The 72,089-nt window shown below is 44.4% G+C and overlaps 2 long non-coding RNA genes across 3 annotated transcripts; both read right to left on the bottom strand.

The window, feature by feature from the left end:
• Positions 1 to 43,390: 43,390 nt before the first annotated feature.
• LOC125439195 lies at positions 43,391 to 48,222 on the bottom strand. The gene is made up of 3 exons (XR_007245495.1): positions 47,679 to 48,222; positions 44,679 to 45,225; positions 43,391 to 44,529 (listed from the first exon to the last, which is right to left on the bottom strand). It is a non-coding gene; the product is annotated as an uncharacterized LOC125439195 (long non-coding RNA).
• A 10,118-nt stretch (positions 48,223 to 58,340) lies between these two features.
• Positions 58,341 to 68,637, bottom strand: LOC125438965. 2 transcript variants are annotated; one of them, XR_007245442.1, is made up of 2 exons: positions 68,359 to 68,637; positions 58,341 to 63,666 (listed from the first exon to the last, which is right to left on the bottom strand). It is a non-coding gene; the product is annotated as an uncharacterized LOC125438965 (long non-coding RNA). The 2 variants fall into 2 exon arrangements; XR_007245443.1 differs by lacking the exon at positions 68,359 to 68,637 and adding an exon at positions 64,257 to 64,802.
• Between the last annotated feature and the right edge of the window lie 3,452 nt (positions 68,638 to 72,089).

The raw sequence follows: 72,089 nt of genomic DNA, 5'->3' as shown, positions 1-72,089 counted from the left end.
ATTGGACTAACCTGGGCCATTCAGGTCAGGGGTTTGCATATATATTTCTTCAAACTTGAGTTTAGGTTTGCAGACCTTTAAATAATATCCATGGATTTGCTTGCCTATCTGTACAGGGTTAAGTCCTTGACTATGACCTATAACATGGTGTACATTGAGACTGATGTCTGTTAAATGGCAGATGACAACAATGGCTTAAATAACAAGTTTTTTATTTAAAAATAATTGGGTATGGGCATGGTTACTGGTTCAAAATTGTCTTGGGTTGGATTGTATGAATCCATTCCACTATGGCAGAGGCTTCCTCGAGTGAAAGAGGCATGTCCAGTCAAAGCAAGGCACCCTTTAGTAAAGGAAGATTCCCTGTACTAGAAAAAGGGTACTCCATTAGCAAAATGGATTTGTAGGATGAAGTTCCTTATTACTAATTTATTACTGAACCAATATAATGAGTATGATCCATCCCCATATTGGGTCAGCTGTGCCCAGGGAATATGGGGTCTTGCAGGTTCTTCATCTTCCCAGGGTCAGTTGTCATAACCTGTCATCTTCTGAGGAGGACTTGTCAAGCCTGCTCCTCAACTCTGACTGAAACGACGGAACACATTTTACTGCATTGTGCCTGCCACACTGGTTTACATAAATGATTAATTGAGCCCCATATTAATTTAAAATTTGCTCTCTCTTATAAGGCCAAGATCCAGATACTCCTCAATGATCTAAACAGACCGAAGATGTGGCGAAGTTCTGAGTTCTGGCATTGTCAAAACTTCAGTAATTTCGATCTTGAGTTTATTTTGGCTACCCCTATTTTATAATTTTAACCTATGCCAAATAAAGGCGATTGAACTGAACTGACTTGTCAAGCCCAACCCTGACATTGTGCAATGATCTGTGGGTGTAGTTCATTGAGTGAAGATGTTGCTCATCTGAATTCTCAGAGATGCAACTACCAGAAGGCATGCAAAGTTTACCCTCTACAACTGCAGAGTCCTTAAACTCAAGAGGAGACGGGGTTGAATTTTCACTCTGGTCCACCTTCTCCCATTGAAATTCTCCTTGCACTCATCTGCTGTTTTCTCAGAGCTAGGGAGCAGCTCCAACTGTGTACTCCTTGGTTTTGGGATGGAAAAGCTTAAAATGGGTCTTTATGGTCCCTTTAAGTATTTCTCCCCCTTCTTCTAGTTCATGGAGAACCAGTAATGGCCCAGCCCAGGTCTTGCCTTCCATCCCTGGGAAATAATTGAGAAAGGTCTACACCCCACGTTAGCCAAATTACTTCAGGCCCCTTCATGTATTTTCTTCATTTTTTCAAAAGAGGGACTTTCTGCCTTATACTACTCAGCTGGTGACTAAAATTCATGTTAGCACAATGCAGGGATGTTCTGGCATAACTAAAAACCATGCAGCATCAGTATAAATCCAGGGCTGAAAGTGGATGACACTCAGAACATACTAAAGGAAGAGCAGATATTAGTTGGTATCCTAATCCCCCTCAGCCCACATCTCATTTCTGATGCCAGCATCATGTTAAACCAGCAAAAATGTTGGTGTTAGTATAAATGCTCCCATTGGATGGCAGGTGAGGAAAACAAAGTCTAGGCAGCCATTGCAGAGTATAGGATGCCAACTAATTGTAAGCCCACACAGAATTATTCCAGTCTAAGCCCACTTAAAACATATCCTGTTACTTTGATAACTGGTATCCTAGATCAAGGTTACTCTGCCCACACATATACACACAAAGCAAGGATGAAAACAACCATTGTAGTTGCCTACTGCTAATACAGCTTTGAGGAAAGGTACTTCACCACAGGTCACAAATACTGAACTGAATGCTTCTCTCCTTCAACTTCTAATGCAAGCAAGCACTCCACATGGGTAAGCAAAGTAGGGAGACACCAGTGTATTGAGAGTGTCTCTGTTGTTTGGCTTCTACCTCTCTTCTATTCTCTTCCGTTCTTCTCGCTCCTGAATTATTGCAAGGTATTCATATGTCCATTCAGTGATAGGAAAAGTTCTATTTGTGATTCCTCTGTGGAGCTGGCTGAATGATATCGTTAGACCAATCATGTGTCCTTCCCTAGATGTTTGCCAGTCAAAAAGGTATTTCTTTGGGGCCATGACTTTGAATCTCCATCTCTGGCACATCCAGGAGTGTGGTAATGACCAGTGCTCCTTCTAAACACACTATAGATCTCCTGGCAGTGGAGGACACTATCTTCCTTTCCTTATCCTGTCCTGTGACTAGATGATGACAGGGGTGTATGCCAGTCTCACCATGTGTTGTTTGGCTCCTTCACTGTATAGGTGATATGGTGGTCTCCTTAGCATGACACTCTACAATTGGTGAGTGCTGTGGGATCCAGCCTACTGTGCTGTGGGATCCGGTATCACTGTGGGATCCAGGACACTTGCTACACACTGGGTCTGCCTGGCATTTCTTTACTCTGCTGAAAGAATAGGATGTGAACTATTTGAACTGATACTGAATCAAAAATAAAATGGCCACTATTGTAATACTTTGTAGAGATTTATGGTGGGTTGTCATTTGGAATACTACACACAGCTTTGATCATCAAATCTCAAAAAGGATACTGCAGAGGTGGAAAAAATGAATAAGAGGGCTATAAAGATGATTAAGGAGTTAGAACAACTTTCCTATGAGTAAAAGCTAAAAAGGCTGTGACTTTTCAGTTAAGAAAAAATGACGAAGGAGCGGACATGAAAAAGCTTTATAAAATTATGCATGGATTGGAAAAATGGATACAGAGAGGGCTTTTTCTTCCTCTCCAATAATATAGGCATGCTATGAAGTTGACAGGTAATAGTCACAGGACAAACAAAAGTACATACCGCTTTCCTGACAAGTGATTAAATTGCCGAATTCACTGGTACTGGATGTATGAGCATAAATGGCTTTCACAAAAGTTTAGCCAAATTTGTGGAGGGGAGGCCCATCAATGACTAGTATACATTGTGACTAATAATTAGAGGCAGCAAACCCCTGAATACCAGCATTAGGAGGCAACATCAGGGCAAAGCCTTGTCCTTTATGCAGTGCTTGTATGGCCCTCCAAGGCAACTGGTTAACCACGCTGTAAAACAGAATGCTGGGCTAGACAAGCAACTGGTTTGATTCAGGAGAGCTGATCTTATGACTAGCTATGCAACTACCACTGGCGTAATGCCCATTGGGCAAGGTGGGCAGCTGCCCAGGGCATCATCTTGTGGGGGGCATCAAAATGCAGGGTTCGTTTTTGGGTATTTTTAGTGGTTTTCCATTTTTGGCCTGCAGGGGGCGCAGTTTTTAAGCTAGCGGCACCAAAAGTTCAGCGTATCATCAGGAGACTGTCCTTATTCTACCTCCCAAGTTTGGTGAGGTTTGGTTCAGGGTGTCCAAAGTTATGGACTTCCAAAAGGGGTGCCCCTACCCCCCATTGTTTCCAATGGGAGCTAATAGGAGATGGGGGCTACAGTTTTGAGGGTCCATAACTTTGGCCCCCCTAAACCAAACTGCACCAAACCTGGGGGGTATCATTAGGGAAGTCTCCTGATGAGACCCTGAAAGTTTTGAGACTGTGCCTTCAAAAATGTGCCCTCCCCAGCCTGCAACCCCCATTGACAGCAATGCAGAAAACTCAATGCAGAACAAAGATTCTTGGGCAAATTTCAGGATGTTCTTGCAGGGAGGGCATTCTTGGACGTATCACCACCAAAATTTCAGCATATCATTTGGAGACTGTCATGATGGCACGCCACAAGTTTGGTGCAGTTTGGTTCAGGGGGTTCAAAGTTATGGACCCTCAAATGGGTAGCCCCCATCTCCTTAGCAAAGAATGTGGGATGGGGTACCCCCTTTGATGGTCCATAACTTTGGGCCCCCTAAACCAAACTGCACCAAACTTTGGGGGTACCATAAGGACAGTTTCCAGATGATACTCTGAAATTTTGGTGCCGATACATCCAAAAATGTGCCCCCTGCAGGAACATCCTGGAAATGTGCCCAAGAATCTTTGTTCTGCATTGAGTTTTCTGTATTGCTGTCCATGGGGGTTGCAGGCTGGGGTGGGGACATTTCTAAAGGCACAGTCTCAAAACTTTCAGGGTCTCATCAGGAGACTGCCCTGATGATACCCCCTCAGGTTTGGTGCAGTTTGGTTCAGGGGGGCCAAAGTTATGGACCCTCAAAACTGTAGCCCCATCTCCTATTAGCTCCCATTGGAAACAATGGGGGATGGGGCACCCCCTTTGGGAGTCCATAACTTTGGACTCCTTGAACCAAACCTCACCAAACTTGGGGAGTAGCATAAGGACAGTCTCCTGATGATATGCTGAAATTTTGGTGCTGATATGTCTAAAAACTTCACCCCCTGCAGGCACCAATGTCCTGATGCAAAAGAATTTTTGGTCGTGGTGGAGTGGCCGCCCATGGAGGGGGCATCCAACTCAGGTTTTGCCCAGGGCTACAGTTTGCCCAGGGCTGCCTCGTTACACCCCTGGCAACTACAATAGTGTGTGAAGCTTAAAACTGAACTCTGTCTTCAGCCTACTGTAAGTTTTTCAGTTGAAAGTGTGGGATTTTTGTTCATTAGTTTTTAGCAACACTAGAGGTCAAATGACACCAGGTTTTGTTTTTTTTAAACTGAGTCTCCCTGGACCTGGCTTGCTTTTACCTCAGTCACACTAGCCGCTGCAAGGAATGTAGCTTTGAAAGCCTGGATAAACCTACCTGCTCACTCTAGTTATCCTCTGAGGCCCTGCTTTGGTTGACCCTGCCCTTTGAGGCCAGAATGGTGGCAACCCATGAAAAAGCCTTCTCTTTCAGGCACCAAAACTTTGCAACTCGCTCCCGAGGGAGATTCGTATGTCTCCCGCTATCGGTATCTTTTGCAAGCAGGTGAAGACTTATTTTGCCTGCCATTCTCCAGTAACAGCTGTTGGTCCTGATCCTGCTTCTAGTGCTGTTTATGTGTTTTAATTGATTTTTATATTTTAACTGCATTTTCATGGCTTAAATGTTTAAATGTTTTTTATGTTTGCCACATTACGGATCCTGGTTGGGTGGAATAAAAGGTGGCATAAAAATGTATTAAATAAATAAATTTAGCTCAGGACATCAGTTTGAGGGAGAGGAGGGAGCTCCTATTCCCCTTCCCCTACTCATATACATACACACACACCTTTTTCTTGAGCCAAGATGGCTCCAGTGGGGAGTCACTGGAAGTACACATGCTTAGAATACCCCACATGCAGCTCCAAAGTTATGCAAATTGCTCTTTATGGAAAAAGCTCAGGAAAAAGGCCTGGGGAAAGGCAGGAGCTTCTTTCTCTCCCCCTGTGGCTGCCCTGAACTAACTGAAATAAAATAAATCAACAAAATAAAATAAATGTTTTCAAAAGTATCATGTAGTTTGTCCCTAGGACTCCAGGGTTTGGATGAGAAATCTGACTTTAGAACTCAGGCTTTACTATGCAACATGAAACTGTCAAGCAGTATAAGGTCTTTGGATTGGCTGGGCCTGGTACAAATATTAAGGATCCTTTGCATGGTCACCAGAGCAGTACATTCTATCAGCTGCACTTCAAGTTGCCTGCTGTTTCCAGTTACTGACCTCAAAAACCCTGAGCTTAGGTTTGCAACCCATTGCAAACAGTTAAGAAATGCTGGCTATTTAAGCCATTGGTTGCCATCAAGACAAAGAAAGACTGATTTCCTAGCTATTTATTTGTTTAGCAATATTTTCCAATAATTTTATTTGCTGTGTTGAGGAATATTTGGGAAGAAAGGTGGCATGATATTGCTCAGTCTTGTCAGATTTTTGAAGATAAACAGCACTGCTACTTGGATTGATGACCACCAAGGAAACCCTCAGTCACAAATCAGATAAATCAGTCATTAAAGGGATACATGAAATTGACTGATGTAGTTTTTCTGGTTTGTGTGGCCATGATCTGGTGGGAGAAACATTAGGAACTAAAGCTACCAGATCATGGCCATACAGCCTGGAAAACCCACAAGAGCCAATTGATTCTGGGTGTGAAAGTCTTCATCAATAAATCGAATCATTATGAATTGTCTTGAAGGATAGGCTAAGTCACAATGCAAACACATATTCATCAACTATACAGTTTTGGTGAGCAGAGCTGTTTCCCTGAGTACCACTGCCAGAAAAATACAGGCTTTGACTTGAGTCCCTCTCAGGTACCAGTGATTTTTTGAATATTGTTGTTGTTTATTTGTTATTTTAATAACTAACGGTCTTATGGGATCTGCAAAACACATCCTCTATGTCTACATTACAAAACACAATGTGTAGTTTGGTCCTAAAGTTAACAAACCCCTTCTGCACATGCAGAATAATGCACTTTCAATCCACTTTCAATGCACTTTGCAGCTGGATTTAACTGTGCGGAACAGCAAAATCCACTTGCAAACAATTGTGAAAGTGGATTGAAAGTGCATTATTCTGCATTTGCGGAAGGGGCCAAAGAGGGCTCCAGGGGTAGTTTCCTTCCCACCAAATGCAACATGAAGAAACAGCTCTGATTCACCATTGTGCCGGTTGAGTTTTGTACTGATACGTTGCATGTGGTTTTGCTATGCATTTTAGAACCCTATATTTCTAACTGAAAAAGAATTTCAAAGGAGTTATATTTGTTTAAAATTGGAGGAACATAATAGTACATTTTGAATTGTTAGATTTGTTTGCATTTGTTTTTAGGTCTCTGCGCATTTTGACCACAAGTTCATCACAGTTCCTAAAGTGGCCATGCATAGTTGAGATCTCCGTTCTGTTGGTAAGGAAGGGAGCAATTATGAGCAAATCTGCTTGGAAGTCCCACTTTATTCAATGGGCTTACCTCCAGTAAAGTGTACTTTGAATTGCATCCTGTGTCGATTTGATTGGTGATAATGCATGGGAAAAGGGGGAAAGACTTTTAAAGTATTACAGTGATGTTTTTGTGACATCGTCTGTGCTCTTACCTGGTTTGTGATAACATAGAAATCATCATTTTTCAAGGTTATCACTTCTGTATTTCATATAAATACTGAATTTGTAGTAGGTAACATTTAAATTTTATTACTGGACCCTTTAAACATGAATATAAGTTCATTAAACAAAAGACAGAGAACTTTATAGTCATGCTTGCCTTTATCATACTCTGCAACAATATATCAGAAGTTACTGAACAGTTTTCTTAAATGTGCAAAACCCCAACGAGAAAAAAATCAAATCTATGTGTTAACCTTTGTATTCATATATTTTTAATTGTATAATTTCTTAAGCTTTGGATCCCCCTTCACAACTTCATTTTTTGAATTTTTTAGTTTCTTTTTTTGGAAATGAACAGTTGACAAACTACTTTATATGCAGCATGAGTACCATGCAAATAGTGTTCAAATTTAATTCTGCACCAGCTGTACATATATACACGTGGCATGCGAATGCTGCTGACTGCAAATGGTGCTTATTTTGATTTGGAGCTGATACCTAAAACTGTGAATTATGGCTTGTATATGTATTGTTTTGCTTTCAATTGGTAAATTCTATCTGTATTAGTGAAAATAAATACAAATGCCTGATGTGGAAATGTGCATTGACTTTCTTTGGTTGAGCTTTAGTTTCCAAATTGGAAGATTCTGAACTCTTTCTTTTTCAGAACTTGGGCTGGCCACATATTGACTAGAGAAAGCAGAACATTAAAATAAAGTTATTATCACAGCACAGACAGTGACTTTCTCTGCTTGACATACTCCTCTTACACCAGGTATATAGTTGAAAATTTACTGGGGATATTCCAGGAGGTGCAATTCTCTCTCTCATGCACACACACACGTGTGCACACCCACCCACAAACACAAAAACATTGCTTTCTCCAGAACTGCTTTAAAGAATAAACTCATATGTTCCGGACCATCATGGAGTTTATTGCCCTGATCCAACCAAGAACTATACAACCATAGAAATAATGCTGTTTTTAGTACTCTGGGCTTTTAAAACTCTAAATAGCCTGGGACCAATGATCCTTTTTCTTCTTCTAAATAATTTTCTTGGAGACACCATCATCTGAAGTCATTTGACATGGCAAGGCACCAGCGTTGATACCAAAGTTGGCTGTGCTACTAATGAAGCTTTGTTGAGTACTGCCTTTGTTTTTCTGGTGCAGCCGCCCTTCTGAAATGCATCCAATGCAAAGAAAATCAACAGGACAAAATGACCTTGGGGATATGCTGAGAAATCTGGACTGAATCAATCCTACTCTGATGCAACACGACATATATTTTCTTTTTATGCACTAAACAGCCTTTCCATCCCTTCTGACATTATAGCATGAATCCAGAAGAAGTTAGCCATTACTATTCTGGTGAAATCAGTGAGAAGTAAATTCATGGTAATTAACTTAGGGCCCAATTACTTTTATCAGGAATAAGAAGTCACAAAACTTTTCAGGATCGGGGCACTATAATTAAATGCATATGCACGGTGCTAAGGAAGTGTAATAATTCTGGAGTGATTTGTATCATGCAAACTTTCGTGGGAATCTTTTCAGGAGCTGCCTCTGCTTCCCTCTCCTCAACCAAATTTCTCATGAGACAACTGACAGAGCACAAGCTGGAACAGTTGACAGCAACACAGCAAATCAGCTCATCTGCCTGTTCAGCAATATGTTTCTGCATGCAGGCAACATCAACAAGCTCAAAAGCATTTGGCAGGCTACTCTTTGGGCGGAAATGTAGAGAAGTGGGTGTGCTGCAAGACCAGAAACATTTTCTCTCTACCCAGAGAATTTTAGAGTTGGTGACATGATTTCATTTAAAGACTGGCAACTTGGTTTTAGGATAAAAAAACGGCACTTAGGATCCCCCCTCCTCTAATTCTTTAACTACTATTAGCGGTATGAGAAATGCTTACATAAGCAGAATAAATGATAATTTAAAGCAAAAAGAGTGGTTTCTTTCATTTAATTTCCTAGTACAGCTGTTTTGAGCACAACCCCCCCCCTATGTATACTGCTTCCCCCAACCTGTTCCTGGGGGGATTAGTCAGCTTTCACCCTGGATTGCAGCTGGTTGACTTTTCCTGCCTCTGGAGCCAGCGGATGAGCACTGTCTCCAGCCTGCAGGGGTTCTGGATTGGGCTGTCCGAAGCCATAGGAATCTAGTTAGCTTTCCTAATCAGATCTTTTAACTCCTGGCCAGAAGTACATCTTTATAATGTTTCAGGTTAGTTAAGGAAATTGTGCACATTGAATCCTATTAGAGAGTATCTGTTTCCATTTTCAGCTTTTATTAAAATATAATGATTGAATTCCTAACATTGGCTAAATCAAAAAAATATTCCTTCCATTGATGTTAGATAGATAATTAAGCTACAGCAATTACACAAGACTTACTCTAGGGGGAAGCCATTTCAGGCAAGTAGCATCTTCTGAAAAAAAGTCTGAAATCAATTCTACTTCCGCTACTTATAGGCTTTTGACATCATCTCCTTACAATAGTTAACTCCTTACAATAGTTAATCTCCTTACAATAGCTAACCAAATTATGTAGGGTGGTGAGAACCGCAAAGGATTGCAAAGAGCTCCAAGCGGACCTTGATAAATTAGGTGAGTGGGCTAAGAAATGGCAAATGCAGTTCAATGTAGCAAAATGTAAAGTGATGCACATAGGGGCAAAAAATCCAAACTTCACATACAAGCTACAAGGGTCAGTGCTATCAGTCACAGACCAGGAAAGGGATTTGGGCGTCTTAGTTGATAGTTCCATGGGAATGTCAATTCAATGCATGGCAGCTGTGAAAAAGCCAAACTCTATGCTGGGGATCATTAGAAAAAGAATTGATAATAAAACTGCAAAGATTGTCATGCCCTTATATAAAGCAGAGGTACGACTGCACTTGGAGTACTGTGTTCAGTTTTGGTTGCCACATCTCAAAAAGGATATTGAAGAGATAGAAAAAGTGCAGAAAAGGGCAACGAGGATGATTGAGGGACTGGAGCACCTTCCTTATGAGGAGAGGCTGCAGCGTTTGGGACTCTTTAATTTGGAGAGGAGACGTCTGAGGGGGGATATGATTGAAGTCTACAAAATTATGCATGGGGTAGAAAATGTTGACAGAGAGAATTTTTTCTCTCTTTCTCACAATACTAGAACCAGGGGGCATACATTGAAAATGCTGGGGGGAAGAATTAGGACTAATACAAGGAAACACTTCTTCACACAACGTGTGATTGGTGTTTGGAATATGCTGCCACAGGAGGTGGTGATGGCCACTAACCTGGATAGCTTTAAAAGGGGCTTGAACAGATTTATGGAGGAGAAGTCGATTTATGGCTACCAATCTTGATCCTCTTTGATTTGAGATTACAAATGCACTAGCAGACCAGGTGCTCGGGAGCAACAGCTGCAGAAGGCCATTGCTTTCACATCCTGCATGTGAGCTCCCAATGGCACCTGGTGGGCCACTGTGAGTAGCAGAGAGCTGGACTAGATGGACTCTGGTCTGATCCAGCTGGCTTGTTCTTATGTTCTTATGTTCTTAACTGTCCCACTTGATAAGCGTGCACATTCTTAGTTCACATTCTTAGCTTCAAACTTTGTTTGTTCTTGCCATTTTTCATCTTATCAAAATTTTTATAAAAATAATAATTACAAATTTCTCATACATATAAATATATTTTGGCCCTCAACCAACACACTCCTTTAAACCATATCTTCACTTCTGTGAAGCTGGACATTAAAATAATAGAACCATAGGGCAGGAAGTTGGCATAAAAGGTATCTGGTCCAACCACCTGCTCAATGCAGGATCAGCCAATACTCAAGATGTTTCTGCACTTGACCCTCCTCAGCACCCATTTAATGTCTATTGATATGAATTACGTGCCTTCTAACAAGATCATATAATTTTGTTAGTACTGTCTTTTCTTCTCTTCTCCAAGGCTATTCTAATCTAGGTCTCTAAATTTCCTTTTTGGTATGCTTAAGTGACAGGGCAGGGTAGCTCTGCTTCTGTGAACAGAAACACCTGTGAACTTTTTGCTCAAAACCAGCAATGGTTCTTTTATATTTCTGGCTGTATCTGTGACATTGTACTAGGGTCAGAATCATTTCTTTCTGGAGGTGAAGGCTGTAATTCCACCTCCATCCACATCAGTATCGAATAGGGGGAGACTCAGAAAACTGGTAGCAGAGGAGCACCACAAGGGCAAAGGACAATAGGAAATCTCAACAGACAGAAATATCCGCTGGCAAAGAGCCAACAAGGAGACAGATGGGCAGTTGAGAGCTCCTTTCTCCCTTCTGCCCAAAGGACATTGATAGAACAGATTACCCTGTCTAGTAGGAATCTGTGGAGGAACTATTCTTTGTACTCCCACCTCTGTATACATTATTAATAGGTGGTTAGCTTACTATGTGGAATGTTCAATGCATACTTTGCATGGGACTGCTAAGACTCACTAGGGGGGAAAAAGTCTATTTAATTAATCTATACTCCATTTTTCATTCAAAAAATGGCTCCCCGAGTAGCTTAAAACAATTAGAATTCAGTACAAATGAAACAGTGGAAATATGTGGATAAATGGATATCAGACTCTGCTGGCCCTTGGCAGGTTCTGGAGTAAGAGAAAGCTGAAAGCAGGCTGTGGGCATGACTGATGACAAAGATGACAAAAACATCATGATTGATCCTCTTTGGGCTCCTGGTCAAAATACTTTCAGAAATACTTTCAGAAATTTGGGGTTATTCATGTTGGAATAAGTGACTTCCGCATGCCTGGACAATGGGGGGCATTACGTATCTCTAAGCTGTTCTATTGTTTGCTCTCCATGTCTGGGGTCTACCCGCCATCTTTGCCTTGGTCACCCTGCAGCCATTTTCTTTCTTCTTCTCCTTTGTACCGAGCACAATAGCAATGGCTACCTGCTCCTGGTGGGGCTTTCTCACAGAAGCAGATCATGCTCGCACATATGTGATATTGCTTTAGCGTGCCCACTTGTTTAGAGAAGTTACTTGAAATAAATGTAAGTTTACCTTTTTTGCATATATTTGTTTGGAAGAGCTTCTTTACTGCACTCACACACAGGCCTGGGCTGATCCATATTCAACTAACTCCAACAATTCAGCCTTCCATATCAGGATTGTGTGCTATCCATGATCTTCCCAAAACGCAAGACTGCTATTTATCTGAAAGGAGGAACCATGTGTATTTTCAGCTTCAGCTTCAGTACAGAAGCATAAAAATACTATGGTCAATGGTGGAATTCAAATAATTTAACAATCAGTTGTTTATAAATGCCATTTTAACAATTGGTTCTGCTGAAGTGGTGCGAACCTGCTGAATCCCACCATGGCATGTGGCATCTGTTTCAGATTGAATGGAAACCACATGTACCAAAAGGACTGTGGACAGTTGGTAGGTTCCCAAGACACATGAGTATAGCATCTGGAAAAGTCTTCAAACCAAACAGACCCAACCCAAATACTACACAAAAACAAACTACCGGACTTTCCCAGTTGTATAGGCCTACAGAGTGACCTAGTCCCCTGTTCTCCTATATGGCAGCATTAGGTTTGCATCTCTCATTTCTATCCCACTCTTTGTCCAGGGAGCTTATAACAATATTGATTGTTCCCACCTCCTTCAGTAAAAGGCTGCTTCCTTATGTTTATTCCTTGTTTGCATTTGACCTCAAACTAAGGTATCTGCGTAGGGAAAGGAAATGGCGCCTGGGGCAAAATGGTGCCTAGGCACTGGCACCGGCAGTGCCCCCTGCCATAGCCCTCCACCCCTGTGGCCACCCTTTGGGCTCCTGCCCTCCACTCCCCCCTGCCCCCACTTACCTTAGTTCATCTAGTTGCTCTTTGCAGCCGGCTGAACTCCAGGCTTCTCTGGGCTTCTGCAGGGCCTAGTAAGGTGGGGCGGGGGGCAATTTTCCACCCCTCATGTGACCGCAATGGCATGCGCCTGGGGTGCGGCACCCCCGCCCCATGGCAACTATGCTACTGCTGAAAGACCATCTTTTTTCTGTGTTCTTGTGATAGAATTAAGATCATAGGTAGAGGCCTCCCTGACTACCCATCAATCAAAGATGCTCATTTGCTGAGTATACAAGAGAGGGCCTTTTCAGTGGCAGTCCCTCAGTTATGAAACAACTTCCCTGTAGAGGTGTATCTAACCCTTCACTTTTGATTTTCAAGAGGCAGCTTGAAAAATTGATTAAATTTTTAAAATTGATTAGCTTGATTAAAGCAGGCCTATATTGTGGGTTTTTTTGTACATATGTATTTTTATATAATCTATTTTATTATTTTTATATTAAAAGCTGTCTTGAGCACTATAAGGAAGAAAGGTGGTTAAGAAACATTTTAAACAAACAAACAAACAATATGCTACAGTTAAACTCTAATTGAAGTCAGTTTAGAGAGCCTGGATCTGAACATCTATAGAAAAAGGAGCTCCCTCCCAAATGCTTTCTTTCTTCTTTTAATTTCTATTTGACTTCTGGATCTCAAGTTTCATCCACATTTGAACAGGCACTAAAACATTTGTGGAGTTTCAGACCTTGAATTCCAATGTCACAAATCCATGAGATTCTTGTGTGGATGCATAGCTGTGCTACCCAATATCTTTTTAGATCGCTTTGCAGTTTTTGTCTAAATGGGACTGGCACTGCTCTCCACTCACTTTCTAAGCTGATGACAAATTGTGATTGTAAAGTAATACAACCAGAAAGCTTTACCCAGTTAGAAAAAGTACAAAAGGCATTAGATGTGTACTTAAGAGAGTGATTTTATAACTGATCTTATTACTTAAAGTTCTAACGTTATTTTTATTACTCTTTGTCTCCTATAAATTAAGATGAAAGTAGTCGGACAAGGGGAAACTGGAGTTCTGCAGAATGCTTCAGGGATCACGTCTTTAAGGGTTATTAAACACAATTTGTTTTTGTCAGATTCCAATTTATCTGTATTTTAGCGAATCCAAGGAACGAGCTCTGACATCTTGTATATCTTTATTAATCATTCGTTCTGGAGACTTTGTACTTGTTTGACCTTAAGAACTACTTACTGTTTGCTTCACAGAATGCTAAGGTAAACTCATTTTCTATCGGTTACTTCTATTGGCTACTTGATTACTTTGAGAGGTCAGTTTACTGGGCACAAAGCAGATGATTGTAAAGTGGAAACTATTTTAGAGAGAGGGCCTTTTGTGAAAAGAGTCTATTGTATGTGACTGTGGTCAGATCAGTGTGTCTTTATTCCTTTTTAAAGGGTTCTGAAACTTGATGACTGATTTAGTCATGATGTGCATGCAGAACTGTAGAAGAATTCCATATAATGTATAAATTATGTATATGTATGTATAAATAGTTACATGTCTATGTATAATTTCATGTCTATGTATAAATAGTTTACATGTCTATAATATGCTGGTTAGGATGGGCATGTTGTCATCAATGTTCCCAGCTGGCAGATGAGTCGTTGCACTGTACATGTATGGGACTTAGCACCTGGAAAAAACCTTTTCAACCAAATACTGGCCATATGGAGCTCCTAAATAGGGAAGAACATTTTGTAGCAATTTGGCTGGACATTTTAATAACGATTCATGTTCCCGAACTGGACTGGGTGAGTTTTATAGGTTTAATTGTTTGCTATCTTATACTTTATATGTTATGTTTTATTTTATTGATGATTGGTATGGTTATACCTCTTGTATATTAGAATGTTGTTTTTAAACATGCAGTGTCCTGCCCTGAGCCCGACGTTGTCAGAAAAGGGTAGGATATAAATCAAATAAATAAATGAAGCTTCATATCCATGCTTCAGCTCTGAGGTACTGATTGTTTCTATGAAAAGGATGATATATTCTAGAACTGCTCTTGAATAGATCCAGAAGCAGTAAGGATGCTTTGCTGCCCTTCCAGCATTGCAGTGTGTGTGTGTGTGTGTGTGTGTGTGTGTGTGTGTGTGTGTGTGTGTGTGTGTGTGTGTACACCTGTCACTCTTTTCAGTTCTTACTGAATGGTAGATTTAAGGATCATAAATGTACGACCCTTTAAGTCTCTCTCTGCTCACTTGCCTGAATTGTCCCCTTTGGGAATGTAGATCAAATTGAGTTTGAACGTTTGTGAACATATAACACTGCCTGAATTGAATCAGAGTATTGGTCCCTTTAGCTTACTCTGTCTAACAATGACCCTCCAGGGAAAGAGTGGTCTTTCCTGGCACGTGAGAACATTTTACTTGAAGTGCCAGGGATTATACCTGGGAGCTTCTGAATGCCACTACTAAGTCATAACCCATACTTGAGTTTATATGCAGCAATTGTAGAGCCACTGTTGGGACCAGTGCAACTCCCAGGCTCTGCAACTCTGAGGAAAGCCAGAGACGCATCTTCAGTGTCCATGTACCAAAGTGGTAACACAGGTGGCACCTTTGAGGCAAAGCCTGCCGCACTATTACTCTATAGACACTGGTCCTTTAATAGCCCACTGCTGGCAGCAGCTTCCCATAGGAATTGTTCAGAACTCATGAGAGTTTCAGAGGGGTGGACCTGCCAAACAGGCTGGTCCCAGGAGAGCCAGACCCTTCATGACACAAAAGAAAGTAGGTGAGGAAGGCACACGGGCCCTTGCTTCTGAGGTTGAAGGGAGTAGGATCAGGAGAGAGGTGAAGAACAAGCAACCTTTCCCCCTCTCAGTCTATGTATGAGGCTTGGTAAACATATGCAGCTGGATGTGATAGTGAAATTGGGCACTTCCCTAATGCTGACCCATCAAACAAAAACTACTTGAATTGAGAAATGTTAGCACAGAGAAACATTCTAACTGGTACTTCTGATGCACTAGTGTACAACTAGAATTTTTAACATAGGGAAGCATTTTTTTTTAAAAAAAATCCAGCCAGATAAAGAGTTCTAGAGAATTTGAACGTTTCCATTCAGTTTTGTTTTATAAGTCTGATTCAGAAGTCTTCCCCCTCATTCCAGACGTGCAAGACCTGGCTAAAGTTCAACATAGCTAGGGAGAAGCAACCCTAAACATTCATACGTATTTAATAGTTATATCTTTTAGTAGCAGCAGTGGCGTAGCGCCCACAGGGTGGGGGCGCACGCGATGCCCTGGGTGGAGCAGCAGCAGAGGTGTGGCCGGGCCATCGAGGGGGCGTGGCTGGTGCGTGGTGTTCTGGAGTGTTCCAGGGCAGAGTGGGGGCAAGCGACAGTGGGGCAAGGGTGCAGGGCGTACGCACACCCTGGGCACAGTTTCCCTTCTGCCTCTGCCTCTGACTTGCAGTAAAGCCTGTTGTACAAACAAACACAATTTGCTCTCGAAAACTGTTCGTGGGTTAACAGTGCCCACTGAGGGGGAGAACTCTCTTGCCTTTCCTCCCCCCCTTAGTCCCACATCACCAGCTTCCTCCTTGTCCTCTCCTCATCTCAGACGCTTGCACTGGCATGCAAAGCTTAATGGTACCCACCAAGGGGGGCAACCCCTCCTGTGTTTTCTCCTCCCTCAACCCTGTGTCACCAGCTCCCTCATCCTTTTCCTCCTGTTCCTGGATGCCTGCTCCTCTTGTATCACCTGTATCACCACAAAGCACTTGTATCACCTTCTATCACCTGTGTCACCACAAAGCACTTAATGGTGCAGTTGCATCCACCAGAAATCATGACCCTCCCACGAGCAACTGATGCCTGCCCCAGCTCCTCCTCAGGCAGCTGCAGGTGGTACAGTGGCTGTAATTATTCAGCAGTAAAGGGAAAGGGTGAGAATGTGAGAGAGTGAGTAACCGCTGTTTTGTTTGTGGTTTTTTAACCCATTCTTTGTAAGCCTAGCCCCCAAGCCATGTGTGCATGGTGATTGGTGGGAGTCAATGTGGCGATTGGCTAGAAGTGAGTCATCACCACCATGGCTAGCCTTTTATATAATGGGATTATTGAATGGGAATATTTGCAGTGGCAAACAATAGCCATGTGGCTCTTTTGATTAATGGTAATTTTGAATGTGGCTCTCCACAGCACGCCGCTTTCAGCCCCCTTCCACACATGCAGAATAATGCACTTTCAAGCCACTCAGTGCACTTTGCAGCTGGATCTTACTGTGTATAACTGTAAAATCCACTTGCAAATAATAGTATTGAAAGAACATTATTCAGCATGAGTGAAGCAAGTATTACATTAGACAGAATAAAAATAGACCATGATATATGAGATATAAAGAACAATAGGATTTGAGAGTTGGCCTTTTGATCAATACTTCAAGATCATTAAGGCCCAATGGTAACATGTGCATGTTATTGTGAAACTGGAGTATGTTCACCAATGATTTTCAACATTCACCTGAAAAAATGCAATCAAAATTATCCAGTGCTGATCTCCAGAACAACATTCCAAACTGGAAAACATAAATTAAATAAAGCACAATGGTAGTCATCATTTTTGGCCTGCATGCAGAGCTTTTCATTGCTGTGATATACCTGCAGTCTAGTTATGGCAAAGATTGCCAGGCAAGTAATTACCAGAATGGAGTGCTAAGCAAGCAGTCCCTGTGTCAAAGAAACTGACCTTGTGAAGATAATGAGACAAGGAGAACTCAGAACAGATGAAAGCCAAGAGCACCTACTTTATCTAGTGACAGCCAGGGAACACCTTCATGCTCAATCAGTTCCTGCTAATGAGACAAGATGGGGCAAGATGTTAAAACAGCAGTAATGGGCAAACTTTTTTTTTCAGCTTAATGATGTATAACTCAGTTAGATAAAATTGTCTTTTAAACCAGGCAGGATCATAAGTGTGAGCATAGGCACACAAAGGGACTACTTAATATGTTTTGGATATATTTACAATATAATAAGAATAATGCGAGTCATATTGTTGGGAAATTATGAAGACCTGTCATAGGCTGCTTTTAAGGAGTGCAGCCCAATGTGGAGCAGCACAACACCTTTTCAGACTAATTATATAAGTGGGTTTAAACACACATCATTCTGTGGTGCTTTGTGGTTAATGTTAGAGCTGTGTGACATGGTCCCTGGCTAGATTGCCCTTCCTGTGAGCTGTTCTCAGGGACAAATCTTTGAAACCAGCCAGAAGGAAGGGCGGGGGCGGGGGCGGGGGCGGGGGGGGGAATCCTGTCCCTTTACTGGAGGTTTAATGTGTGGAAAAAACTGGTGGAGCTTTTCCTGGCATAGCATTTTTTCTCCAGGCTGTTGGAAACCCTACTTTGTAGGAGAGGAAACAAGGTAGAGCTGGGTTTTAAAGTGCCAAGAACCTGATAACTAGAATAAGGGCCGTGCCATACAGGGAAGGAATGCCTGCAGAGCTTGACTGGGGGCAGAGCCGCCATGGGACTGGGACCCTGAGGGCTGAGCTACATGCAACAAGTTACAGAAGTTCACCACAGGACTAGCAGCCATAGTGCAGACGGGTTCCTTCTGGCAATGCCATTTAGGAGAACTGCAGAGGACTGATTCTGATCAGAATTGGGGAGTGTGGCATGGGAGGAACACCTGCTTTGACGCTGTGCTATTTTCCTGAGTTGAAGTGGCACCAGAGAATAATATTTGCCCCTTTAGGGGAGCTGCAAAAAATACCAGAGTTCCTCCCTGTGTCCATTCTGGAGGTGAGGATTTCAATTGATGTAAATTCTGTTTGAAATTTAGAAGCAGGATCCACTGGATCAGGGTTATACTGTCAGAAAATGTCACCCACAAAATGCATTTACCCTTGAAGATAAGGAATGAGCAAATGTAATAGCTGCAAGAAAGGCATTTTGAAAAATCCCTAAGAATCAAAATTAAAATAAAATTTTGTATATGTAAATAGTGTGGCACTTCTATTCATGAGCAGCTTGCCATGAAATTTGGTACCATTTGGGGGGGGGATTTATTCAGTGGTGGGACTCAACTAGGATAATACTTATCCTAGCAGAATAAATCCAGTGGTGGGACTCAACTAATTTAACAATGGTTCCGGTGGTGGGATTCAAATAATTTAATAACTGGTTGTTTACAAGCACCGGTTTAACAGCCGGTTCTGCCGAAGTGGTGCGAGCCTGCTGAATCCCACCACTGGATTTATTCTGCTAGGATAAGTATATGCTTCACAGTGCAATCATAAGAACATTCTCCTGGGAGCCACCTCCATTGAATAGATTTGAGAAGGATGATGAGTAGACTTGCTCAGGATGAGCCTGTGGGCATTTAACAAAGTAATTAAACACACAAGAGTGGGGGGAAGGGTCATGCAGCTATGCCTGTCTCCTCTGGAATGCACAAATTGGGTGAAATGGTTTATTGTTCCTAGTCGTTCCTGGGCAAACTGACTCCCATTCTGTCTTTTCCTCCCAACATTACCTAAAAGGTAATGCCAGATTGCAGTGGTCTTCTTTCATGACAGTGGGTCTCATAGGGATGCCAATTTGTGGCGCAATATGTGTCTCAGTGCTTTGATAAATCAGTGAATCAAAAATACACAGCTTGGAAACTATTTGCATAGGACAAAGTCATGTTGAGGGTACCTCTGACACTTGCTACTGATTCCACCTCACAAATGAATGGTAACGTGCATCTTAATTATTGGGCATGTCTGTCTCTCAATAGGATCCTGCTTAAGATAGCCCTGTTGCCAAGTCTAGCAGAACTCAAGTAATGGACTTGAAGTGGTGCCTTTCTATGGTAACGAATTGCTTATCTGAATGCTCCTTTTGGTAAAAGAATTTCTACCGCATAGAAAACTGGCATTCTCCCTGACATTCTACCCTTCTCCTGGCAGGCAGTTCTGATGGGATACACCCTAGTCAGACTGGATCCCAATCACTTTTTGATCTGAAGACCAGGATTTTTGGCAGAACATTATTCCATTCTGACAGCCTCATCGCAGGGAACCTGTCAGGCAAATGCTCTGTGCTGAAGCAGCCAAGTTTAATTTGTGACAGCTGATATTGAACTGGCAATATAAAAAAAGAAAATGTAATTATATTCAAAATCCCAAAGAAGGCAAGAGTGACCCTAAGCCTCCAGTGGCACCAACTGCCATTAGAGAAAACATTTATTTCTCTTCTTTATATTTCTTTCATTTAAAAAAATGCTAGATTTTGAGACAGGCAAATACAATTCCCCAGGCGTAACCCCAGGGAAATCTGAGCTCATCAGCTCTGAGAGAGTTTTTTAAAAGTTATATGAAGGTTCAGAATCAACTTGACGTTCTTCAGCAGGAGATGGGGGGAAAGTCTGTGGAAATGCAGTTTGGTCAATTTGGGCTGGAATCTGAGTTCGTCCTTTTTTTTGCCATGAAGTTTACTGGATGACTGTAGGTCAGTCACTCTCTCTCATCTACTTCAACGAATTGTTGTGAGGATAAAATGTGGAAGCAAGACCTCTCTACATTGCCCAGAGCTCCTTGGGAGAAGAGCAGGATAAAAATGTACTGCAGAGATACCACTTTCCTAGGCTTCAGTTTTCTTATGCAGTTGTAACGCATTCATGAGGGTCATTACTGCTACTTGCTGCTGTTCATCCCAACAATGGTTTTTCTCCACAGTCCCTTTTCTTGTAGCCTGCTTGATTTATTACTCACATGCAATGATCAGGGGGATTGTGAACCTGGATTAGCCCAGCCCACACGTCCTTCTGGCTGCAGCACATCTGTGCACCCTTTCTTCCAGTGTGAGTATTGTGCTGAAGACAGTTGAGGTTAGTCATGAGTCAGTAGGGTTGCCAACAGCCTGGAGAAAAATGTCCTGTCCTTTTAACACAGGCATGATTTGTGGAAATGGGCAGCTGAAATTTTTCATGGCAGGAAGGTTGACACCATCAACTGGTAAATAACATCCCATAATAAAAGGACAGGACTGGGTTTTTTTCTTCAGGCACTTGGCAATGAGCAAATTGTGGGGACAGATCCCCATTTACCAGTGTGATGAACATGGATAAGTCTACTCCCCTTTTTCTCTTGTAGGAGTTTTTTTTCATTCCTCTGGGTCTTGCCACAGTCAAATAAAGAACCTGGTAGGAAACAATGGGAGAAGCATTTCTGCTTGGATAAGATTCTTTTATACCAGAAAAGGTCAATAATATATCATCTCAGCTGTTCATCTTTTGTAGACAAGGTCATTGCACAATTGTTATATGGCTCTCAATTATGTGCATATAATAACTTTATAACTTTTGAAATTATATGGACTAACTTCTGAGAGGCATGTTTGCCATTCCCAACTGTGTTCCCAAAATAGTGTTGTCTTTTGAGGTAGGCTTAATTCTCTTGAGCTCATGTCTGGATACTGGCTAAAGTCTGTTTTTTTCTTCTGTGTGATTTGCATCTTTGAATAATACATTCCTTTCCACCAAAATAAATTCATAGAAATTATTGACTTTTGAGAATTCTCCTAGTAGCTTAATAGATATTGGTTACTCCAAAGCTAAATCTTTTGTTAAACTACAATTTTGGTATATTTATTTATTTATTTATTTATTTTTAAGCTTTTATACCGCCCCATCCCCGGAGGGCTCTGGGCGGTGTACAGCAGAAGAAAAAACAATATAAGTAGTTAAAACATTTAAAAGCAGCGACAACCATAAAAAACATTCCTAATAAATATAATAAATTACAGTAAAATAGATGGCGTTCAATAGTCTACTATTGTAATTCCCTCCCCTCCCCCAAAGGGGGGGAGAAAGGCGTCCAGTATTCTAATCTAAAAATTCCCTCCCCCCTCCAAAAGGGAGGAATGGCGAGTCTGAGATGATAGTTGGCCCAGATGTCAGGGCCGGGCTGAGGGCGGGGGCACCATCAACGGCCGGTTCCTCCAAAGGCCTGGCGGAACAGCTCCGTCTTACAGGCCCTGCGGAACTCACCAAGGTCCCTCAGGGCCCGGACAGCTGGAGGGAGAGCATTCCACCAGGCCGGGGCCAGAGCCGTAAAGGCTCTGGCCCGTGTGGAGGCCAGCCGTATCGCCGAGGGGCACGGGACCACCAGTAAATTGGCCTCAACCGATTGGAGAGGCCGTGCAGGGACGTATGGGATGATGCGGTCTCGAAGATACGATGAATTATACTGTCAAGACTTACCACAAAATATTGTTTTTCAATGACAAGATGTTGGTGCTATCTAAATAGCTAATTGATTAATTCCAAAATCTAGGAATACTTTTAACTTAGCATGGTTTAATGTTCTACCTCAAAGGTTCTCAACATGGTGCCCACTGACACCTTTCTCAGCCAAGTGTTTTTTTAGGAAGTTGGTGGCACTTTTGGCCAGCAGAGCTTCGGATGGACCATTTTACATCTGATCGACTGTACAGATTAAAAAAAAAACATTGCAGTGAGAGTTATGCATGACCCCAGTTCTAGTCTCTTCAGGTTACCTCTGCCTCCCATGGCAGCCATTTTGTGATTATGCCCTCTGCCTTATGTCAAAATTTCAAAGGTGCCCAAAAGGTGCCCAAAATATTGGGTACCCCTGTTCTACTCTCTTTCCCTTTGAAATGGAAATACTGTGATATTCCATACCAGGAACATATATGCCTTTGTACAAATTGAAAAGTTGAAACTGTTGAGCATATTATACTTCATTGCCCTTTTATTTGCAATCTTATATATGCTTTCATTACTACAACCTTTCAAAAAAGCCTCTGATCCTGATAAATTAGAGGAATTGTATACTTCCCTCCTTCTCTAGGATCATGAGCCTTGGATTAAGGATATAGCCACCACATTTTAGGCAGCTGCTAGAATCTATCATAGCCTTATATTAATATTAAAAATAGCAAATATACTTAAATTATCTATTAAATACATTTCATGCAAACATTTCTGATACTGTATGTAGTTTAGTGCTGAGCTTTGCCTCTAATAACTAATTAAGTTCAATCCCCTTTTTCATATTAATCTATTCCCATTAAAACTTGTTGCTACAGTGGAGAAGATGGAAACAGCCAATCAGGGTCCTTGGAAGACCCAGCAGGGGGGAAAGCTGGCAGAAGAAGAGAATTCAACTGTCATTCTCCATGGATAGGATCCAGATCTGCTAACCAGGTTAGAACTAGGTTAGAACTATCCATCTCACAGGAAGAAGTAGACTCTGTCTAGTGTGGTAGCCTGGAGAGGCACACACTGATTTGTAAGCTCTCAGCCCTAATATTCTTGGATATATAACCAAAGGAGGGGTCCACAACGGGGCTATAATGTAGGAAGCATCCTTTACACAAGTGTGTTACCAAGAGTTAATTACTTAATTGGAATCTTCTGTCTAGTATATAGTGGGGCCTCCTTAAAAAAAAAAACAGTACCTCTCTGAAAGAGTGGGAGAAAATAAGTTTTGATTGGGGGGATATTGTTCCTAACAATATATAGTGAAAAATGAAACCAGAAAAAACAGTGGGACAACTCCAGGCAATACACCAGTGAATCTTTTACATAAACCCACTCATCTATGGACTAACTGGGGAAGAAGCAAAGGGACAGGGAGTGGAGAGAAAGCTAGCAGTTGGCAGATGGTACTTTAGTGAAGGGAAGCATTCAAGCCTTCTAGAGAAGGAAGAAGGCTGTGAATCCGATCTGGGGTCAGGAAAGGATGTGACTGTCAGGGCATTGGGGTTAGAAGTAAAACTGCTCCAGAATTCCAGAAGCTGCTCCAGAGTTCCAGAAGCTGTATAGCAAATGGGGATATTTGTTGAGGAGACATCAGGTACAGGGAATCTCAGGGACGCAGATAGGTAAACGTGGTAAAATCTCAAAAAATCATGAACTAGGTCGGAAAATCTGAGAGAAATTTGTCAGGTGTGCCCTCATGTAGGAGATTGGCATCTTCTGGCTGACTCTTGATGTCAGTATAAGTCCTCCCCAAAGCAACGACTGTATTCACTTCATTCTGGGACACCAAAAACTTTCTTTTCCCCTACAGGGAAATAAATAAAACTCTTCCTTGGTATATATGTACAGACAAAGTTATCATTAAACACCAGGACAGGGGAGAGGACAAGATGTCTCTACAGCAGGCATAATAAGCATCAATTATTTATCTCACAGGTGGCAGACATCTAGTAAATTACAAAACACTAACAGGCAGTTCATAATCAGATATTTGGTCTCTATGCTGTTTAAAGTGGTGGTGACAGGTAGAATGACTATTCACAATCTAATATAATTTCAGTTAGAGGAAAGTGGCATTTTATTAAGTGTTGAGTGTTCCCAACATACACATGGCTATCGTTATAATAACAGAGAAACACCAAGACCCACAGCAAATGTAGAATGTCATAACCAAACCTCATGAAAAACACAAATAGCTGTAAAAGAAACCAGAGAGTTATTGAACAACAGAAGGTATAGAGCTGTGAAAGCAAATGTGCTGAATGGGGTTTCCAACTTTCTTGTTCTAGCAAGGCTAAATAAGAGTGGCAAATGTGCTCATCAAACTATTATCTATTAAGCAGCTTACAGTGGCAGGCTAAAACAAAAGAGCTGGCACCCCCACAGCACAATAGTTGGATACACATGGATCACTGGATTGGTTGGTCATCTTGCAGACTGATACAACCGTGCACTGCACTGTAAATGGGGTCCCCTTGGACTCTCCTGTGCTGGAGACCTTTCTGGAAAGAGTAAAAGAGTCATAAGGACAATAATGAGTAATGTTCTGCAGTAGCAACAAACAGGTTATTACCCTCTACTCCCGTGGTGGCGAATCTTTGGCACTCCAGATGTTAAGGACTACAATTCCCATCAGCCCCTGCCAGCATGGTCAATTGGCCATGCTGGCAGGGGCTGATGGGAATTGTAGTCCATAACATCTGGAGTGCCAAAGGTTCGCCACCACTGCCTACTGCTTTTCCAGCATCTATGCCTATCCCTTGTTGGGGATCTCATTTGCATGTAATGATGTTTTGCTAACAGATCTCCAAATGTAAAAAGTCAAATTCTTCCTGCTGCTAAGAGGTGCCATGAATGCCCAGGGATCAAAGACTGGCATAAGATCAAGATACTGCTCCCCACAAAATAGATGTCTCCCAGAAAGTTATTGGAATCCATCTTATGTCTCAAGCTTGGACATGAAGGAGGTTGGCAACTGAACTTCTACCCTGGCCCTAAGGTGTGCCTGGCTGAATGACAAAGCTAGCAAATCCATATTGTGTCATTGTATGGTGATTTAATCAGTGCACTGAGCAAACCATTACTTCCCCTATCTGCACCTATCACAGCAATCTATCAGTATTCAAGAGAATAGTCGTGGGTTCTATGACACATCAAGCTCTTCCTATCTTATTGTTGGGACTCCTGAAAAGTAATCAGTTGGCTTTCCAGTATTTGGCTTTTCTGCTTACCTCATACCACCTCAGGACCAGTGGTGGGATTCAGCAGGTTCGCACCACTTCAGCAGAACCAGTTGTTAAAATGGTGCTTGTAAACAACCAGTTGTTAAATTACTTGAATCCCACCACCAGAACTGGTTGTTAAATTATTTGAATCCCACCACTGCCTGGCACTCACTGAGGTCCACCCCCTTCCACAGCAGCCAAGCAAGTGAGGGGTGGGGAATCTACTGAACCGGTAGCTAGATTAATAGAATCCCACCACTGGGTATAGGTAGGTATGTCAGAAACTTTATACTTAAACGAGGGCTGATCTACATGTTACATTTTTGGATGAGTTGGATCCAGGTTACTCAAACCTGCAGGGAAGGTTACCCTCAGGGAAAGGCATTCCTGAAGACTCCCAGATGCCTGACTGGGCTCAGGAGGGAAAGGGCCTTCTCCTGCAACATTTTCTCCTTGAAGTAGTTTATATTAACTCCTAAGAGTGGTTAAGATTTTGTTTAAAGTTATTTATCAGACTAGAACACCTATCTTATCAAGAGAAACGAATGGCTGAGGCAAGTATATGAGAATCTTATTTCCCTTGGCTATTTGACTCCATAAAATTGGGCGGGAAGAGATTATGGAAGCTACCATGAGCTACTTGAAGGAAGAGCGGGATAAAAATGTTAGCTCTATTTTAGGCAGGTACCTTTGCTGTTTTCTTTTACAAAAGTGGTAGTTAATGCTGACGTAACTGTGGACACCCACTCAGCATTCTGAAACACCAAGGTAGGGGAAACCACTCACTCAGATTTTTCCTGCCATTTCACTTCAGGGTCTGAGGTGCTTCTAATAATGGTCGCATGAAGGTAGAAAGCACTTTCTGTCAACCCTGTTATCACACAAACCAGAAGGTGAAGGGATGTTCATTGACTTTTATTTTCCTTTTTTCCCTCCCAGACAATCCCCACACTTGCACAGTAAAAATAAACATCCTTTATTTAAACTTAACCATGAACACACAGATTTATTAAACAGGCAGAGGAGATGGTGATGGAAATAATTTTAAAATTTGGAAATGGATGGTTGAAGCAAAGAAGGTAGGAGACAAGAAAAATATATTTACACTAATTACAAAAGGGAGCTTGGCACAGAGGCTTATACATTTTTGGCTTCTTTAGCACAGCATCACAGACTTAATATATTTCAGATCAGTTTCATATTATTTATTACATTTCAGTTATAGCTTAAATGTTCCTAGTCGTTACAGTTCCATATAATTCAGATGTTGTGATTAATGGATATCACACAAGGTCTAACACAGGCTGGTACAATTCAAAGTACCCTCACAAGCCTCACACAGTTAGATAACCCTCAAAATAAACAAAAACACTCTCTTCAGAGGAAAATAAAGCAAAACTCCATACAGCAGACTATGTGGTCTCTAGGAATTTTCTTTCCTCTCCTGGAAGATCTCTCCTGACACTGGATATGTATAAATCTCAATCTGAGCTCCTCAAAAAGCCAAAACCACCCAGATCTCCTGGTCTGTGTATGTATTGTTTAACTGCAGCACTCAGAGTTGTCACAACAGTAGGCCCAGACAGAATCTCACACCGTCTTCCACTACTTTCCTCAGAGAGGTCATGTTTTGTTACAGCAGGGGCAGATAGATGTTCATGACAGGAACTCAAAAGTCCAAAAGCCTACAAGTGAGATATCTTCCTTCCCCTTCTGCATCATGCAGTTACTTGCCCAATCAGAGTGCATGAGGCCACAGTCAATTAGGTGGTTTCTCTTGTTCCTAGGCCTTTCTGCCTCACTCTGAAGGTAAACAATATCTTATTTACACAGAACTGCATTCCTAAAAATTATATTTTGCAAACAATCCATCACAGCAGCACTCTGCTGGCATTATAAACTTTCAGTTACATCAGATGAAATCCTATGGCAGTTCAGCACCTGGAAGAGATGGCCATATATTCATCAAGTACTCGTGTTGGTGCTGATAAAAGGTATGGCAAAACCTTTGCTTTGGTTTGTCCCTGTCTGAGTATTTACAGCTTTGGTCCATGTACTTCAAAAATTGTGTGCTTCAGAAGCAGGGCAGTCTTTTAAAACTGTTTAGATAGTTATAATCTAGCAGAAATAGTTTTTGTTCATCAGTTCCAAGCAACTTTAATATATAACACACACTTTGCTGTCATTTTAACAGATGAAGCTTTCCATAGGTTTTCTTACAGGTGCTTTTTTAAAATGACAAACTTTCAGTAATCTTGAGTTTGAAAACCTGTTTTAAAATCTAATGCATGAGAACCTGCAGTATTCTTTTTCTTGCCACTAGATGTCAGACTCTGAATAGGCTTTTGAATATGCCCAGTAAACCTTAACATTTGTTTGTAATTCTTGCAGGACATTTTGGATACAGAAAATATTTGGTATGCCTGAGGGAAATAACAAATATATTGATGTTAAATGCACAATACAGTAATCAATGCTTCTACTATAGAAAAAATATTTTGTGTCTCATGCAGCAGGTCTTTGATGTATGCTCATTTTCTCAGAACTGATTTGTCCACCTTGAATTCAGAGTTCCTTAGGAGAAAGGCAAGAATATAAACAATTTAAATTATAGGTGCACAAGTGAAATACACCTTCTTATATCAGGGGAAAAAAAGCAGGTACTCAAACAGTAATGTGAAGAATGATTGCCTGCAGACTCACATTCTAAAGCAGGGGTGGAATAGAGACAAATAGGCTTGTTTGCACTGTCTGGCAGGCAGAAAAATACTGGAGAGATCAAAGCTAAATATTTGTCTCAAAAGAAGAGGAGGAGGAGGAAGAAGAAGAATTGGTTTTTATAACCCATTTTTCTCTATCTTTAAGGAGTCTCAAACTGTCTTACAATTTTCTTCCCTTCCTCTCCCCACAACAGATACCTTGTGAGAATAGGTGGGGCTGAAATAGTTTAGGCCGTTTCCGCACTGCGGCGGAAACGGTTGGGTTGGCGCATTGCACGCCGACCCGAAGATGCTGGGACCGTCCGCCCGGATGGTCCCGGGAAGAGGCGGGACGCCGGCACCGCGGAGCGCCGGCACCCGGCTGACCCGGCATGTCCCCGGGCCTCCGGCGCGTCACTGAGGCCTGGGGACACGCCCCCCTGGCCCTGCGCGCCTGCTCCAGCGGCGCAGGCCAGGGGGGCGTGTCCCCAGGCCTCGGCGACGCGCCAGAGGCCCAGGGACAAGGTAAGTGCCGGGTGGGGGAGGCGGCGTGAAGCCGCTGCCGTTCACTCGGCAGCGGCTTCACAGCGGCGTATCCCCAAAAAGAGCGCTTCCCAGCGCTCTGGGAATACGCCGGCTTCAGGCCGGGCGGGTGGTGCGAGGGCGGCGCGGCTGCGCTGCAGCTGCGCCCCCTGTGCGAATGGCGGCCCGGAGACGGAGTTTTTACCGTCTCCAGGCCGTCATTTTCTGCCCGTGCGGAAACGGCCTCTGATAGAACTGTTACTAGTCCAAGATCACCCAACAGGCTTCACATGGAGGACTGGGGAATCAAACCTGGTTCTCCAGACTAGAGTCTGCTTCTCTCAATTACTACACCATGCTGACTGTCAGTAAAACAGTAGAAATGAACACCCTAGACCAGAGGCAGGAATGAGAAAACAACCATTTAGGATTGCCAACAGACTGGAGAAAATGCATCCTGCCCTCAGGGGTGGCCTCATGTTGCTAGTACCTTGCTGCACCTGTGAGCACTCCACCCACTCACCAGGCTAGTGAAATTCAGGGATGAAAAGAAAAGCATCCACTTCTCCCCCTCCATGAAATAAATAATTTGGGCTATGGAAAACAAGAGCAAGCTCGCCTTTCCTGTATAGCTCTATAGCCAATTGGGTTGGGGAGAAAAAAATGACCATCAGCTGGCCTTCTGATTCACCCACCCCAAGTGTCCTGCTCCTCAGCAAGTTTCCAGAATGGGAGATCAGAAGAACCTGACTTCTAGCTGATCCCTGAAATCAGCTGGGAGTTGGCCTCTGAGGCCTCCATGTAGACTGTTCCTGTAAATAGACTTGAACCACGTTGTAAAGAGCCAGTTAACCAATGGCCTGATTGTCAGTGGTGATCACCTCTTACACAGGCCTCATGTAAACCAACGAATGATTCTACTTCTATGAAGCCTATCCAGAATATGGGGCAATAGCAGTTGGTCAGAGAAGAGCTCTGTAGTTATTTATTTAGAATATGTATATGAACTGTATATGAATTCTGCCTCCAGTTTAGCACCTCAGTCCCACTAACTTTTCTAGAGTAAAAGAACCTAGCTTTACTCTCTGGCCTGGGTATTTTGGATCTGACCCTTTGCCTGATTATGATATTGACCTTGCTTCTGGCCCTGCTGATCCAGTCCCTTGGCTCACAAGGCTGATTTTTGACTGCTCTAATCTCAGCTGCCTCTGATATCAACATAACAGAAGAGTGATCTGCCAACAGCTATAGGTTGGTGGGAACAGCCACATAATCCCCATACCCCAAACAGTAGCCATCAACAATGACGCTTAAATGGTTTTGTTATTATTCATAGGCTGTATCTTACACATGATTGGCAATGACACTATTGTTGCACAATTAGTACCAAAAGATTATTGTAGCATAATATCCCATTGTGTTTGGATATAGCCTAAGTTTAAAAAAATGTTAATCAGAAGCAATTTCTGACCTCTGTCTGTCTGTCTGTCTGTCTGTCTGTTTATATCACACCCACCTCCCCAGCTGGTCATAACAGCATTTCCATCAAACCAGCACTCTTGCAAAATTCTCTTGTGTCCCTGCTTCCCAATCATTCCACACTCTTCTCTGACCTTCTTGAGTTCTAAGTTCCAAGTGTTTCCTAATTGACTGTTATTAATTTTCCAAATCACATTTGTTATGTTACAAAAAGGTTTAATTGGATAACATCTGGCTGCACATCTCTACCGACAAAATCAGCATGCAAACTTGGCATTCAGCTTAAAGCTACAGTCACTTTAAAAATCCCGTAAGAGTAACAAGGGTTGTTGCTAGTAACTCCACAAACTTCCAGGTTATTTTTAAAGCTGCGTACGTTAAGCCCCTTCACTGGGCTTCCCCCCTCCCTTACCTGCTTTAGTGCCCCATATGCATATCCCCAGTAGTGTTTGTGAACATGAACAGGTTAGCCTAAAGTGATTTAAATGCTTTCATAATTAAATCCCCTCTAAGTTGAGAGTCACTATGTTCTCTACCAAACTTATTTTCTTATTTTATTTACTGCTACTGCAGGTCCAGACTAATGGTTTTCAGTGTAGAGTAACTGTTTTCAATTTGTAATGAGACCTTTAGGAAAATGTTGCTCCGAAACTTTTGATGGGAGGTGAGACCATCTGCTTCACTTGCTTCCATCCCTGTTTGTTTCAGATGCAGGCTGCCAGATATGTGAAAAGACTCTGCATGGTGACAAGTGATAGAGCAATTTTCACACTGGACTTATGGAAAGCATGTGCTGCCCATCTGTGAAACTCGCCTTTTATGTAAATTTAGACAAATATATTTTTTCTGATTGTCCTGAGAAAATTTCAAACTTATCAAAGCAGGTGAGTGCGACTTCTCCCAACCCACTACAGCAGCTATAAACCATCTTGTGGTCTAAGTTATTTTAATAGGCACACAGCACAGTGCTAAATTTACTCCTCTGAGTTCAGTAGGATTTGCTTACTGGTAACTGGTGCTTAAAACTGAAGCTTTGTTTGCTGGCTGATCCAAGTCAAATTCTGTGCTTGAACACTGGCAGTACAAACAACATCTGAAATTACATCTGATCGGTAGGTATCACTAATCAGAGCCTGTTTTTGGGATGTGAAAATTCAGAGCTCTCTCCTATTATTAAATCACTACAGTAAACAGGAAGCTCTTCCTAATATTTTGAGGGAATCTCTTTTGCTGTACCTTGAATCCATTACTCCTTGCCACAGTCTCTGGAACAGCTCCCTCTTCAACATGATACCCCTTCAAATATTTAAACATGGCTATCATGTCACCCCCTTAACTTTCTCCAGACTGAACATACCCAGCTTTCTTAGTCAGTCCTCATGGGGCATGGATTCCAGACCTTTTACCATTTTGGTTGCCTTCTCTGGACCCATTCCAGCTTGTCAATATCCTTCTGGAATTGGACACAGTATTCCATGTGAGGTCTGACCAGAGGCATAGTGGGGCAAAATGGCACCCAGGGCAAAATGGCACCCCTATGCACTGTGGTAGCTATGTACCCCCCCACCCCCCTGCACCCCATAGTAGTTATGGCCCCCTGCACCCACTTACCTGAGCCAGCGCCGTGCAGCCCAAGCTCCAGCCGGGGGGGGGGGGGCTGTCTGGCTGCCAGGGAGCAAAAAAAAGCTTTGAAACCATCCCCCCACAAACACCAAAAAGCTCCAAAGGGCTTACACCACAAAACATGTGGCATAACACTGAGGGCCGAGGAGCAGCGCTCCTAGCCCTAAATCCCGGGAGGGAGCTGACTATCATTAGCTCTGCCCCAGGAAGGCTCTGGCCTGCCTCCCCCTCCTGCTGACATCTGATTGGGATGCCAGTGCAGCCCCACCGCAACTTGGACTTCAGGGTTTTGTGGCATGGGGTTGAGGGATGGGCAGCTGCCAGTGCATCTGCCACCTGGGGAGGGCAAATATGCCAGTGGAAGGCTGATCTACTCCCTAAAGCCCTTTTGCTGCCCCTAATTGTAATTCCACAGTCAATCAACACCCCTCCCTAGCAGCCAGTCAAATCTGGATCTTATGGAGGGGTGTTTGCCAATTGTTTCCCCTCTGCAGAATGACCATGGATGCTGATGAGTGGAGCCCCTACTGTGCTGGTCTCCCTCAGTGTAGGTGAGTCATACAACAGACTGTTAGAGTGAGATTGCCTATCCCCCAAGGGCATTCTGCCCAGGGGGATATATGGGGTCAAATGTCCCTGAGCTGCGACCATTTAGTCATGTGGGGGACAGAAAATCAACTTACTGAATGATTGTTCAATGTTCTGTTGAAGGCTTTCATGGCCGAATCACTGGGTTGTTGTGTGGTTTCCGGGCTGTTCAGCCTTTTTCTAGTAGGATTTTCTCCTGTCATTTCGCCTGCATGCCAGCCACAGATACAGGCGAAACATCAGTAGAAAATGCTACAAGAACACAGCCGTACAGCCCAGAAACCAAACAACACCACTGAATGCTTGTTGTTTGGTTGTAGTGGGGGAAGGCGGCGACCACCTGCCCATACCGGGGGGGGGGGGGGCGGCTCAGATTTTGCACAGGGCTACATTTTCCCTAGCTACACCTCTGCTATCCCATGCCTTTGTTTCTCATGCAAAGAAAGGTGATACATTCACATTTACAGCTCATGTTTTCATAAATCACACTTTTACAGTTAGCATGGGCAGTATTGTGTATATTGTGTATTATTGTGTATATTAAGATTCATCTCTATATCTGATTTTAATATGCATTAAGAAACATAGTTTTACCAATAAATCATATTATATTTACATACTCTTGGCCATTACCAGCCTTCTCTGATCAGTTAGGGAAGATCAAAGGAATAAAAGTAAATTCCATGCAAATTTTCTTTATGCATGCTGCATTCTGTTAATGCAAAAACATGTGCAAATGAGAAATAATTACTACAGATAGAGATGAATAGGTGGACCTTTGAGAATGGGTAACACAATATGAAGTGGCTGAGTCATAAAATAAATATGCTGAAATGAACGAACTTCGCTCTGGTTCATGTGTGGCCAAGTATGCCTATAAGCAAGACTTTGTGCCCTTTACTATTTCTCTGGAAAAATGCCACCCCATTATATTTTAGCAGTGAGAAAGGACTGAAGAAAAACTCTTCTGCGCTGCTTCATGGGTCCACTCTGCAAAGGAACATTTTAAAGGTTTCTAAATCTGGGACTCTTTCTTCTCTTCGTGTGCTGTTTGGCAGAGAAGTTCCCTTGAGTCAACTGTACAGTCCTTAAGAACTTCCTCCCAATTTTACGGGGGACAAAGAGTTACAAATTAACACTAGGAAAATGTTTCCCATTGGAACAAAAAGAAACATCACCCAGGTACAACACTGACCTCAGACAAGTCATATTACAGGGCCTGAGTAAACCAAACAAGCTAAATTGGGGTGGTGGATGATGGGAAGGAATCTGTCCTCATTATTACAAATTCCTGTAGTTTAGCCTCCTTCATTCAGTTGCAGATATTTTTGAATTCTTTATAACATTGAAAGCAAAGAAGAAAAAGAAGAAGTTATCTAAAAGTTGCTTCTTCAAACCTGTTATTTATTTTATATTTGTCACTAAGGATGATAAAGGATTGAGAGGTATTTCTATTATCGTAACTCTTTTAACTGCCTTATTAGCATGCAGCCGGAAAGTCTTTCAAATGAGCAAGTCTCCCATAAATGAAAAAGGTTCCTGTTCTCTTTTTGATTTCCTGCAAAGAGGATTACAGTTGCCTGTAATTCCATGTAATCTTTAGAGTGTTATGCCACCTACTCATGATTTTATTATAGTTTCCTCTTCAGTTAGTGCAATGTGTGAAATTAATACCGTATCTCAAGATTATTTTCACAAACACCAAAATTTATTGGGTAGCTTAAATCTTGTTCCCAGATTATCATGATTTTTTTCTTACTCTGTTTTGCTGTGCCCGTAATAAACACTTCCTATAACTTTTTATCGCCAGAAACTTTTAAAATGCAGTCAATTCTCTAAACGGGAATGGTTCCTCATATCTTTTTTTAAATGTAACTTTTTTATTTGCAAATATTCAAAATGATATAGTTTTTCAAAATTTCTTAGCATTTTTAATATCTCTGCAGGTATTTAGCTAGCTGTTATTTACTAAATCTATGTAACTATAAAGATTATATATCCACCATATATCAAATTGCCCGAGAGCTCCAGTGAGATGAAATCCAAAGCCATAAACATTTGATGCTATAAGATGGTTTTATTGACCTTGGCCTGTTTTTATACTTGTCCCATATTTTAATAAACTTCCCACTATAAGATGTTGTTTAACTGTTACTCTCCAATTTGTGTACTATGACACTTGCAAATTAAAGGAATAATTTCATCACAAGTCCAGGGTCTCTAGGTCCCATATCCATTCTTTCAGCACTGAGCCCTGCTCTCCAACACTGCTGCTTGCCTGTGGCGTCAAATTTGCCTTATCACTTCTAAAGAAGAAAGTGCAAGGCTGGCCAGCCACTGGCCTTCTGCAGGCTAGCCAATCAGCAGAGACATATGGGTACTACTTTAAAGTTGAGCCTCTTCCCAGTTGCTACCTTTGCCTGCAGTTGCAGCAGTCCACCTTCTTCTCCAGACACTGTAGACAATGTAGAATTAACCAGTTTACCATTAGCAGAATTATCTAGAAACCATTCTCAGGCTTTGCTTGGGCTTGCACTCCAAATAGGTTGGAAAGCAGAGCCTCCTGTCCAATTTGAGCTGTGAGAGAGATACAAAGTATTCTGATCTGGCCAGGTCATTCGACTTGGATGGTTCAGTGCTAACAATGTGTCACACTTAGTGTTGGTTGGAAAGCTGAAGGAATACTGGTGAGCATGCCAAGTCAGGTGAAGGGATGCTCACCCAAGCCAACCTCGCATAGCAGCTTGAAAGAACCTGGGATGGAATCCCCTTAGGTCTGGCATGCTGCAGCTTCATGGAGGGGTGCATATATAACAGTGCTGATCAGTCATTGTTAGCATATTTTAAGGCGATGACATATGAAGAGTAAAGTATGGCATACGTCATTATGTTGTGTCCCTGAGCCTCCATCAAGGCCATGAGAAACAGCAAGAGATGCCTGAGGTCCCATTCAAGCATACCTGTATTAGGGCATTGGGAAGGTGACTGCTGGGTGAGGACTTCTTTCGTTGATCTGCCATTAGTGGAGTTGTAGTTTAATCAATAACATTGTGCTCCAGGGTGTGGGAGCATACCACACACCTAATGACAGAGTTTAATATTGGGTAATGCTAAACCACTGTTCTTTTTTTCATCTTGCCGTGCAGCTTTCTTAACTCTCGATTTATTGCCAAGTTTTTCAATGTAGTTCTCCTATTTGTATTAACAAAGTCTGAAAGAGGATTTTCTTTGCAATGTCAGCATTTGCAGAAAGACAAAAGGGGATACATTTGAAAACATGTGCCTTTATAAGAACAATTATGCAATTATTTAAAGATCGCTTTCATTATTATGCCTGAGAAAACCCATTGACTTTTCATTTAGTTGAGAAAATGGCCTTGTTCTCTTTTTGTGTCTTTTGATAACTTTATAAGAGTACATAATTTCCTTCCATTTAATCTTTTATTAAATTCAAGTGATAGTAGTCTGATCTAATCTTGGAAGCTGGGAACTTTTATTCGGCATTTTAAATTCAAGGGTGTTTGTGAAGACATATTGGCAATGTGCAAATCTCCTGAATAAATAACATATGGGGTGTGACCAAAATGAACATAATTGTGACATTTGGAATGCTTCATTTATGGAATCTTATAAAAAAAGAAATATTCTGGGGTAGAACCTGGAATAACATGGAATTTCTTCTGGCGTTGATAGCACAGCTTTGTATCTAGTTGGAGGATTAATTTCACAGCAATCTCAGCTGAAAGAAAAGTACTGATCACCCAAAGGTGCAAAAAAGTAGAACCAACTGAGCTCTCATACAGTAACAAGGAACACTATAGATTCTTTCTGGTTTACCTGAAGGTCTTGGTTGCCCAAAGGTCTGCTTCAGCATCAGTGCATCCAGACTGACTCACCTATTTTCTGTCATGTTCTTGGACTGAACTCCTTTCCCTCTGCCCTGTCACATACACACTGTGGTCATTAAATTAAATGTCTCCTTCACATTGAGAACACATTCATTTCAGACTGCATTCTTGGTTATTCACACTTTCCCCCCTCTTCAAAACTCAGAGAATCTCTGCGGTTTTTGAAACGTGGCAAAGTGTGACCCCCCTCCTTTTGCAGAGAAAGGGAATCAGCATGCCTTTCCATTTCTTTGGGTTTTCTTGCTCTTCCCCCCTTTCCCCTGCCCACCCAACAGCAGTTCCCCAATCTCCAGGCCAACATTACAGAGCAATTGCTTGAGCAATAGACCCTTGGCATGAGATTTATAGTCTAGCAAAGTTGTGCTAGACCACCCATTCCCTCCCGCACCACAAAAAGCACCAGGTAACCTTCCAAATGGGAAATTACATGGAAAGACTAAGGAGGCAGTGGGAGGTCTTGGATGGAGACATGTCACAGCAGGAATATCCCTGTTTAAACAAAAAAAAAGGGAAAACCCCATGTGAAGCAAACAACCATTCTGGACGCAGTTAGTGCACAAAAGTCCAGAGTCTAGCAGTTGGACTTGTTGCTGGGACAACAGCTTCAGTGACTTTAATATTCTGGATTCATACTCTCTGAAGTATGTGTGTGATTTTGACGAACTAATGTGCCCCCTTTTTTTCTTTTCAGTTTCAGGGATTATACATCCACCCAAGGCAACATTCTTATTGGGATAAATTGCCATTTTGTAGGCAGTTGGTGATACAGCTTTCCAAGCAGGAAGAAGGAAATACTACATTCCAAGAAAGGTTGGTGAGTGTAATTGTGATGGATGATTTCAAGGAAAGTGTAATTTTAAAATGCAATTATGACAAAACAAACTTACTGTTTATCTTCAGAGTGGAGAAGGAAAGGCTTAAGAACAAAGGAGCCACCTGATTGGCTGTGGACTCCTGCACTCTGATTGGGCAAATAACAGTGTGATGCAGAGAGAAGAGGAGAATATCTCCTTACCACAGACATTCTAGAAGGCTTTTGGTTGGAATCGTTCCTATTGTGAAAAGCTGCTAAGTGCTGTCTGTCTGAACTGAGAGAAAACTAAATTCTGAGGAGAGTAGATCAGCCCAGAGAGATTGACTGATTATTTTGATATCTGAGCAAGAAATTTAATCAGTCATACACATGCGCTGTATACTGGTGAAGTTTGTTGAACGGCCAGGTGAAGACTAATAAACCAGAAAAAGGGCTTCTCTGAGAGAGGAAATTTCTGGTATATCAGTTTGTCTGAGGTTTAGGGATTTCCTTTAAATTTACCTCAGTAAAGAGTTTATGTTTTGTTTTGAGGGTTTTACCTAACTGAGAGCGCTGTGTGTGTGAATACCGAGTGAATGTACCTAGCCCATGTTAGGACCCTGTATGTGAATAGCCATAAGCCAGAACATCTAAGGAACTATACATTCTGTGAAACATCTTATGAAACAACATCTAAGCGAAACAACTAAATAACTTTAAGTGTGCTGAAGAAACCAAACTGTAAGTCTCTGTACCAAGTTCTCTTGTGAATAGTGTAAATATTTTTCTCTTGTCTTTTGCCTTGTTTGACCCAACCATCCATCTCCAAGTTTAAATATCCACCATCTCCAGTTAAATAAATCTGTGTTTTTGTTTGAGTTCACTTCTTGGCTCATTATATTTATTTTAATGTGCCTGAGAGTGGGGAGTGTCTGAGAAGGAAAGAAAAATAAAAGTCAACAGGCATCCCTTCTCCTCCTGGTGTGTGATAACAGGGCTGAGGGAAAGTGGCTGTCTGCTTCACGCTATCATATTTTTGAGCTACCTCAGTCCCTGAAAAGAAAAGGTGGGAAAAATAAGAGCTAGTGGTTTTCCTATCTTGGGCCCTTTCCACACGGGCGGTTAATGGTGCCCTGGGGACGGCAAAAACGCCGTCCCCAGGGAGCCATTCACACAGGGGGCGCAGCTGCTGTGCAGCCGCGCCGCCCTTGCACCACCCGACCGGCGCAAAGCCAGCGTTTCCCAGTTGTTGGAAAACGCCAGCTTGGAGCCGCTGCTGTGTGAATGGCAGCGGCTTCCAGGCACCTTCCCTCCCCCCCAACTGGGCGACTCACCTGTCCTGCGGCCCTCCAGCGCGTCGCCGAGGCCTGGGGACATGCCTCCTTTACCCTGCAACCCTAGAGCGGTCGCGCAGGGCAGGGGGGCGTGTCCCCTGGCCTTGGCGACGTGCCGGAGGGCCGCAGGACAGGTGAGTCGCTCTGACGACGGCGCAGCTCTGCGCTGTCGTCCCTGCCGTTTCTGGGACCGTCCATGCTAACGGTCCCAGAGGGGTCGGGTCGGCGTGGATTGCACCGACCCGACCCCTTCCGCCTCCGTTCGGAAACGGCCTTGGTGTTAATAGAAGGCTGAGTAGACACAAAGGTCTGGCAACCCAAGAAGCTAGGAAACACTGAGAGATGGTGTCTCTTAATCCAGCAATATATTCTATAGACTCTCTTCTGCTTATCTTGGTTATGATTCCAGTAGGACTGTTACTGAATTTGCCATTGCACTTGCTTCTGCTTGTGTGGGATCCAAAAAAGCGCTGCCCAGGCCAGAGAGACAATTCAATGATTTGCAGAGATGCAACTTCAGAAAACCAATTATCACACTCCTCTCCTGTAGCAACTTTCTTGAAGAACAGTCCTAAGTAGAATTCTACTGAAGTCTACTCAGGATGAATTGAAATAATAATGTCTCACCTTTCCTCATGGCTTGTAGCAGCTTATAAATCATGGTTAAAACATTAACACCAGCAGAATAAAACTCCAAGTGTGTGAGGGTGTGAAGTGGCATCATGGTCTACTTGATGTGATCCCAGTGTTTTACAGGCAAGTGATTAAGCAGAATGGGTTTGTCACTGCCTTCCTTGGTGGTCTCCCATTCAAGTACTGACCCTGTTTAGCTTCTGAAATCTGATGAGATTAGGCTATATTATACCATTCTACATCCCAAAATACCAAATACATGCCCACTTCTTGTAGTCCATGCCCCATTAAAACCCCTAGTTAATAACATGGTATAGCAGTACATTCTGGAGATTTATAATAATGGTGCTCCCCTCACCTCCTTGGGGAGCATGTTCCACAGCGTGAAGGCAATCATGGAGAAGGCATGGATTCCTGTTGACACCAGCTGAACCACCTTAGGTGTGGGAACAGCCAGTAGGCAGATGCCTGAAGATCACAGTTAGATCACAGAGACATATGGAAGGTGATGGTCTTTCAAATGTGGGGGTCCTGGGTTATGAAGGACTTTAAAGATCATAACCAGCATCTTGATTTGGAAACAAACTGGCAGCAAATGTAGCTGTTTTAAGATGGATGAAATATGTTTCCATCAGCTAGCTCTTGTCAATGATTGACTGTCATAATCTGAAATAGCTGAAGACTCTGGGTTACCTTCAAAAGGCAACCCAGAGTGCATTACAGGAATCCAATGTACAGAATAATGGATCAGGCCAGGATATCTGAGTTTAAGTAGTGAGAGAGTTGGTGAACCAAGTGTAGGTGCTAGAAGGCATTCTTGGCCACTATGCTGATCTGTTTTCCAAACAGCGAAGTTGCTTTTAAAACTATGAATTTCTTCCGATGTAAATAAAGTTGGGTAGTAAAAGAATGAGAAATATGCTTTGTGCACAAGTGATAGATCCTTAGGAAGAAAAAAGTATAAGTGAAGCATGCAAGAGCTGACATGCGCTTGAAGAAGCTAACAATTTCTCTGTGATTGATTGTCATTCACTTCTAGATGCCTTAGACAGTTGTTTTATTCTGCTCCAGACACAAAACACTGTGTTAAGACCTTTGGCTTTATTAATTCTGAGAGGAAAATTTAGTATCAGTTAGAATACTGGCTTTTAAAAGTTTTAATCACTAGGTGGCAGCATTCACCCAGATCAACAAAAGAAAGTCTAGAAAAACAGGTTCCAGAAACCTCCTGCATTAAGTATCATTAGCTCAGCTTTGTGAAATCTCAGCTGGGAGGCCCAAGCAGCCTCTTCCAAATGTGTAAGTGTGACACAAGGAGCAGTTGATTATTTTGTGTTGTCTTCTGTTTTGTCCATTTCATTGCATTTGATTTACACAAATGACTGACATATAGATATCACTGAAAAATGCTTGTATCTTAACAGAAAACAGAAAATGATGCAAAAATACTTCATGTTTTTCTTACAAGAGAGAGTTGAATTAAGTGGAGAGTCAGTGGGGTGTAGTGGTTTGATTTTTTGACTGGAATCTGGGAGACCTCAGGTTCAAATCAGCACTCTGCCACATAAACATGCTTGGGACAGCCAAATTCTCTACCTAAATTACTTCAAAAGGTTTTTGTGTAAATAAAATGGAGAAGAGGAGGGCAATTTTGAGTCCCGAATGGGAATGAAGGTGGGGTATAAACAAAAGTAAATAAAAATATTTCAAGTGGACCTAGCAAGCTTCTGAAAAACAAGCTCATCCCAAAAGTGACAGTGGTGATGCTTTGAAGGCTCTGTGTCAGGATCTGGGCCAAATGTAACCTGAAGGTAACCTTTAATATCTGTAACCAGTTTGACTTGTGTAACTGGCTTGATATATATGTATTCACTGCCATCTATGCATTTTTCCTTGACCTAAGTTTTATGGCTTTGCTTATTAGAGAAGTAGGCCTCCCCTGGCATGGCTGACCCACAGGAAATAATTATGGAAATAATAATTCCGAATCATCTTCAAGGTGTGGGTATTGACCTTTAAGGACTTACGCGGCCTGGGACCCTGGTATCTTCGGGACCGCATTACCCCATATGTCCCCACTCGGGGACTGGTGGTTCCTGGTCCCTCCATGATGCGGCTGGCCTCCACTCGGGCCAGGGCATTTTCAGCCTTGGCCCCTGCCTGGTGGAACACTCTTCCTCCAGCTGCCCAGGCCCTGCGGGATCTTGGTGAATTCCGCAGGGCCTGTAAGACTGAGTTGTTCCACAGGGCTTTTGGAGTGCCTAGCCGCTGATCAAGGTGCCCCTTCTATTCTATTCCTCCGCTTTCGGAGTCCCCCTGTTATCTAGGGGACCCACTTTTTGTTCTGCTTCCCCCTCCTTGGGAGGGTTTAATTGGGGTTATTGCTGAAGCCATTTTTACTGAATTTTACTGCTGTGTTTTAAATTCTTAAATTTAAATTTAAATTTAAATCTAATGGGGTTTTTGTTTGTATATATTGTATGTAGAATCTGTGTTGTGCACCACCCAGAGCCCTTCAGGGGTTGAGCGGTATAAAAATCCCATAAATAAATAAAAATAAATAAATGGTTGTTATTTTGTCATGTGCGGACAGCCAAGTGGCTTTGGTATTATTGTTGTTGACCTTGGTGCCGGGCACAATTGTAGTCTAGGCAGCAGATACTTGCTCTGGGAAATTGGGATGGGGAAAACCCTTCTTCCTAGTGGGGAAGCAAGCGGGGGGCCCTGTGGACTTACAAACTTGGATCAATACCCTGCAGCAGAGGTGTAGCAAGAGGGAAAGAGCCTGATGTACTGGTGCGTCCTGAACCCCCATCCTGCCCTGGAATGCCCCCACCCTGGAACGCCCCTGCCATACCCCCAGAACGCCTATGCCACACCCCTGGAACGCCCTCACCACACTCCCCCGGGGGCACGCCCGGTGCGTCACGCACCCCCTCGCCCCCTTGGAGCCACGCCAGAGCCCTTTAGAACTCTTGGGTTGTAATCCAGGAGGCTCTTCAAAGGACTAAGGAGGACTATAAGAGATGCGGATAAAAAGAGGCTGCGAGTTACCTACACAGTGGGTCAAGACAGAAATCCAATTAGACTGATAAGCAACTAAGAAACTGAAACTAAGAACTTATTTGTCAACCTGCAACCTCCAGGGCTTGCAAGGAAGCCATAAGCCATTGGACCATTCAAAGGTATTAGTGTTGTTATCTTGTTGTGGGCAGACAGCCAGGTGGCTTTAGTGTTATCACTGCTGACTTTGGTGCCAGACACAATTGTAGTCTTGGCACCAGATGCTTGCTCTGGGAAATTGGGTGGGGGGAACCTTGGGGAATATATGGGGCTACCTCTGCCAGTTTGAGTAGAACTGGCTTTCTTTCAGTCTATACCTGATCTACCTCTTCAATAAATGATGCTGCATATACTGCAACCTCTGCATATACTGCTAGAGTCTGTTGGTTGAGTGAAGATCAGGGGATCTAATACTCTGTGGCTCTTGCTAGTAGAGCATCTCTAGAATAGTATTATCAGTGGGGCTTGTGTCACATTGGTTTGAAAGAGGGTCACACTTTGGAAAAGACCATCTTTTAGAGGTCCTGGAGAGCTTTTCTAAATGTCCTAACTTGTGAAGAGGTTATCTGTTCTGTTTGTCCCAAACTCTCATTACATTCAAGTGTTCCTTTGCTTAGAGTATACAGAAGCCCGCAATAGGTTGGGAAAAGACAGAAATCCAATTAGACTGATAAGCAACTAAGAACTGAAACCTAAAAAAGGCAGGCTGAAGAAAAACTGTTCCATATTTCTGCAGAGTTTCTGACTTTGTTTTTTTAAAACACCATCCCCCCCCTCCTGGTTTTAGTCCCAGCCCCAGACCAGTCACTGAAATTTGTGGGTGTGGACTCTATGTGTGTGGAATGCTTATGTATTTTTAGGAGGGGGCTAGATGAGGATCGTTTATCAAGCTGATTTTAGGATGTTTTTTATAAGTTTGTATTGTTATGGTTCTTTTATGATTGTACCCTGCCCAGGGACTTTGGTGATGAGCAAGAAATGAATATATATTGAATGAATGAATGAATGAATGAATGAATGAATGAATGAATGAATGAATGAATGAATGAATGAATGAATGAATGGGAATTCAGTGCTGCTTGCTCCCTACCTGAAAACTTCTTATATTTGATCCTGAACTGCGTACTTTTAATATGCAATGGGCAGGGAAGGACTTCCTGAATCTGTTGCCCAGCAGCATCTTCGTTAGGTACCTGCAAGTTCTAGTATTCTGGGAATGGTGAGTCAAAGTGTTTATACCACTTTTCATATTTCTACACCATGTGTAATAGCATACAAAGTCCCAAACACTTCCACCTTTCCTTGCGAGGAAGGTTGTTCAACACCTCTTGATGACTTGGATTGCCTGTGTTTCCCAGCATTATGTTGTTGCTCTTTTAAAAAGGAGTGTACATTAAAAAATCAAGTTTCATTCACAATTTTAATATGATATTTCCAGAAACCTTTAGTTTGTACCAGATGTGTCTATTGCCTGGCTAATTTAACAGGCTTGTCTAATTGAAACGTTAACAGCCTTCTGCTAACTCACCATACCGATAATGATTATGAATGAGGAGATCTGTATTTCTTAAGAATGTTTTTGTATCATCTGAAACATCCATTCCAGCTATAGAAAATAGCTTATGCATTTAGAAATGATTTTAATCACCTGAAACCCAACAACATTCTTATTTATCTGTGATATGAATCAGGAAGGAGTTTATTGCTTCTGGGGGTACTCTATGAAATCAGAGCTAGGAAAATATTTCAAGTTGAGCCAGAGATAAATTCTTCAGGGCCTGGTCCCCAAATCCTTTAGTTGCTTGCCCCACCCACCCTTGGTAAGTGTGTATGCAATAAAGATACCTTTTTTAAAAAGAACAGAAAATGTTGTTTAATCTTTATCTGAAAGTAGGCTAACAATATTCTGAAAGTCACCTAATTTATAAATTTCTGCTACACGGTCACTTTATTTAAAATTAGGTGAAGAGGCATTATTAGGTAGAAATAGAATTTAGAAAATACGATGTATACCTTCCTTCGTTTACCACTGGGTGATCTCCTAATGTTCAGAATCCTTTACTCTGCTTTCAAAACTAGTCCAAGGTGCCCAGGAGACTTTGAAAAGCATAATTGCATATGGGTGACTGCTCAAAACAGAACAGCTTAAACTGTAAACTTTATTTGGAGTAAACTAAGCACATTTATAGGCATATGTGAAATACATTAACTAGTATTTTATTAGTCCCTTAGTTTAGTTAAAGACATTAACCTGACACCAGACAGGAGAAACTAGACTCCATTTTTTAAATATCTTCCTTGATTGTGATATACATGACAACAGAGCCTAGCAAGATCTGGGCCTCCACTTTCAGGCATTTCATGAAGTCTTTCTGTTTTCCTCCCTGCTGTGCTCTCCATGGAGAAGAGTAGAGGTTGGTGAATATGGGGAAACAAGGCTGTGGAGAATCGGCAAAGCTTTGTAGAAAATGTTTTTCCCTGGTCTCTTCTCTCACCACCTAGCTTCATTTCAGACATCACATGAAAATGACTCACAATATTTACCCAGCTCCACAAGACTCTAAGGCAGGGGTAGGGAACCTGCGGCTCTCCAGATGTTTAGGAACTACAATTCCCATCAGCCCCTACCAGCATGGCCAATTGGCCATGCTGACAGAGGCTGATGGGAATTGTAGTTCCTGAACATCTGGAGAGCCGCAGGTTCCCTACCCCTGCTCTAAGGGGACTCGTGCTCCACTTCCAGGTCATTGTCTACACAGCTTGGTGGCTGTGTGTGAGGTCGGACTTCTTTTCAGTGGTGGTTCCCAGGCTGTTGAAACCAGGAAGCTCCCCTTGGCCCGTCTGGTCTTATTCTGGAGAACGTTTGATGGCTTTGTCCTCTGTTACATTTTGGGTGTTTATGTGTGTTTTGGTGCTGACATAGCTATTTTTAATGGCTTTTTACTGATTGTGGGTTTTGTTTTGGCTGTTATCTTTAAGAACTGTTTGCTTATTCAGTTACTTCATTTATACGGGACCTTTCTCCCGAATAAAGGCTCAGAGTGGCTTACACCACTCTCTTCTCCATTTTATCAACAATCCTGAGAAGCAGGTTAGGCTAAGAGAGTGTGGCTGCCCCAAGGTCACCCAACAAACTCCTGTGGCACAGTGTAGATTTGAATCTGAGTCTCCTAGATCTTTGTCTGACACAGGAACCATATTGGTTCTTTCCATGATTAATTTTTGCTGCTGCCCTTCTAACATTGTAACTCTTTATCTCTATATATAAAAAGCTAACAGTGTATTTGTTGATGATAGTATACCTCAGTAACTGCTGGGCCAATTCCTCTGAAAATTCCCAGCCACTGTAGTCAGCCAGGCGAGAGTGTTTTTAGATGTTCACATACCTGAAATTTCACACCTGGCCCAGGTAAAACACCTTTTTCCTGGAGCTCCATGGTGAAGGACATGCAGCTGCCTATGTGTAACTGTCACCCTTAGAATGTTCGTGCTGCTTAGAATATTCACTCAGATGGCCAGATATGAGCAGTGAAAACAGTACATAGGCAGTAACTCGAGTGGAAGTGAAACACATACACACACATACACAAGAGGGAGAGGGAAGGAAGGGAGAGGGAGGGAGGGGTGGCATGCAAGGGAAGAGAGGGAGGGAGAGGAAAGGGACGAAGGGGGAGGCATGCAAGGGAAGAGAAGTGAGAGAGGGGAGAGAGTGAGGGGTGGCATGCAAAGGAGAGGAGGCAGGGGCCCCAGCATCTTGAAATGACCCACCCACCCTAGCGGAGGGAAAGGGAAGGGAGGCAGGGGGAGGGGTGGAATGCAAGGGAAGAGAAATGGGGGAAGGAAGAGAGTGAGGGGCGACATGCAAGGGAAGGGAGGGAGGGGCTAGGCACCCTAGATTCCCTGAATACTGCGATTACAGTTAAGAAAACCAGGCATGCATTACTCAGGAGTAAGCTTGGTACAGCAACCGTGACATACCTTGAATGGCTGCATCGCGCCCCTCATAGGGTTTCCTCAGAAGCGACACCCATTGCCACCAACCAAACTTACTCCCAGGTAAAGGATCATGACCAGCCAGCCTAGGTGTGTGGGAGGGGTGCCTTTCCATTCCCCCCAACCAAGGAATGCGGGCACACACATTAATGACATCGCACAGTATCAGGCTGCATGTTTACATGAGCATGTACTGCTGGCCTCTGCAATTGATTTGCTGCTACTGTTCCTTTCCCATTTCACCACAATAAGCCACAGCAACGCGTGGCCGGGCCCCGCTAGTCTATATATATAAAAAGCTAACAGTGTTTTTGTTGATGACAGTATACCTCAGTAACTGCTGGACCAATTCCTCTGAAAATTCCCAGCCACTATAGTCAGCCAGGCGAGAGTGTTTTTAGATGTTCACATACCTGAAATTTCACACCTGGCCCAGGTAAAACACCTTTTTCCTGGCTCTTCCTGGTGAAGGACATGCAGCTGCCTGTGTGTAACTGTCACTTTTAGAATGTTCGTGCTGCTTAGAATGTTCACTCAGATGGCCAGATATGAGCAGTGGAAACAGTACATAGGCAGTAACTAACTCAGGTGGAAGTGAAACACATACACACACATACACACGAGGGAGGAGGAGGAAGGGAGGGGAGGGAGGGTGGCATGTAAGGGAAGAGAAGGAGGGAGAGGAAAGGGGCGGAGGGGGGAGGCATGCAAAGGGAAGAGAGAAGTGAGAGAGGGGAGAGAGTGAGGGGTGGCATGCAAGGGAGGGGAAGCAGGGCCCCCATCATCTTGATATGACCCACCCACCCTAGTGGAGGGGAAGGGAAAAGTGGGAGGGTGGCATGCAAGGGAAGAGAAGTGAGGGAGGGGAGAGAGTGAGGGGTGGCATGCAAGGGAGGGAAGGCAGGAGGCCCAGCATCTTGATATGACCCACCCACCCTAGCGGAGGGAAAGGTAAGGGAAGGAGGGAGTCAGGGGTGGCATGCAAGGGAAAGGGAAGGGAGGGAGGGGGAGAGTGAGGGGTGGAATGCAAGGGAGGGGAGGGGAGGCAGGGGCCCAGCATCTTGATATGACCCACCCACCCTAGCAGAGGGAAAGGGAAGGGAGGTAGGGGGAGGGGTTGCATGCAAGGGAAGAGAAGTGAGGAAGGGAAGAGAGTGAGGGATGGCATGCAAGGGAGAGGAGGCAGGGGGCCCAGCATCTTGATATGACCCACCCACCCTAGTGGAGGGAAAGGGAAGGGAGGCAGGGGGAGGTGTGGCATGCAAGGGAAAAGAAATGAGGGAGGGAAGAGAGTGAGGGGCGACATGCAAGGGATGGGAGGGAGGGGCCAGACACCCTAGATTCCCTGAATACTGCAGTTACAGTTAAGAAAACCAGGCACGCATTACTCAGGAGTAAGCTCGGAACAGCAACCGTGGCATACCTTGAATGGCTGCATCACGCCCCTCATAGGGTTTCCTCAGAAGCGACACCCATTGCCACCAACCAAACTTACTCCCAGGTAAAGGATCATGACCAGCCAGCCTAGATGTGTGGGAGGGGTGCCTTTCCATTCCCCCCACCAAGGAATGCGGGCACACACATCACTGACATCGCACAGTATCAGGCTACGTGTTTGCATGAGCACGTACTACTGGCCTCTGCAATTGATTTGCTGCTACTGTTCCTTTCCCATTTCACCACAATAAGCCACAGCAACGCGTGGCCAGGCCACACTAGTCGATTTACTATTTCTCTCTTTATTTGGTCATGACAGGCCCCTTTGGGATGTTGTTTTAATAAACGATAGGCCGAGCAAGTCCCACCTTTCCGAATAGATAGACCCCACTTGTCTTTCTGTATACTCCTGCTGCTGTGCTATTCTGTCCTACCTGCAGTTTTCGTTGGAACAGCAGCATAGCTTGGAGCAGAGCCCAAGGGCTTGTTCTCACTCTGGCAGCTTGTCTAGAAATGGGACAAAAGATGTACAAAGAACAGCATCCTCCCAAATGTGTGTGTAAGCAAAATTTAATAGCCAGTGTTTTAAAAGTGAGAGGTAAATGCCTATAACCTCAGCAGTTGTTCCAGAGTTCTTGGAAAACAAATCCTGCAGTAAAGTTAGACTCTGTGCTGTTGCCATAGATGTCAACATTGTTGTCAACAGTAAATCAACTTTTTGAACAGAATCAGTGGCATGACTTTTAGGAGGATTAGCGTTTTCCATGAAGTATCCATCAAAAGCATTAATTTTAAAATATTAAAATTAGAGTACTAATAAAAAGAGATCCAGCAGAACCAGTTGCTAAAATGGTGCTTGTATCACAGAGAAAAGTCTGTTTCACACAGACTGTTTTCTCTGCGATAAACCTCTGAAGATGGCAGCCACAGATGCAGGTGAAACGTTTGGAACAAGATCTACCAGACCACGGCCACAAACCCCAGAAAACCCACCACAACCAGTTGAATCCAGCCGTGAAAGCCTTCAAGAACAATTCTTTGAATCCCACCACTGGCTAAGGGTGTGGACCATGAGTTAGCAAGTCCTTGGTGCAAATGTTGTTACTGATTTGAATTTGCTAGGTGGTCTTGGGAACTCAATGTCCCACCCCAAAATATAGAATTAGGAATGGTAGTCTTCCCTATAGGGTTGTCATAAAATTATTGAGAGACTGTACCTGAATTACTTTAAACACTCTCTCATGCTTGACATTATTATTTATTAGGCATTTAAGATTGATTATGCCACTTTCATCAATAAATATCCAGGATAACTGTAGTGTTTCAACTGGACTAATACAATTACTTGAAAAAGCTAGACATCCAGAACATTTTCTATGCAGAGTTTGAAATAACTTCCTAGCATTTCTCCTCTTTCAGACAATGTTTGCTACTTTCCTATTTGGTCAGGAGAACTGTAAGCCAACAAACTTCTTTTCCAATTAGATTCTATGGAAATAACTGAATTTCCTAACATGGGGGACTAATTCACATGAACTGATGTCCAATAGAAAAGTGATGTGTAATTTAAAATCATGGGACACAATGAAGTTCACAATAAATTTTGGTTCTGCATGTAGAGGATTCTCCAATGCTCAGTGGAACTCCTGTTTCCGCAGCACTCACATGTTTGTGTATGCAGGTGGTGTGTGCCACAGCTGAGGTGAGTGAAGGTCTGGGAACATCTCTCTCCCTTCAGTCCTCTTTGTCTCCTTGTTACAAACTAATTATGCTTTAGAAATGATATGATTCCTGCAAGGACTTTGAAGATCCATTTTCAACCTTACTTAATACATAAGTTGCACATTACAGTTATATAATCACTTTTAAGTGTCTAGTGTACAACAGTGAAGCTGCATTTCTACCGCATTAGAAGTCCAAAGATAATGGGAATAGGCAGATAGGGGGATAAATAGGTACATATGGGGAAGGAGGTTCATGTTCAGCTATTCTGCAGAAGCTGTGTTGCCTTCTTGGTAGCTTGCAAGCCCAGTTGTAGGTGTATATTTTAACCCCTAAACTCCTTAACTGTCTGAAAGCTAGACTTCAAAGCCTGCCAGTACCCTTATGTACTTTTCTATCAATGACAAAGAACACCTTCAGGTGGCTTTCATGCTCCATTTTAGAGTGAGGCCAAAACTGCACAGGTAAAAAGCTGAGACTTTGTTGTGCTGGTCCCAAGGCTCAAAGCCTCATGGGTGGATTTGCAAAATATTTTTTCCCTGTAACCTTCAAAAAGGGATGTAGTTTTCTTCTTTTCCACAAGGCATTTGTTGGATGGTTAAGGGTGCACTTTTATGGTGCTGCACATTTACGCTGCTGTAGTTTGCGTTTGTAGTTTCCTTTTTAAAGTTTTTGTAATATGTTTATACCTTGTATGCATTAAATGTTGCAAAGAGTCTTGAGCTGGAGTGGATAACAAAATCTTCAGTAAATAAACAGACAAATGCTATAAAAAGTACATATAACTTCAGCCACAAAATATTTACATTAAATTACAGGACTTTAAGATGATTTCTTTATCCCCTTCATTGAGTCTTTAACTGGATTTGGGTTGGACTTTATGTTGTTATAAGTAAAACACTATATGATTCATGGCTTCATTCAGTTTCCTGTGGACTGTTGCTCATAATTTTAATGCTAACTTTTCAGCTTCATGTGGAGGCCATCAGTTCAGGAACCAATTAGCTGTTTTTAAGGTGGCCTATAGGAACAACTGCCCAGCACTTGTTAACCACTGAACACTTGGGAGTTAGCAAGTATAAATATAATGTTCAGGCTGCTGTTTGGGGTAGTGTGTTTTGAGGCATACCCCAAGGAAGTAGTTAAAATGCTCTATGTGTCTCTGTATGTGGCAGGAAACACTGTAAACACAGAAATGAGCACAACATTGCATGTTAAATCTCTCTTTTGACAAAATTCCTAGGCCCATCAGAGGGGGGAAAAAGATGAATCCTTTCTATTCTCTGGGATTACTGTGCCAGCTTGAGAGATGCCAAGAATCAAATATAAAGTTACATATTCAGACCTTTCCCAAATCCTTAAAATGGTGGCTGGTTCCAGTCACTCAAAGATGAAAGAAAAGCAATTTATATACATTCAAAGGCCTTCATAGGGATGAGTTCCAGATTCTGGGCTTGGCCCAGAGGAAGACCCAAGTTGAAGGCAGTTCTAAATTCCCACATATTATGGGTCACAGGATCTGGGGGTGCAAATGCAAGTATAAATGATTATTAGAGCAAGGATGTCAAACATGAGGCCTGGAGGCTGGATGCATCCTTTGAGAGGGGTTATAATGCCTGTGAACCAGCTGAGGTAACCCTCCTCCTGATCAGGCCTGGCAAACCCTCTCAACCCAAGGTAGCCAATCCCCAGTGCCAATAATGTTACAAAAGAGTTAAAGGTTTTTAACAGACTAATGTTTTTTCGAAGTTTCTAACCGCAAGATGAAAACAGATGATAAAAAGGAAGCGAATAGACAAAACAAGTGTGTGAGTTATAATGAAAGCCACAAAGCTGATTAGACATAAACAGCAAGCAGCGGACAGGAGGTCACGTAAAAGAAGCATGCGTAATTAGCTAATGCATATTAACTTTTACACCTTGGTATGAAAAAGGGACGTTGATTATGATCATGGGATTGTTTGTAAGTGGGGAGAGGGCTTGCTACATGAGGGCGTTCCAGCAAGTTGTATTTTCTGATTTCCTCAGCAAATGGAAAGAGGAAGTGGGACCATTGCATCACGGGAGATATGGGAAATATAAACTGCTGTAATCTCTATGCTGCTTCAAGAAGAACAGGAAACACCACCTGCTCTGCTCCCTTTATTAATAAAGCTGTTTTGAATTCTGACCTCTGGGTTCGATTGTTTCTCCTGAACCTGATAGGACAGGTTGCAGACAGTCTCTTGAGAACCTGATTGAGAGTATTTATAACAATAGGGGCTGATGGACCTATTGGGGGCTTGCCAATCGAGACAGCAACTCCCCCCACAGGATCTGGCCCCATCAAGTAACAATTATGAGTTCAATACTCCTGTATTATTGTAATCCTGCCTTAATTGCCCTTGCTTCTATTTTAGTTGCCAGTTTGAGACAATTCACTACCTCAGTTTGAGACAATTCACCTTCACAGATGTATTTGTTTCATGCCAATTTGTCTCTGAGCCTTCTGCAAGGTAATAGTCTGAAATATCTGGGAACAAGGTGCTCCTTTCAACTACAGTGGAATTCTATGCACTGTGAATTTTGGTTTGCAACAGCAAACTCAACTGTCTCTGAACACGCTTTGTATTCGCAAGTCATGTCAAACTGACATTAGGGATAAATGAAGTAACTCTAGATGTTCAATCTGAACTCAATGAGAAAACAAAATCAGAGTCTGTAATTCAATTCTATCATGCTTATGTTTCATTGCCGCTATCTGGCACAAATTTTTCCTTCTGACATTTAAATGCATATATTGGCAGAGATGTTGCAAAGTAGAACACTTTCCCCCAAAAACAGGTTTTGTGTGGGGTGTGAGGAAGGAGTGGAGCAAAGGAATATATTATATGGTATAGTCTTTGTAACTACCACTAAATTTTAGGCTAAACCACAGCCTGGTAAACATGAAATAGTATATGGAATATGATTTTATTCAGAAATAAGTCCTACTATGTGCAGCAGAAGTCACCTTCTGGTTAAGCAAGTGGAGAATAGAAAGGATTCAGTCCCTTTAAAAGAGACATCCTTTGATTAACTTACTTGTCTACCAGGTTGGCCTCAGGATTTGAGAGAAGGTCTCCTTGTTGTTCAGACTTGTTGGAGAAAATGCCATTTTACCAAAGCTTAGGTTGCAGGTAGGTGTTTTCCCCTGTAAAACTTTAAGATAACATGGAAGAATTATTGCTGTTTGTTGTGTGTGTTCATGGCCCTGTATTGTCAAATAAGTTTTGAAATGCTGCAAAAACTTGTTGACCAGCTTCCAGTAAAGATAGCGATAGGATAAAAGAAATCTTTATGTGCAGAATAATAATTTTTGAGTGCAAGAGCTATGGTCTATATACCATCCCCAATTCAGATTAGAATGGTGAGAGAGAACAGACCAAAGAGAGAAGCTTTTGATTTATTCTCATTTTACCTTTTATATTAGCTTGGTTTGGTTAAAGATATAGCATACAATTAATAGGCATTTAGCATGTTGATTTCTTTTAACAGAAATAAAACATTCCCAGATCATGTTCTGAAGATACATAATGCAGCTACATAGCTAAAGTTAAAACATGTATGTGCTGCACTTGGATTTCTGAGAAACCCACATTTGTTTCCATACATTCCATGGAAGGCAGGTGAGAACCTGAATAAATACTGTAGTTCCTTGAAACGGTCTTCTTTTTGTCCTAACTCTGGTTTTCAGGACTCCCCAGCCCTTCTTATATCTCCACAGAAGCAGAAATATGGTGTTCCCTCCTCAGGAATCTTCACAAGGTCCCTGTAAGACAGAACCTTGTTCCAAATGCTTCTCACCACCCAGGCATCTCTGGCTTAATCTGTTCTCCATCCCACCCTACATATGTTCCAAATGCTAAATTACTGTCAGAGCATGTACTAATAGAGTGTAATTTCCTCAAAGATATTCATTTGATTTCTAAGTTATTAACTGTTTAATGGTTTCTAATGAAATTGACTAGGCAGTCACCTTTTAAAATGTTGCTTTTAACCACACAATTGTTGGCTGTTGTGGCTTTTCTGGGCTGTGTGGCCATGGTCTGGTAGGTTCAGCTCCTAATGTTTCACCCACATCTATGGCAGGCAGCTTCAGAGGCATGGCTCAATAAAATGTGCTACTCTCCATGGCACAGTGTAAAGTGTTTTGTTTAGTTGGGTATTTGTTTTGTTCACCTCTCAGGTGAGAAGGGCATGAGGTGCATGTTCATGTGTCTGGGTAGAGTTCATTTGCAGTTGCAGTCATATGTGTATTGGGCCACAGTCTACACAAAACTTATGCACACATATCAATATCTATGCAAAAACTCTGATCACCTCCCACAATAAAAATAGGCATAATCAAAACTCTGGCAGACCATGAAAAATAGATCTGCAAACCTCACCTTCTCACTATAAACTGAATCACCTATACTGAGCACTGCAAGCAAATGGCTACTCCACAATGGAAATCAGAAGAGCTATAAAACTGAGAGAAAATGCACAATTGAGGAAAAAAATATCCTACGGGGAAGGTATTTCTACCATACATCAAGGTTATCTCAGACTAAATGGAAAAACACATGGAAAAACACAACCTTCCAATGGTCTACAGATCTATCAGAAAAATACAACAAGCTACAGTCAGCAAAGGACAAAATGGACCCCTGTACTTCCGTAGGAATCTATTGCATTCCATGAAAAAGTAGCTTAATATAATCTAACCCAAGCCAGACACAGGATCTTATTAGATGACACAGAAATTCTTGACAACTCCGACAACTACTATGTCAGACTACACAGGGAAGCCATTGAAATCCCGAGCACCAAAAGAGTTTCAACTAAAAGGAATAGAGTCTCAAAATCAACAGAACCTGGCTACTGGTACTAAAAAAACCACCAAAACCAGGGACTTTTCAAACACCATTCAACAATCCATCAGATGCTCCCAACTCCTTCCCTCTCTCTTCCCCCCACTGCTTCACTTCATTCTGATTTATGAGTCACACACATTTCAAACCACCAGGACGTACATATACAAATGCAACTGCAAATGAACTCATCCCTGATACAAGGATATGCACCTCATCCCCCTCCCACTTCAGAGGTGGACAAAGCATCTCACTGGGATATGCCTCAGCTATAGATGTGGGCAAAATGTTTGGAGACAAAACTACCAGACTATGTTACACAGCCTGGGAGACCCACAACAGCCAGATAATTCTGGCCATGAAAACCTTTGACAATACTCAGCCTGTTCACAAGTTCTTAAACAGCCATCCAATCCATGTTCAATGGATACTTGACTTTTCTTTAAACATGCATTGAGTAATTCTCATGGTACATTAAATGCATGTATACCTGAATGTATCATTTAAACCCCACATCGATCCAGTGTCTGGTCCTTGGCTTTATTTGTAAAGGGAGTGTAAACTGGTGCTTTCTTACAAATTGTTACTTGCATGTGACATTGGAAGAGAGTGTTATAGTTGTCTGGACTGCCAAAACACCCCCCACAAATAAGAAGGTTCAAAATTTAGTCGTAAAAATTGGGGGGAAAATTAACAAGAAATGGTACTATTTTAACGTGGTGTCTGTCAGAAGGAGAGAGATAAGCAGTGTGGTCTAGGACTGCTCAAGCGCCACTTGACACATACCAGAACAGAGACCATCAGTGGTCATTACAGTGATCATTACGTATGTAAAATAGAAGGTATATGAATCTGTGGATTTGCTTTCTGTGTTCTTTTCTTTCCACCCTTTCTTTCTTTTGTTAGGACTATTAGCTTGTAAGTATATTAGCAGTCTAATGGAATAAAAAGACTGGGTTCTTTATGCATCTGAAAGTTTTTGATGTTTACTGCCAATAAGAGGTGGAATATAACATTCTTAAAGCATCCAAGTCTGATCACTTTCAGGGATGGGTTTCTGAGCTTAGGGAACGCTTGGCCTTGATCCATTAGAGAGTTTCTCTGTTTAAAACATTTCATCACAGCCTTTTATAGAAGATTGTGGTTCAATTAAATGATGAAGCTGATGTCAAAGATAGAGTTAAGGATTTAGGATTCTTGAAGAGCCCTCCCGCATGAAAATTGCACAGACATTCTGGCTCCTTTCTCTTTGCACCAAGTGTTCTATCTAGCTTTTATAGAAAGGTTGCACATAGCTTGTTTCTCAAGGTGAATTCATGATGGCTTCTCTTCTAACAGCATGAATTACAGCAGCTGAAATGACAGTACTTAGGCATTAATCTTTTAAATTGCTGTCAATATATATTTTAAAACCAGACGTCATACAATATTAATGGGACTTGCACTCTATTTTAAGGCAACGGACCTGCATGGGATGTGTTCCATATTGTCTATATGAAGAAGAAAATATTAAAATCAGGAGGTCTTTGTTCCTACTAATGAATGACAACTTCTGTTTATTTAAAAAGTATCTCATGCGAGATAAAAGTGCCCATTTTCTTCATGTCCTTAAAATGACAAGAAGTAGCCAGCTCATCAACCAACTGCTGGTGCATAGATCTTTAAAAGTAGTAGAGACACTCTAGGACAATATGGTTCCCCACCAATATGGTTCTCCATCTCATTTCCTCTAGCACCTGTGACTAGCAGAACTTGACAATGTTGACCCAAGGCAAACATGGGCTCATTCCGCACATGCAGAATAATGCACTTTCAAACTGCTTTCAGTGCCCTTTGAAGCTGTGCAGAATAGCAAAATCCACTTGCAAACAGTTGTGAAAGCGGTTTGAAAATGCATTATTTTGCTTGTGCGGAAGGGGCCATGGGCAGCCATCAGATAAATAGGCCCAGAAGCATAACTGTAGCATCCTTTCCCAATGAGAATGAAAAATCCTTGAACATCTACCCGATAAGCTCATGTTCTGCTCACCTGTCATGAGCAGACAACCAAATTTTCATTAAGTCATTAAGATTTCTTTTCCTGTCTTCAAATAGGGCAGTACAATGCACTAGGGAGTATTTCACATATGGACATTCTCACACAGCCAAATGAGAGTCCTAATTCACCCTTTCCCACAACATCTGGTTTTCCCACAAAGTTTAGCAGCCAATTATATAAACAGTAAGCATTAGTAGACAAGCAGCAAACTGATTTGCCTCAGAAAGGATGTATTTGCCTCAGTAGATGAAGGTCACTGTGTCTTATCTATTTTGTCATGCATTTTATTTCATTAGGACAAACACAAATCTGTATAATAAGACATCGTTTTCTTTTGCAGGGAAAGCAACTTTGTGAGGAGTTGGCTTGGATGAGAAGTGCAATGAAGAAGTACTTCTCTCCCTCATTCCTCCTTCCCCTCTGAGAGGCTTTAGAATCCCACAGAAGACAATTAAGTTTACATATCTGCATTAGGAATTTTTAACTAGTAGGGAAGTGAGAGATTGTAAAATTGTGGCCCAAGAGACCAGCCTGGTGGATGGAAGTTGTGGCATCTCTAGCTTCAGTTTGCTTACCTTGGCAGGTTAGCTCTGCCTTCTGAGAGAGGAAGGCAAGCAACCTTTTCGTAACTTGTTTGCCTCCAGAGAGATTTTTTATTTATTATTAAACTTATATACCGCTCTCCCCCAGAGGGCTCACCTGAGCCACCTGATGCTTAATTTGTACTAACCTTTCTTATTTCCATTTCTGTCTGTGCTCCTAAACCATGGGCTGTGATCTAAAGAAATCCACAGTTACTTCAAAGACTCCAATAGCCCATTTATGAGATTGATGTTTTCTCCCTCTTCAAGCAGTAGGCCTATACTGATGGTATTTTTGAAATAAGTTTGTGGTATGGTATAGAACAGCGGTAGGGAACCTGCGGCTCTCCAGATGTTCAGGAACTACAATTCCCATCAGCCCCTACCAGCATGGCCAATTGGCCATGCTGACAGAGGCTGATGGAAATTGTAGTTCCTGAACATCTGGAGAGCCGCAGGTTCCCTACCCCTGGTATAGAAAGAATGCACACATTCCATCCAAACACTGGATAAAGTACCAATTTTTAACCTCACAACATACCATGGTTTTCAATGAAACAACCAAAGAACACTGGGAACATAAGTCTACTACCATTTTAGGTCTTTACTGAATAACAGATGGATTTGTTACTTATTTTTAGATGTTAATATTTTTAGATAATTTTTTAGATGTTAACAATTTTTAAAGAAAAGAGAATATTTATTCTCAACTAATATTGTGGAATCCTTTAGGGTTGTGGAAGGAATTCATCTGGCATTAGTTAGAGTAGTTTTGAACAGCCAGAAAGATGAAATGTGCTATTCCTAAAATATTGATTACTAGAATCTTTACTAGAAAAATCTGGAAATGAGATAATTTGTTAGCAACGCAACATACAAACATACATTTTATCATCCTTAGGATGGTGAATGGACTTCTCAGTTGCCAGTCAGAATTTTAGTCAGAAAATGGGACAAACCAAAATATTTCACAAAGGAGAGACAGGGATGCCACATTAAAATATACTAAGAAGAGGTGCTTGGGTTTTTAGACCACTTTTCTTAAGGAGTCTCAAAGTGGCTTACAAACTCTTTTCCTTCCTCTGTCCACAACAGACACCTTTTGAGATAGCTAAGGCTGAGAGAGTTTGGAGGGAACTGTAACTTGCCCAAGGTCCCCCAACAGGCTTCATGTGTAGAAGAAGGGAAACAAATCCAGTTCACCAGAAAAGTGTCCACTGCTTATGTGGAGGAATGGAGAATCCAACCTTGTTGTCCAGATTAGTGCCCACCATTCTTAACCCTACTACACCACACTGACTTTTGTTTCAGGGAAGGAGATATTTCTGGGACCAGCCTACAATGCAGGAAGATGGCTATATTGGTTAGTGCTGCTTTGAATTTCGGAGAATAGCAAAGGCTGTGGCACAGTAGGAGAGCCTTTGCTTTGCCTGCAGAATGTCCCAGGTTCACAACCCAGTAACTCCAGTCAGAAGTGCCAGGCAGTTTGTGGTGTGAAAGACCTCTACCTGAGACACTGGAGAGCTGTTGCCAGTCTGATTAGATGATACTGACAATGAAGGGCCAATGGTCTGATTCAGTATACGGCAGCTTCATGTGCGCAACCCATGCAAAACGCCACATTGATGTCAACATTCTTAGCCTTATTTGTTTTCCTCTTTAGAAACATTCACCAATATATTTCAAACAATGCCATAATAATGGCATCAAGTTAATGGTCAGCATGGTACTTAAATAGATTTATTTAGTTTATAAGGTTTCAAAAAATCAGGATTTTATCCTCAGTATTCTCAGACAATAAAGTTCACTTAAGTAGGTGAGACTTGCATCCCCATAATGTCTTTTAGGTTCAGAATGTTAGATTTTCATTATGCTTCAGCCGTGAGTTTCCTGTATGTGTTCATTGTCTCTGTGGGATGTGACCCACGGCCCTGCTTTCTTTGCAGAAGATCTTCAGTTCAGTTCGCAGCCTCTCCAGTTAACAGGCTCAGGAAGCACGAGATGATACACAGCTGTTGCCAGTTACAAGAGACCAGAATGTACTTGAAAGACTGATAGTCCAGCTGCATATTAGGCATACATCTGACATTGTATTATATATTAAATAATGGGAGAAAGGTGGACAAAGTAGGTGCCAAACCTTCTACCCATTTCAGTTCTGATGTCTCTTCAACTCTTTCTCAGAGCCAATGCATTTTTTTTGTAATAAAATAAAAGAATAAAACCCGAACTGCAATGGGTAAACAAAGGGAAAATACAGCCGATTAGCCACAGCATTTTCTCCTACTCTGATTCCTCTTTCTTGATTGCCGACCCACGTTCTCACCGACTCTTCCTCTGAAATGTCGACTTGCTAAATTAGCTGCCCAAGGAACGTTCTGCAGCAGCACCATTGCTGTCCCCAACATTCCAGAATGCGGCAATGTTTTATGACGTCACAATCGCATTCTGTTGGCGCGGCATCAATTGAAAGAATAAACGCCGGGGCTTGGATCTCTGCGGGCACTCTATAATAGCGCACAACTGAATTCAATGCTCAGTTTCTTTCCTTGGCACTTTTCCTGACTTGCGATTATTAGTAGCTATGTTCCCCCTGGTTGCCAGTTAGCGCATGTTTTCAGTGATGTCCTTGCCTCTTCTGGGCAGCAGAGTGCGCCATCCTCTAATTAACCAGCCGCCTACACGCTAGAGACCCGAATTAGTTCTTTTCCAGAAGAGCATAGCAAAATGCAAAGCAAGACTCGCTCCCCTCCCTCCCTTCCCCCCTCGGTTGCAGCAGCATCGCTTCGTTCTAGCAGCTCAAGGGCAAAACTGTCTTCCCAACAATTCCGGCAGGCTTTCCTTCTGATTAAGAAAGGCATAATCGGAGCGCTTCTGACTGTAGAGGGGGCCTCCAAGGCAAACCTCCCTACTCGCCTCCCAGTGGGGTGTCTTGATTGAGATGGGATAGAAGGTTACACCGCACTGGGGAAAAATAACTGAGAACAGGATTTGACTCCGCGTTCAAAGCTAGAAGAAAGGTGCTGAATGTTAAACTTGACAATGGCAAAACAATGGAATCCTAATTATTTCAGACCCGGTGTGAATGGAATTACTGGGTGTGTTTTCCTCCATCTCTGGTCCAGATCCACAGCAGAAAGCATTTCTCTCAGATTAACAGGGAAGCTCTAGGATTCTCTTTCCTAGTAATGATCAGGAAGTGACAGCGATTAACTTTCCCCACGCCTTTTGTAGCTCCTCTAATTAAAACAATACAATCCAGTCGGAACGAAACAGCAAATTGATTCCAACTGACATCACATGACTACTCACACGTTGCACGTAGCACCCCTGCGCCTAAATTCTTCACATTAACGTCATAGCGCATTATCACACTTCAAAGGCTTTCATGTGATTCGAAAGAGAAGCCGAATGCCTGAAGTCTTTCTTGTCCCTGTCTTGGTTATTATTGGGACGCTTTAATTCTATGCTCTCTACTATGGACGTTATATCACTGTGGATGGCATTTCTTTCTCGCCCACTCAACAATATGTATTTCTTCCCTGCGCCCGTTTGGTTAATTGTAACCTTGGACGTTTACTTCTTAGTAGTACACTCATTTTATTAAAAAACCCTTTGATGTTCAGAACCGGAACCTTGTAGTTTACGGTCTGGAAACGGGAAAACGCATTCAGGTTCACCTTTAACGAAGCTGAAATACTTTCCCAATATTTCCACGCTTTTGATTAAATGAGTACAAAGGATGCAGTTTCCAATGCAGCAGTTAGGGTATTGTGAGCCAGAAAGGATTTGTTTACAAAATCAGGCTAAGGGGACAGCAGGGAATTATTAGGGTGAGGTGTAAAAATATGACCGGTGCAGTCTGCCCTCCTAGTGCGTTAGGTGAATTGCTTTAGATACGTTGCTGTAAACAGCGTGACTTTCGAACACCGGGGCTAAATCGTTTAAGATGGCGCGCTTTGCTTTTTTCATTCACGACCTCTTTAATCCACAGTTGTTTAGAGACGTCAGCGGACCTGCTCTGGCAAAAATGGATTACAGACAACCTAAATTAGGCTGTCCTCCACACAGTTGATCGTGACCAGCTGACGTTCCTGAGATTTCGTACTGGAAATTCTTTAACGGAGAAGCACCTAGAAAAGAATAAAATTATCTGGTTTACTTTCCAAGCAAAGCGTGCGGAGTATTGGTGACTCGAATCATGTACTAGTTGGCTGCAGTGTGAGAAGGCTGGCAGAAGGTATATTAAATAGGAGCAAGAAGGAACTCTGGGCTGGGGTTGTGAGATAGGCCCCATTTCTCTTTAATGCATTTTCTCTCTTTCTCTACACCAAACTAGCCCCCAGCTGTGCTTGCAGAACCAGGAATTTGCAGTGTTCCGGTTCAGATAGTAGGGGCTAATCCGCTTTGCAGCATTTTAATCCAGATTAAAGAGCAGTGTCCTAGAGGCACCTGGCCTACCATTACCTGATAGTTATGTCGTTGGAGTTGCAATGTCTCCGTGCCCACCCCCACCTCCGACAGTAGGTCGGAAACTGAAGCATTGCGCCTGAAGCTACATTATTGATTCTAAGTTTAAAAGGGGGGGGGGGTGATAAAGGGTGAATACAAGACGACTATGTAGTAATTTACCGAGATAAAATGGTCGTCTGTATTGCTGAGCCAAGTAGTGGAGAAAATTTTGCTACACCTTGTGAGAAATGTATGAAAAGTGGTAAGAGTCCTTTCGTTACTTGGCAGGAGGAGTGGTTACTGCGTGGTGACATAGGCCCGGGATAAACGATCATCTCTTTTCCATTTATGTTGGGGCGCATCTGAAAGCAAACTGCTGCACTGTGGGTTTTACATCTCTCTACTGGTCTTTTGCATCCCTCTACCAACTTGATGAAGGTGTTTCTCTCTAAATTATAATAATTTTACAGCAACATTAGCGGCAGATTGTCAGGTTCCAAAAATCTTTCTGGGCCTCAACACACTCAACGCTGTTGTTTAAATAAACTGCAAATGTGTCATAAATGTCTAGAATATTCAAAATGAGCGAGGAGGAAATGACGCAAAAGACGCTTGAAATCCACACCCCAACATTCCATAACCTCTGTGCCCTTCACTCCAGTAGGGTTTCGATCTCAACCTATGGGTCGCTTTAGAGAAAATGTAATCGTGAAACGGATTGGTGCTGTCCAGCGTATGAACATGGCGCAGCGTGCTTTTTGCCCGGTTTTCCTTATCAACTGTATTATCTAGTCAGCTTTGCTAGGAAATTGACTTCAGGACCGTGGACAGCGCACAGGTTTGCTCAATTTCTGCGTGGAGGCAAGCGATGGTTTCCTTCCCTTTGTTTACCCACGACCTTCGCGCTCAGGCGAAACAAAGAAAGCCATAAAAAGGTACACTGCGGGACTCCTTCCGTCCTAATGGCTGCGCCATCTCCTCTGAACACCCTGCCAATATTTTGCTCCATTTCCAAGTAACACAAGCCACGATCTCTTAACTCTCCGTCGCACACACCCTAATTGCTATGCATTGTCCTGCTTGATTCCAGTTCAACAATCCGGCGGAGGGCAATGTGGAGGAGCCTACGTGTCTTCAGACAATACCTTCTTATAGGCTAATTGGCTGGCGCAGTTTGGAGGAGGTGGACACACAATCAACAAACGTAGCGATGCCGTAATATTATCAAATGTATTTATTTCCCTTCCATCGTTGATACATGGTTTAGTTTTTTTAAAAAAAAATCGAAAAAAGTGAACCTACCTGTCTCTGGAAAGATATTCCGCCATGGACGGTAATGCTTAGGAAACTGGTGCTAGTGGACTTAGGGCACCTTAGACCGCACAAATACGTTTAGAGAGAAGGCAACACCTTCCCATTGAATCTACATTGCTTTAGACAGGTGCACGACAATTTGCATTCGGGTCGCCTTGTTGTGGGTGGGTGGGTGGGTGGGTGGGGGTTAAATCTTTCTGTGGAGTATGATTTTCTTCGTAGAGGATGTCTTCAAGCCTCCGCTCTTGGCATTCACCGCGTGCCTTAATTGTATGACATTAAATCAAGGTCCGCTGTGAACACGGAGAGGCAGAGCCTGAGTTCTCTTTCTTGCTCTCCTTCTGCAAATAAAATAACAAGTGACCTTTTTAAAAAGGGAAGCGACCCCCTCCCTCTCTTTCTCCCTCTATTCATCCTCCAGGCCTGGCTTTGAATTCGAGGCCGTTTCCTCCTAGCCCATCTGCCAGTTCCACCGGGCAGAAGTCTGTTTCAAGCAAGCATGTGCGTCTTTACGGCCATCTCCTTAAGCTGCTCTAATGTGGCCAGCTCTTTTGCTCGTTACTTAAGACCACAGGATGACAGGGACTGGCCCTGATCCCTCCTGAAGACTGTCGGATTTTGCCTACCCCAGTCATAAGAGCTGCCCTTTGTCATTCCCGTGCAGCAAGAAACGAGGTCTTAAGCCTCCTCAACTCTTGCTGCTTAAGGAAGTGCTTGATAATATATTTCTTTCTCGGATGGAGAGATCTCTGCACAAATGAACGGGGCAGAATGCGTGTCGACTTGCTTTGTAAAGCGGAAAACATTTACTCAATAGCACCTGCCTGTTCCCGGGAGAGTTTGGACAGCCCATCTGGCCTGGCTACAATGACTGTGCCGCCAGGAGGAGGAGGAGGAGAAGGATGAGGAAGAGGAGAAGGAAGGACGAGACAATGCAACAACACACACACCGCTATGGTTAAACTTGGCAGCGTTTAAACAGACGTCCAATCCGGTGTGGTTCTGATGGCCCAGAGGACATCTGTGCTGGGATGCTCTGGGATCGAGCGCCATCAGTGGCCAAAGAAACCGGCCTCAAACCTTGGCGAGCTGACCTCTGCCGGCGGCTCTGAAGTTTCGACTGAATGCAGATTTGTCAGCTGCTGTGATGCTCCATTCTGATCTCAACGGAAATGGGTGGGTCGAAGAGTGTGACTTTCCAAAGACTCCAGTGGGGAGACACCCAATCCCCGGTTTCTGGGAGGAAGCGATGAGCAGCTCTGCTCCGGGAGGCCTGGCCGGTCGTCCTAGGGAAGAGAAGCAAAGCCAGGGGGTTAAAGGAGGGAGGACGAGGGCGCTCAATGCCGCCGCGGAGCGCCTCCAACTGGCGAGGACTACGAAGGCTGGAGGACAGAGATGGGGCGGGCGGGCGGGCGGGGGCAGAAGGGGGTTTAAAGAGGCAGGAAGGAAGAGAGGACGGGGAACCGGAGGGAGACTAGTTTCTTGAGCTGCCCCACTAGAAGCAAAGGGCAACTTGTACGTTCCTTAAGGCTGCAGGAGCAAAGGAGGCAATCCAGATCGGATCAAAGGCAGTCCTGGTACGGATTTCAACAGGAGGCGGCGGACCGCAGCTCATAGAAACGGCGCTGGTGATGTCCCGGAAACTGCAAACGAGACCTGCCCCAGGACCAAAATAGTGGCCCTTCAAGCCCATGCAAAAAAAGCGACACGAGCGCGGGTGGAAGCAATCCTCAGGGGAACTCCAACACAGTTACACTTTTTTTAAAAAAGGATCACGGACAAGGGTTAACGTCCTAAACATGACCCCGGAGCGCCCCTCCCTCCCTCCCCCCCCCCCCGAAAAACGGCGAAGAAAATCCATCGCTCTCATCCAAACCTTCGGCGAGCCCCGCGTCTCCGGGTGATGGGAAGCAGGCCCGCGGGCTCTTCGGGGGAAGGTCCGGAGCAGTCCGGTCTACGTGTGCGCGCCCCTCGCTGGCTGCTCCAGAATTAGGGATTAATGCTTCTCCAGCCAAACAAATAAGGCATCTGCCTCCAGTACAAGAGGATTACACAGGGTGCTGACGTCACCAGCAAGGCAGATGTTGGCTCCCAAAGTCCTGCTCATCTCCCCGTGTCCTTGAAAGCAGCCCGGCAGCAAGTCCGAGCCCCGGCCGGAAGCGGAGCCCCGCTCCTCCCGCAGTGTCCCCTCCGTGGAGACCAAAGCGTCGGAAAGCCCTCGGTGGCCCTAGTTCCCGTCTTCTCCCGGGCGGAAGCCGCCGGCTTGTCCTCTGCTGCCAGCCCAGCCAGCGTCAGACCGGCTCTGGGCTCTGGCCCTGACAGCCCCGTCGGCGCCGAAGCCCTGCCCAGAAGAGGGGCTGGACCTCCCCTGCAGCCTCCCGCCGGCCCCGAGAAGGCTCCCCGCGTCCCAGTACGCAGATCTCCTTGGCCTCGGCGGCGTGTCCTCGCTTACCGGCGGCACCAGAAGGCTCTCCACAGCGCCTCGCTCCAGCATCTTTGCCCCCCGCCCCTTCCATGCAACGGGAACAGATTTGCTTTAAATACTCCAGACGCAGGCGAGAGGAGGGGGCAGGCTTGATCGCAGCTAAGCTTGCATTATGTAAAATCCAGTCCCTCCTCATCGCAGCGGGGGGGGGGGGGAGAGGATGTTGTGCAGTAATTAATGGCAGGGCTCTGCAGATTCTACAGTCCACTGGGGAGGGATTACTGGACGGGACTCTCTGCAAGGTCCTGGTCACACCCACGCCAGTGGACCCGACTAGACACGGGCGACCAGGGCAGGCGGACGACCTTCGATGTTCTTTAGCACCTCGCTTGCAAGAGAGTAACGCAGAAAGCCCACCAGACATGACCATTCCCACGCCCGGCACTATACTCTTGCATCTGATGCTTGGCAACGTTCCCGCATAATACAGTCGAGAAAGCTACTCCACACGCTCAGGCGAGCGGTTTACCAAGGGGTTAGATACCCTCTGTGGTAAACGGTCACTTGGTTGTCTTGGGGATCGATAACAAACCACCGAGGACAGAGGACGCGCCTTAAACCATCAGATCAGAATTGCAATCCGCCATCAGCTCGGCCCCTAGACTTGAGCAGGAACGTGCCAAGGTTGCAGATCTAGTACAGTCGAATATAGTAAACGCCACGACAAAACCAGGGTCCGCAGCACCACGACAGCCTTCGACTGTCCTCACCAGAGGACCTCAAGAGCCTGTAAGACGATTTCTAGGCCTCAAGCCCCCTCCCCCCACTTCGTGAATAAAACAAAAAGCAATCAAGTAAAGACCATTATTTTTGAGTTCATTGATCCAAAAACAACAAGGGTCCTTGAGGGTGTCGTCCTGGCTCATTTTGGGTAGCCGCTGCTCTGCCATTTATTACAACCAGATCCGAATGGGAAGCCTCTCCTTACGCCTACAACCTTTGCACCCTTGGCTGCGGTGACAAATAGCTGTAGGAGTCGACTTGAATGGGGGCATTTGCTGTGGCCTCTTTATGCAGGTGTAGAAGGCTTGGGGGGGGAGGGCTTCAAAGGAACCCCCCAAATAAAAGCATAATTAAAACCGACGATAAACGTCGCCTGTCAGCCACTAGCTGCTGCCTCGCTTTGCGCTACCCTGATGAGTCATCAGCTGGGCCTCCAACCCGGGTCCAAAAGCATACTTGGCATCCCTGGTCCTAAGAACAGATCTCCGACACAGGGAAGGAAGCGAGCGGCAACTCCTTCACAGGACCAGTTCTAGATGCCCTTTGTCAGGGTGGCGCTCCATTGGGGGAAACTGACCCAGGAATAAAATCAATTCAATTTATCCGAGTTTCACTTAGCTCATGAAAGAACTTTTATTTTGTTTGCTAATTTGAGAACACACACACACACACACACACACACACACACACACACGACCCGTGCGATGCTGAGAGTATTGTTTTAGCAGGTGACAAAATTGTGCGCAGTGCTGTCCCATTCCTAAAACACTGAACAGTTTAGTCTGCGGTAAAAGAAATGCTAATGTTTTGCATGCCTCGATATACTATTATACAACTGTCTGAAGTTAGGGAGGGGGAAACCGAGCAAGGTAGTCAACCAAATGTGTATGCAGTCAAATGTGGATAAATGTGTGTATTCGGTTTGTAGCCTCCAAGACGAGAATAAGGACGTACATTATTCTAGTAGGCAGATAATCCTCGTTTTAATATCCATTCGCTGTCCATGGTTTTGATTCTACGTCAGAGAGGACTATAGGGCTTATTTCTAGAGAATCGCAGCGCATTTGGCAGTTTCGATGTTTTGCTTTTAACCGACAGTCAAATGGAGAAATAAACCCGAAACGTCTCCCGAGAAGGTCTTATTTCCTTAATAACTACCTTTAAAGTAAAATGGGATATTTTATTAAGTTAAATGTTGTCCTCTTGGCCAATGGATGTTTTTTGTTTACTTCTTTTTATTGTCGTGTTTTTAATGACCAGGCATGCCACATTTCACAACGTACGTCTTATGTTTGTAAAGGGGGTTAAACCACAAAGCAGAGTTCAATAAGATGAAGTCAGCATTTACACGGGTAAGCAAACAAATTCGCTGTCTCCTAACTGAAGACCACTTTTCGACTTCCTGTTGAGAGGGAGGTCCTTTGCAGCCTTCTTAGATACCTACAGTTTCGCTGTGGATATAGATAAGGACATAACCCAACTGAACGTAGAACTGAAGTAAAGACAAATCCGGGGCGGGGGGGGGGGCAGGGAATTCACTTAATGCAACACGGACCACCGAAGCTCTTCTCAAATACTCTCAGATACTCTTTCCAGAGCTACGAAAGCAATACTGACGCATGGCTTACTGATCTTGCCCCCACGGAACTCATTTCTGACCTGGCCTGCAAAAACTTGGCCCATTCAAAAGCACAATGCGAGCCAACGAGCACCGAGTCCTCCTTTCCGCCCAGTTGAGCTGAAGGCCCCCGCCTGAGCCCCGGAACACGCCGTGCCCTTTGTCCTCTGAACTCTGCCATTCGAAGCCAGCCTCTGTGGGCAAATTAAAAGGGCAGCCCTTGGGAAGGGGTCTGGCCTTTCAACCTGTCCTCCGAAGATGCAATCGAGTTATCGCCCAGCACCCTCCAGCAGCCTTTTCTCCGATTCGAGGATGGGACTCTGAAAGGGGGGGGGGGGTCCGGTAGCTATCCTGAAGCAGAGGGTGGCGATGCTCCACGTGGGAATCAGGCGTGGTAGACTTTCAAGGAGGGGGTCCCGCTCAAAAGATCCCGGGTCAGCAGGCAAACGCCGCGCTCCTGCCTCGCCACTCTCCCCACCGCTCGACCTGTAGGGGCTGCGGGAGCCAGAGAGGGGGTCCACTGGCGACTACCGCCGATAGCCCTGCGGCATCGGCATTTTGCCTCGGGGGTTGGGAAGGGGAAGCCCCTCCAGCTCTGGGAGGCTCGCGGATGAGGAGCTTCCAAGTCCGCCTCTCATTCGTCCCTTCCCTGCCGGAAGCCCCCGGCCTCACTCCGCGCCATGGGCCTCGCCATTTTCCGCGGGCATCCCAGCACAAAGCCGCGGCGCGCAGCCTCAGCCCCACACAAAGGGGAAGGTTGCCGACCCCGGCCGAGGAAGGCTCACCGGGACCAGGGGCTTCCCGGGGCGCCAAATCCCGCGCGGGAGGCGGGGGCAAGGAAAGCGTGCAGCGGACCCCGTTGCAGGACCACTCCGCAGGCTAGAGAGCAGGCAGCCCGAGCCAACGAGACCGTTAGCGGGAAGGAGAGGGGAGGGTCGACGGCAGCAAAAGGAGTCGCGCCTGGCTCCACGTTGGCGGTCCCCAGCCTGGCCCAGCTCCCCCCCCCCTTTCCCGCCTCGCCATCCTGCCTTTGGGAGCGGCCACTGGCAGCAGCCTCAGGCACGCCCCGAGCTCTCCGGATCCGCTCCGTTCGCGAGTGAGCCACGCTCCCCTCTCCTCCCCCCCCCGCCCCCGGCAAGCCACGGTACTTACTGGGTCGGGTCCGTCGGTTCTGTGGCTGGCTGGGGGCAGAGGCGCGCCGTTCCCGCGCCGGGCGGCTTGACGTTCAGCCGGAAAGCCCCGGAAAACCGGGTGGCTGCGCCGCCGCCTCCTCCCGCCGCCCCTCGCCTCCTCCCTTCCCCCTCCCCTCGCCCGCTGGCTGGCTGGCTGGCTCACGCACGCACGCGGGCAGGCCGGTCGGCCGGCAGAGGCCCCGCGTCCCCGCCGCCTGCTTTCTGCAACCGGGGGCGGGTCGCTTCCTGCATCCTAATCAGGCCGGTCCCTTCCGCGGCCGCTCCCGGCACAAAAGAGCATCTCTCGCCTGCGTCGCCCCCCCCCCGCCCCCAAACCGGCCGTCCTTCGGGGCGCTCCCGCCTCCCTGGGGACAATGGGAAGCTGGGAGTCGCCCGCCGGAAAACGCCGCGTCAAGGCGGAGAGGGCGCGACGCCCCCGGTTTCACCCCCGCGGCAGGCGCCCCCCGCACGGCACAGCTGAGCGCTCGCGCCCCCTCCCCCCGCCCCGCAAAGGTCACGCAATCTGCGCAAAAGCCTGACACATCCTTTCCAAAGAAGTGCGCCGAGCAGCGCCGCCTCTCCGAATGGATGGCAGGCCTTTTCAAATCAAGATTGCACATTTAGTCTGCGTGTGTGTGTGTGTGTGTGTGTGTGTGAGAGAGAGAGAAGGCAGGCGCGGGAGTTCATTCAAATGTTGGGTATGATACAATTCACACTCCGCCAGGCTGGAGCCCGACCGCACGCCCAAGATCCTTTTCTGGCGCGCGTCCAAAAGCTCGCCTCTCGGGTCGGTCAAACATTAGGGGTCGCAAAGGGCGCTTTGGAACGGCCGAGAAGATCCCGCATCTGGGCTCTGCCTTCGTTTTAAGCGGCTTTCCCGGGCGGACCCAAAAGGGGTCTCTCCGGCAGCAGCAGGGCCCGACTCTCGGCCTCGGCTCCCGTTTGGGTCGCGGATCCCTGAAACCCGGCAGCCCTGGCGCTCCCCCGCCGAGCATGAAGAAGGGCACAGGGCTGCAGAGGGGGACTCTCCCTCGGCCTGGAAGCAGGCAGGTTGTTTTGCGGGAGGAGGAGGGTCTCCAGGCCCCGCTTACATAAAGTTTCCCTTCGGAGTTTTCTATGCCCCCTTGTCATGTCCTGAGTCCAGCCAGCTGCACTGGCGCAAATGGGTTGTAATCTGACTCCAGAGGCGATTAAAGAGCCAGGGATAGCTGGATTTAGGATTACCAAACGAAATGAAGGCATCTAATCCCCGCTCTCCCTCCCCGCCGGGGCTGCATTTTCCAGTTTCAGTCATTATTTGCCTCCCATTCGGAGACCTCACGTTACCTTTCGGGATGTTTAAAGAAACCACATGGAAGCCTTTGAAGAAGAAGGCCCCGGGAAAGCTGCGGTGGCCCAGGTTGGGGGAGAGAATGAGTTGGGGGGGCGGGGGAGCTAATTGACCTTCAGAGAGCGGTTGTCAACTCTGGATTGAGAAATTCCTGGAATTTTTTTGCGGGGGGGGGGGGCTCCTGAGGAAGGCAAGGTTTGGGGAGGGCAGGGGCTTCAGGGCCTTCAGTGGGGTCTGATGCCATGGACTCTGCCCTCCACCGCTGCCATTTTCTCCAGGGAACTGACCCCTGTGGTTTGGCGATCATTCAGGAAGATCTCCAGACCCCACCTGGAGGATGGCAAGCCTACTCCAGAGGTCTACGTCTCCTTCCCAGGGTGGCAAATGAGACCACCTGCCCAACCTGTCGAACCGAGTTGCTGCCAAGGATCCCAGCCGTTTTAAGAGCAAAGGAGAAGGTGGCGGGGCCTAACCTCACATGGCCCCAATCAGCTCAGACCCGGAGTCGCATCGCTATAAATAGTTTCACAGCGCTGTATTTAGGGAGATAGGCCAAATGTGAAAGGCTTGCCGAGGCTCCTGCCTAAAACCACGAAAGCATCTTCGCTCAAGATTGCTTGCAGGTTATGATATAGGAAAGATTTTTCAGCCCATAGTTCAAAACGTGGCAAAAATGTCAGGACATACTGTTATAAATAAATATATAAGATTATGGTGGTGGTGCTGATGATGGCTGGAGGTCATGGGGGCGGAGGGAAATGGGAGAAAGAATCAGCATAGTTGAAAACCTGTGCCAAGGCATTCCTTGCCACCTTTACCCTCTCCAGACCTGCAGCTGCCCTCTTTTAACTCAAATTTTTGCGGGGGGGGGGGGCTCCTGAGGAAGGCAAGGTTTGGGGAGGGCAGGGGCTTCAGGGCCTTCAGTGGCCAGGTCTGCTTGCTCCCAGGGAGGGTTGCCAGGAGTCTGGAGAACATCCCCCAGAGCCCCTAGAGGATGGGGCGGTATAAAAGTTTAATAAAAAAAAATAAATAAAAAATAAATCCAAGCTAACCTATGTAAGTGGCAAGCTTAGGGTGCCTGCTCTTCTAAGGACCCCAATTTTTCTTTTATTTCTTTATTTGGCAGTCATCATGTCACATATGACTCAGGAAGACGCTGGAGGGCTTTCAAGGCAAGGGATGTCCCTCAGCAGGCCCCTGGCATCCCTTGGAGGTCTCCCATCCAGACACTCGCCAGGGTCAGGGCCAGTGGTGGGATTCAAATAATTTAACAACTAATTGCATACAAGCACCATTTTAACAACCGGTTCCTCCGAAGTGGTGCAAACCTGCTGAATCCCACCACTGGTCAGGGCTGAGTGTGGGACTGGTTCGAGGTCACCCACCGAGCTTCCGTGGCGCCAGTGGGGATCCGAACTTGCTTTCCCAGGTCCCAGTGGGACACTTTAACCACGCTGGCTGTCACTGTCGTTGTGCAAAACATGGAGGCTCCTTCGGCCGGGGTTGCCGTGGGAAGAAACATGCGGCTCAAGGGCGCTTCTTGGGGAATATGGTTGGTCCGCGCTGGAGGAGAGTTTTTCCCTTCCTAAGGGAGTTCCACTTGGGACCCTGCCTGCACTCGCTCAGTCTGCGCACCTTTTCCTTCGCTTTCGGGAGTGCCCTCTATCCCCAGCCGTCTGCACAGCCTCCCGGAGGTACCGCCCTGCCTCCCTCGCCTCGAGGGCGACATCTCCCTCCGGGCAGGGCACGGCTGCGCTTGGCCCGAGGAGCCTCGGTCGGAAGCCCCCGGAGGCTTGGCTTTGGCGCCCCCAGGGGTATCAGCGGGGCAGCGGAGCAGAACAGCCACGGCGCGGGGCCTCCTTCCCTTCTCTCCTCCGCTCCGCTTGCCAAAGCCCTCGAGCGCGCCTCCGAGTCAAGCTCCCCAGAGAGGCCCGCCAGGCCCCGCATCTCGCCGGCATTCCCTCCCGAACCCTTTGCTGGGGCCCAGGGGCAGCTCGACCCGGGCTGGGCCTTTGTCCTCCCCCGGCACGGGTGGGTGCGACCCCTCTCCTCCGGCCCGCCAGCCCCCACCCCACCCCAGGCGGGACCCGGGGCTCGCATGCCCTTCCCGGCTCGGGTGGCTCCGGAAAGCCTCCCCTTCGTCCAATGCAGGGGTAGGGAACCTGAGGCTCTCCAGATGTTCAGGAACTACAATTCCCATCAGCCCCTACCAGCATGGCCAATTGGCCATGCTGACAGAGGCTGATGGGAATTGTAGTTCCTGAACCTGGTCCAATGGAACGCTGCCCTTGGTTCCCTGGAGACTTGGAGACAGGAGTATGTTGGGGGGTGCGGGGGTGCGGCGCTCTTCTTTCCCACCCACGAGCCTGAACGGGTGTGGC

This window comes from Sphaerodactylus townsendi, linkage group LG09 (assembly GCF_021028975.2).
Source record: "Sphaerodactylus townsendi isolate TG3544 linkage group LG09, MPM_Stown_v2.3, whole genome shotgun sequence".
Taxonomy (NCBI): domain Eukaryota; kingdom Metazoa; phylum Chordata; class Lepidosauria; order Squamata; family Sphaerodactylidae; genus Sphaerodactylus; species Sphaerodactylus townsendi.
This window is presented reverse-complemented; position numbering and strand designations above follow the sequence as displayed.